The sequence below is a fragment of the Pyxicephalus adspersus genome, chromosome Z (genome assembly GCF_032062135.1).
Source record: "Pyxicephalus adspersus chromosome Z, UCB_Pads_2.0, whole genome shotgun sequence".
Classification (NCBI taxonomy): domain Eukaryota; kingdom Metazoa; phylum Chordata; class Amphibia; order Anura; family Pyxicephalidae; genus Pyxicephalus; species Pyxicephalus adspersus.
The window spans coordinates 87,458,355-87,530,443 of record NC_092871.1 but is presented as its reverse complement, the minus strand read 5'-3'; positions in this window follow the sequence as shown (position 1 = coordinate 87,530,443).

Below are 72,089 nucleotides of genomic sequence, written 5' to 3'. Positions count from 1 at the left end.
GCTCTGTGCCTAACATTGTACAGAGCAAAATGCAGACTATATTAAACAACATCAAATTGACACAGCCTGGGTTGCTGGGGCTTTTAAAGTAATTAAGACAAGTTATACGACCCAATTTTTGTGAACACCTGACTATTGCACCAAAACGAGCTTGTTGGACATCCTGTTCCTAATACATTATCATTAAAATTAGGTTGAGCTTTACAAGCCTTCATTTCTCTCTGAAGGTTTTCCACTAGGTTTTGGAGTCTATGGCAATTTGTGCCCATTTAGCCAAATATCATTTTTCAGAGTTCATTTACTGATACTGATAGAGAAGAACTGTTGCCCCAGGTTTGTCAAAAAATGCCTACTGTCTACCATCATTACCAATACCATTCATTAGGAGAAAGATTTATGTACTCAGCTGGCTATATTGTGTAGGTGTGATGGCCAGGTGTCAATGATTTATTGACCATATAGTGTAGGTGTGATAGCCTGGTGTTCATAATCCATTGGCCAAATAGTTTAGGTGTAATGGCCAGTTTCTGAAAACCCATTTGCCATATGTTTGGATGTGATGGCCAGGGATCCATAATCCATTGGTCATGAAGTGTATATGTGATGGCCAAGCATTTGCAATCCATTGGCCATATAGTGTAGGTGTGATCGCCATGGGTCACCAATCTATTGGCCATATAGTGTAGGTGTGATCGCCATGGGTCACCAATCCATTGGCCATTTAATGTAGGTGTAGTGGTTTCATGTCCACAATCCACTGGCTATATAGTGTAAGGGATGGTGGCCAGGGGTCCACAATGCATTGGCCATAAAATGTAGGTGTGATGGCCAGGTGTGGTGGGCAAGGGGCCACAATCCATTAGCCATATGATGTACCAATGATTAGCCCATATGGAATAAAGAAGTTCAACAAAGTTCACCTTGTACCTCTCAAACTACGAAAAGTTGCCCTGACCTCAATACATTTTTGACAAATATGTCTAGAGGACAATTTTGTATACTTTTTTACAAAAAAGTTACAAAAATAATGGGGAATGACCAATGTTTTAATTTAATGGAGCTGGCCAATGGAGATAGTATGCAGGCAGCAAACAGTAAAAATAACAATACATAGACAAAAAAAAGTAATCATCTTGCAAACCACCAGGCTACCATGAAAATGAGTGGTGGTGGGTGACAATGCCAAACCAGGATTTCTGGCATTGATTGAGCTACAAACGGGGCATCTGTGATAGCGCAAAGGCAGCAATCAGGTGTTGGTGGCAGCACTTGGGCATCTAAGGGGCAATGGTGACTAAATGTGGACAACAGATACCCAAAGGCTACAATACACGGATGACAAATTAAAATGGAAGCTCCAGATATTGTTCATCAAATAAAACCGTGAACCCAATTATATTCTGTACCTTGTTTATGAAATTTAAACATGCTATATTTAATGCTCCCTCAGGAAGTAGTTTCAGCAAGTTCTATAGATTGCTGTAAGAAAAAGCTGGATGATTTCTAGAAGCACATAATATACCTGGGGATTAAGGCTTTAAAGTAAAGATAACAGTGACTGCTGATCTAGGGAACATTAGATTGCCTCATGGGGTCATGAAGGAATTTTCTCGCCCTGATGGAGCAAATTGAACCCGGGGTTTATAGGGTTTTGTTTGCCTTCCTCTGGATCAATTACTTGTAATCTATAGGGTTTTATCTGGGATATGTTTATTTCCCTAATGGTTAAACTTAATGGATTTGTTCATGCCCTTTTTTAACCTGACTAACTATGTAACTATGATGTTCAATATTTGCAGCACTCATTAGTATTCCCTGCTATTAGGTTCCATGTAAAGGAACCTAAATCCCTTTAGGTTCCTGTCTACCATATATCTGTGTGTTGTCACCCTGACATTGAGACTCCAAAAGGCCATTTCAAACAGACACCACACAGACATGTCCCAATGTTGTCCCCATCAGGTCAGGTCACCATCAGGTGTCACCCTGAGAAATGTTATGAAGCCATTGCTAGAGAGCATGTAGATTGGAAGTAGCTGCAACGAGGCTGCGTGAAATCAGGAGCACTGAAATGCAACAAAGGATAAAACGCAAATTGTTTTTGATCTGCAGAACAAACTAAATATCATCCAGAAAAGATTTAGATCCGCTCTAAAGGTTCTGACCATGCAGCTAAACAGGCCCAGGCAGCACATGAAAGCGAAGTTATGACTACTTGGTGTTTATCAGAAGAGACATCTTTCCCTTATATGATGATAAATAAGGTGATAAAAGGTAAAAACGTGGCTCTGAGGGGCACCATACCTGCGACGCAGAGAATAAAAGCTGCCCACAGCTGGTAGAGTGAACACAAAAACACAGACAGAAGGTGCACTGGGAAGCATCGGAGCCCAGAGAGTTCCTGGCAGATGTTAAAAGGCTGATGTGAGTCTTTCAATATTTAATGATTGAAAAACAGAAGCATTAACATGTTATATGGGGAGGTAAACTGGAGGGTGTTTTACATCTCTTACAAATTGCATATAAAAATAGGCGTCTTGCAGGAGTGTTACATGGATAACAGCTGCCGAGCTGCACAGAGAGATATGACCTCACATTTTGGGCATTCCACCAAATGCAATCTCTAATCTCTCCATAGAAATAATGGAAAACAAACGCCAAGCTCAGTTTTATATGTCCGCCTGCATGAATGGGTGTGTGTATGCATGCCACGGAGTCATATGTAAGTGGTCATAGCTGATTGTTATCAGGGATTTCTCACTAAGCAGCTTGTGATATAATAATGCTCAATGTATAGATGAAACATGTAAGGGTAAATGGGTTAAATGTTATTCCAAGGCCATTCAAGTCACATGATCATATCCAATCTTATGGAACATACATACATCAGATGATTGTTGCCCAAGATAAATGGTCATTCTTTCCTCGGATGAAAATCTGACATATGCAAAGTGGTCCTTTGACATCAATTACTCAATTTACAGAGGAGGATTGTTAAACAATGCTGGGGGAGCACTGTATACGTGTCCAATTTTGCCCAAGATAAACATGACTGTTTTGAGTCTGGCCAGAAAGAGCATGACCATTTGTCTTGGGATGCCCAAGCTGAGCACAACATTTAGCCTTGAAATGGCCAAGAAGAGCACAACACTTAGTCTTGGGATGAATAAGAAGGGTAAGACCATTTGTCTTGGGATGCCCAAGTTGAGCACATTTAGTCTCAAATAAAAATCATGATCATGACTGTTTGTCTTGGGCTGTGGATTGATAACATTGGGGAACACATTTTTTGTTGAGTTAGATCTTACACTTGTTTTTTACTAATTTTTAGGTTGTAAATCCAGAAATGCCTCCATTTTTTGCTATCACATCCAATTTTTATGATACAGGGTACCCTCCATTTTTGTCAAAAAACATACAAATTTTACATACAATGAAAAAACAATGAAATAATAACTTGAATGCACTGTTTATTTATTTTGTTCATACAAAGGATTTAGTGTTACTCTATGACATTTTTTTTTACAGTAAAACATTTGAAAATTAATCGGGTTAGCGGTTAAGCTAAAATGTTATGCCTTTAGCTTTTCCTGGAGTCTTCAGTGTTAGGACAATCCCACCGGATACTCCAACAATAGTCAGCCATCATATTTATGAGGGGGTGAGACGTTCCTTGCTTTGCCCCTTTTCAGATGAAATAGAATAATGAGTGTGGGGCATATGACAGCCTAATATCTTAGTATGTAACTGTGCAAATATCAGGTCTTTGTGATTTTTAAAACTGTTTTTCCTTTAGTGAGGAGCTGTGATGGCCGAGGCACAAGCAAGTTTCATGTCAGTGGAGTTACGGGCCGTCATGAAGTTTTTGTTTCTCCAGGGAAAGTCAGCAAGGGACAATCACACTGAGATGTCACAAACACTGGGGGAGAAGTGTCCTTCCTACAGCACTGTCACAACCTGGATATCTCGTTTCAAGACCGGGCATTTCACCGTTCAAGATGAGCCCCGCAGTGTGCGCCCCCCAACCTCAACTGACCCGGCAACCTGCGATGTCCATGAGCTGATTATTGAGGACCGGCGAATATCCGCAAAAAAGATAGCCCAGATACTTGTCATCTCACGGGAGCGTGTTGGGTTTGTTATCACCACTATCCTAGACATGGCAAGCTTTCAGCGAAGTGGGTGCCGAAATGTCTGAACAGTGATCAGAAGAAGGAACGAGTTGAAGCATCCAAAGCCGTTTTGGCCCATTTTGAAGCTGCACAGGACTTTTTGGCTAGATTAGTGACTGAGGATGAAACCTGGCTCCACATCTATGATCCTGAAACCAAGGAACAGTCAAAGGAATGGCGCCACAGCGGGTTCCCGTGGCAGAAGAAGAGCCCTAGAAATTGGCCAAAAAAGTCTTGGCATCTGTTTTCTGGAACAAGGACGGTATTCTGTTGGTGGACTACCTACCTCAGGGCTACAGTATCACCAGACAGTATTATGCTAACCTCCTGGACCAGCTGAAGGAGGCAATTATTATTATTATTATTATTAATAAACAGGATTTTTATAGCGCCAACATATTACGCAGCGCTGTACATTAAATAGGGGTTGCAAATGACAGACTAATACAGATAGTGATACAGGAGGAGAGGACTCTGCCCCAAAGAGCTTACAATTTAGGAGGTGGGGAATTTACACACAATAAAATGGGAGATTTGTAGTGGTGGGAAGAAGTGACGGTTTCAAAAGACAGAAGATGATGGGTAGGCAAGTTCGAATAAATGGGTTTTGAGTGCTCTTTTAAATGAGCAAAAAGTAGGAGCAAGCTGAATAGGACGAGGAAGACCATTCCAGGGAGTTGGGGCAGCTCTAGAGAAGTCTTGTATCCGTGCGTGTGATGAGGTTATGAGTGAGCGAGTCAATAGTAGTTTATTGGAGGAGCCGAGGGATCGGCTGGGTGAGTATTTAATTTAGACAAAACGCCATAGAAAGTTGAACAAAGGGATCCTTTTTTTGGAGGACAATGCACCTGCGCACACGTCCAATGTTGTGGCTTCCAAATTGAACACCTTGGGTTTTCATTTGGCCCACCATCCCCCCTACTCACCTGACCTGGCCCCTTTGGACTATTATCTGTTCCCGAATTTGATGAAACACCTGAGGGGGCAACTTTTTAAGGACATTTCTGACGTCAAAGATGCTGCTGAGAGCTGGTTTGTGGCCCAACCAAAGAACTTTTAAAAAAGCTGCAATTACGCTGTACCAAGTGCATCAGTCACAGGGGTGAATATGTGGAATAAATGTGTTATTTCATAACTCGGGCTCTCTTCATTCTGGGCAAAGCCAGAAACCTCTCAGTATCCCCTCGTACATCCCATCTACTCTGATACCATCCTTCAAATCTTGGTGGAATCGTTAACCTTGCTCATCACTGACTGCACCAAGGTTTTCCAGGAAGTTAGAAAGATGGCTATGCAGAAAATGCACCTTGATGCTCATATTGCAACCAAGCATTTTGTAGCTCTCCAAGAGTTTCTGGACAATTTCTGTGTAATTTTTTGCTTGTGTGTTTCCAAGAAAGTCCTTGACAATGGCTTTGAATGATAACCAAGCATTCTTCTCTCTGACTTCTGACATTGTCCTGATGAAATGTTCATCTTTGATGAGCTGCGGAATCTGTGGACCGGCCTTTATTTTTTCAAATGACCGGCTAGGAAATGCCAACATGAGGAACTTGGAACATTCTCCTTCAGTTGGCAAAGCTTTAACCAACGGCTTCATCAGACCCAGTTTCATGTGCAGAGGCGGGAATATAATATTCTTTCTATTAACAAGTGGCTCATGTAGAATGTTTGGATCTCCTGGTTTTAGGGCAGATCTTGGAGGCCAATTCCTTTCCACCCAATGCCTCTCACGAGCTCTGCTGTCCCACATGTACAGATAACAGGGACACTTGGTGTATCCACATTGCTGACCAAGAAGGAAGCATACCATTTTATGGTCAACACAGATGACCCAACAACTCAATGACTCTCTTTATGTCTGCATATTCTTCATAATTTCTCTGGTTGGAAAGTACGATACCTTTGTTACTTTTTCAAGTAAGATTTTTTCACGCAGTCATGAAGCTAGGAGTTCTGAAGCTTTCTTGGATAGTCCCAAATCACGTGCCAAATCAGTGTTACAAATCAGTGTTACTCTATGTTACATTTATTTTTCTTATTATATCCTGAAGTTTTCACTATACAAAAGTAACATTCACTGAAATGATCTCCTGGCTCTCACCAAACCATAGGAATACCAAATGGCATCTTATCACGTGTTGTCCACATCCGTAAACCCTCCACACACCTTATGCGGCGCCCAAGACTTATCTTGATCACCAAGTTACTTTGAAATATGACAAATAGGCTTGCTCTACAAATGTGCTGATATTCACCCTATGACTGGGAATGGTGAAACTGCCACAGATATAACAAAATGAATCAGGGTTGTTTAGACACGACGAGAAACAACAGAGCCAGATATGAGCAGCGCACAACCTCTGATCACACTGTCTGCGTGTAAATGAATTGCCGATACAAATCCACACTACAGTAATTGCATTAATATAATTGGTAGAGAAAAAACCTGACGTGATAGAAAACTAACTGAACTTTCAGAATCGGCATACCTATTTTAGTGTAAATTAGCTTAAAAATTGAAGTCAACAAAAATTTTGTTAAAAATTGTTCCCCAGTGAATCAATGTGAGGGGACTGTTGTACAGATTTGTCAGATTTTGCCCCAGGAGAATACAACCATTTGTCTGGGGATGTCCAAATTTAGCAACACCATTTGGCTTGGGATTCCCAATATAAGCACCATCATTTTCCTCAGGTGATAACCATGATCATGATTCGGGCTGTGCCCAATCCTCACTCATGGATTAATGAACAATATTGGAGATGAGCACCATAATTTTCGGGATGGTCCAGAAGAGCGTTACCATTTGTTCATGAAGGATTGATGAAAGATTGATCAGGACCAACCCCTCTGCATTGGGGTATTGCTCACTTATCCTCCATACTCCCCTCTCAATAAAACAGAACAGTGTTGTGTGCACAGTGCATATTCATTCACCTGTCACTGTAAACATTCACATAAGAGTCACACTTTAGACCTAATTAACTCAGTAATATAAAGCCCCTTGGTAATGGACTTTTGTTTGTTTTAAGCCAGTTTTGCATTATCATGCATTAATACAGGAATGCAAATCTCCCTTAAAGAAGGTCAACTACAGGTCAAAAGAAAGGTCAAATGCACTTGGTAATAATATCTAACTAATTTCAAAAGCTTTTTAAACTGATGCCAAGCTCACATCATGGACACAATGACAAAGTCTATCAATATGGGAATCAGGAGACCCCTGTCACATAAGCAATATTCTATGTACTACAAGTTGGAAGCTTGTGCTGAGTGGTGTGGTGGTTCTGCCAGCATTGAGTGTTACAGTGTGAGAAAAGGAAGAACCATTTTGAGTGACATTTGTAACTGTTTATCATTATTAATGTAATAAAATCCTTGATTTCATGCTTGACTCTACCACTTAAGATTTATTGTGAGATCCTTCCAGCGCCTCTGTGTAATCATTCTCTCACGGTAACAAATGTTGCAAAACCTTAAATGCTCAAGATGGAGAAGAATGTTGCTGGTGTACCTAGCAAATTGATAAAGACTGGATTGAAGTCTCACCCATGTGTGGCCCCTAGCTCCTCTTAGGATGATTGTTGGAGCTGTAGAAATCACATTTTGGAGCTGGTCTAGTTCTCTCTCTATTTTTTGAGGCCATGTTTGAGGACAAATATGAAAAAGGATCTATGGAAAACTAGATTTACGGTAAATGGTTTGGAACGTATACCACATAAACCAAAGAAAAACATCAGCAAATGCTGCAGTGTGTGCTAAGAGCATTAGGAACCCATGCTAAGTACAAGAGAGTCTAATGTGCAGCCCATGGCTCAAGTCTTAGGGTGGTGTGTATAGCTCATATCACATAAAACATACAGTAATGATTACCAGTCTTAAAAAATATTGTTGTTACCTTTTTCCTCCTTCATTCAGTGCTGCTGATCCCCTGCAAATTTATTCCAGCCTCCAAAAATGGCTGCTGGCATTTCTCAGGGGGTTTACTGATGATGACAACAATAGACCATTCCTGTGTCCTGGGTGTTGAAATGGCCACTTGTAGTCTCCATCGGAAGTGCAGGAGCACAATTGAGAGAATGAATGTTGTCACCATTTAAAATAACATTTGAAATGGCACCTTAATGACCTTACTCAATGTGCTACTTTTTCAATAACATCTAAGATCTAAAATAAGGGCCTCTTCAAATCTGCAGTGTTCCCTCAAGTAACTGGTTGGTCCTAGGCAAAATACTGTTGTGCACCCAGGAGCAGCTAACTACAGTGCAGGTAACACATTTGCTCGTGTTTGCGGCTGTGGTTGCAGTTGTATTGCATTTTTTTTTTCCTAAAGCAACCACATGGTTAAAAGTGACTTGTTGCTTTTTGGGACTACCCAGCCATGTAAAAAATTGTTCCCAACCATGCCTATTCACTTGAATGGAAACAGTACGGATCAATGCTTTCTGCAGGACAGTGCTCTTCACTGCAGGTCTAAAAAGGCCCCAAATCAAAGCCCTAATTTAAAAAAACAATCTGCTTTTATCTTTTATTTGCTGTTGCTTGAGTTTTCCGGTGGTAATATTGGTTTCTTTACTGCTTTATCAACAGACAAATCATTTGTATTTTTATGCACATTTAAGCTTTGTTAATAATACATTATGTGGATTCGGCACTTTAAAATGCAAAGAAAAACACCTAAATCTAGGACATTGTATACCTGCTCTGTTCCTGCTGGCTTCGTTTTACCTGTTTTATTCCTCACAGACCAGATGTAGTCCCAGGCCAGCTGCAGACAACGGATGTCTGAGCTCCATGCATTTGCTCTGCTTGATAATGTTCTTCATGGCACAGCTAAAGCTACTATCAGCCTTGTCATTTATCTTTGCTGCGGTCAAGTAAGAGTAAGAATTATAGAAGAAGAAGAATTATAACTTTTGTAATTTCATTCTTCTTCTTCATTGAATAGGAAAAAAGGCAAGACCTTAATGTGCTTATTTTGGTTATTTTTAACCTAGCTGTAAACCTTAAGGGGATGCAGTTTACATAATGTGGTGACCCTTGAGCGTCAGATACATATCAACTTGTTGGATATCCAATTAAAAGCAACAGCCATTAATATGTTTACCACCCCTTACCTCCACCCCCAATCATCCGTAGCCATTATTACAGAGTTGCCACTCTCATGTTTAATAATATGGAGTTAACCACCCCTACCTCCACCCCTAACCAACCATGGCCATTATAATGAAGTTGCTCTTTTATAATATTCTCCTCTCAATAAAGGGGAGGAGGGTCATACATTTTGGGTAAATATTGCAGGTGGATGTGATTTCTGTGTATTGTGCAAAATTGGCATTTTTTCTAATAAATATTTGCTTTCAACTTTTTTGTGCTTCATTTCACAAGGACCTTCATAGCAAGATCCTAATCGCTGTTTAAATTTAATCAATATGTTATTTGAGACTTTGGTGATCGTGTTTGGATTAACTCCAAATCCCCAGTTAGCCTTTTCCTGTTTAAAAACTCATCTTTGGTTCATTAACAATGCTTGATATAATTCTTCTATCTATTAAATATAGAAGTGAATACAAGAATGGACAATAAGCTCCAACTTTGGCTTTCCCAGGCCTTATTATGCTGGCTTCTGTCAGGCACGGCATACATTGGCATTATCCCGATGGATAGATGGCGCAACATTTGGAGGAGACTTGAGTGATGGATCAGCTCTCGGTGTTCACAGGACTTCCATTTTTTAAACATGTTTAGTCTGAAACTCAGAGCAATTTGTCACTCAACACTACAGGGTCCTGTAGTCAGACTTATAGCTAAACACAGCATGGGACAGCCGCAGCAGCAGGGAGGAGTTTTAAGGCACAGAATCCAAGTCCACAGCCTGCTTCCTGTGGATTTGTATTATCATGATAAGTCAGGTATCTGTGTATATTTATTGCCTTAGTGCAAACCTGCAATATAATTCTATTTTATGTACAATCTGTCCCCAAAGATAAAGGTAAATATGTGCACACAGATCCCCATTAGTGTATCATGCATCACATGTGCCATGAATTTATTAGCTACTGATACATTTTGATAAAAAATTGCCTGCAAATATTTGAACAGTCATGCAACTGGTAGGAGACCTATGAGAGCGAGGGTTGATTTACAATATTTTAATGTTGCAAGCTTCAGTTTTCAAAGGGGTTCTTTCATTACTCCAAGAATGTTCAAATCCTTTCCATAGCCTCTTCCATCCATGCACCTCTTCTCTTCAGGGCTTGTCCAAAAACTAGCCCAGCTTTTTCACCCCTCACCTTCATATATAACCTTTTATGTAGCAGCCAAGAAAAAAGTGAAGCATATTACTTAAACCAGAGCTTTCACTAAAATAAAAAATTACACCTTTATTTCCAGGTCCTTCATCCTTCCATACCTGTCTTCCATTTAGTCTTGCACCATCCTGGATTCTTTCTTCGTCACGGCATGGAGAAACCAGGTTTCCGATATTTACTTCCTTCATCTTCCAGCTTCTGCTTAGGACACCCAATCTCGCAAGGCTCGGGCATGAGATCAGGTGACTAATTCTTCTGTAGAAAATGTGAAACTGCACATGTGTGAGATAGGCACATTTTTTTTAATTGCGGGAACAAGTTTCTTCTGCATATGCCTAGGCACTGGCAAGAAGCAGCCTGAAGCCTCCTGGGAAATGTGAAATTTCTGGGCATCCTATTCAATCTTTACCGCTGCCGTGGCAAAGACAGAAGGGGAGGGGCTTCCCCTTGTTTTTATAGAAGAAGTTTTTAAAAAATGCTTTTGATTTCAAAAAACTAATTTTATACCCCTTTACATAAGGTAAAACTGTAGTAATAAGTCTGCTTTAAGTGACAACTGCTGAGGCTGGTGATTTTATATTCAAGATGGTGGCACCTAGCATCAATTTCAGGGTTTTAAGACCACTATACAAGGGAGTCTTTTTACAGAATAATAACATGCATAAAATAAATTAAATACTCGTGCAACTTTATTGGGAGGCTGCTGGCCCCTTCGGGCAACACATTGCACCGGAATGGTCTACTGGGGTCACCATTGATGGAATGCAGCCATCACTGGAGTGCATGTGGACAGGAAGTAGCTGCAGGAGATCAGCAACACAGAGATGAAGAAAATGATGGACAAAAGTGACAAATAAAGGATTATAATAAAATAAAAAGTGACATTTATTTACAATATAAAACGCACAAAGCATGTTGTCCTATTAGGGCTGACATCTGCTTATCTTTAGCAAGCATGCAAACCATATTAATACTAAGATCAGTAATAACTCCTATTTGTTTTTTATGATTTCTTTTTAAATAAAACACTTCAACTGTAGCGCATTATACTGATAATTGCACTGTATTATTGGCGTTTCCATCTATAGTCCAGTATAGTTGTATGACCCTGGCACGTTTTCCGATCACATATGGTCCATGTCTTCCTAAATGCCTGCCTGCTGTTAACTCCCATCCATTGACTGTCACATTCTTCAAGTCTATTGATACAATACATTGTGACATTCCAAATCCCTACAGCCTCTCCCCGACCCTGGCGCCCTTTGATGGTGTCATGGCAGGGAGCTGAAGCATGGAGGAATGCACGATTTCAACAAACCATGATCAAAGGCAATGATGAAGACGTTCATAAAGCTGGGAGATGGAGACTCAGCTTGCAGGTGATTGATATGATTTGGAGGATGGCTGACACCAAGCAGCAGTTTTCTCTCAAACAACAAGAACAATTAAAATAAGGTTTGTACAAGTGCTGGAGATCTATACACCACAAATGTAAATGTCACGTGCAAAGGGTCATTGTAACTGAAGGTAAAATAACAAACTGGCATTTTTGAAGAATTATTTTTGTTGGATGGAACATTATACAATTTAAATCTGGATTCCAGGCAAAGGTATAATATATATTTATTTTACCAAAAGATTTGCATTTCAGTCCATTTTGTTCAGAAAATTTTGCAGCTTTGCTACACAGTACAGTTGATTGGTTGAAGCTATGTGTTACGGTAGAATTGGACAATAAAGGAGCAGAAGGAACCCCGATAATATCACCCCTTTGCTCACCCCGCTTCCTCCTTCTATCAGGATTTTCCATGTCAACAGATTTGAATGTACCCCCAATCTTCCAGCCTCTGGCCAGCCCCATTCTATTTACTGATGTACAGGAGGTTGCAAATGATCAAGTCAAATTCAGCTACAAGCTGCTCCTATAAGCACCCATACAAGATTCTCTCTATTGAAAATTTAATTCTACCTTTACTCATATGGAATATGTCCTCTTATCTCACTGCCAACACAAATCCTAAAAAATTAGGTGGTAATTTCTCAGTTGTCTATGCCCCTTGTCCATCCAGAACAGCTGGTTCATAGCACAGCTACAGGTTAATATTAAGAAGCCATTTATTTTGAAGTACATAGAGCAGTTTCAGTTCTGTTGGCTGTTACTGTATGGAAAGCCCAATTTCTATTGAGGGCTTGAAGGTGGGTTTGGGAAACAACAAGATGATATAAGCAAAGGAATTTTGGAAATGTAGGTCAAACATAGATCCCCATATACCTGCCCAAAAAGCCAGAATAAAGCCTTTGTATGACAGAAGGTACACCCAAAAATGAAACCCAAAAAGTGAGACATTATTGGTTTCCAATGGAGTAATACCTCCAATCACCACAGCATGGCGTTTGTTCATTGCAGCCTACACTTGGCTTCCCAGTAAGCACTTCTGGGGCCGGAGTTATTTATCCATCAGCACACATGTCTACCATTCAACACTCACACTGCCATGGTTTTACCTAGATAAAAGATAAGCAACAGTGCATATATATACATGGGGCTGGAATTCCCTAAGCTTGTGCTAATGCAGAGTGAACACTGCTGAACCAAGCTTGTCTTTGAAGTGGGCAAATCTGGTTTGAATCCAAGAATGGTGACCTTGGAAAAATCACTAGAGAGAGTTCATCAAAGTAAATTAAAATGGTGCAAAGGGAAAATGAGCTTTTTCAGGGAAAAATAAAGCAGTAATGACTTTCAGTATGCAAACTAGACGCGTCTGAAATCCCTACCGATTCTCTCCAAGCATCTCCAGTGGTGAAATTAGACCATAAGCCATTCACAACCAGGCCTTTACGAAATTCCCAACGCTGTGTTGTACGCAAGGCGAGCGCTTACAGAAGACAAACAGTCGGTATTTACTGAAAACATTAAAAAAACACACGCATACAGGATCCTGGGATAAAGTCAAATGGTCTGTAACAGAAACTACTGGAGCCAGAGAGAGGAAATCATCAACAGCTCATTCAGCTTCTGGGATTTCTGAGAAAGGAATAACAGTAATATCGGGGGAACAGAGCTGGGTCGTAATAGAATTTTAAGACCGTACTCTTGCTTTTAAAGAAAGAAAATGCAACCTGTTATTTAAAGCAGCTGTTATCGCTGTACTTTTTCTCCGAGCTCTTACTGAAGGAATTCTGCCAATTTTCCAATATTATCTATTTTGATGCATTATTAAGATCATAAATATCAAGGCAATTTGGGGCGGCCGATTGTATATCTCTCATTACATTATCGAGCTATGGAGCCGCATAATGCTCCAGACCTAAGGAAGATCCTGAAATCTTTCATAAAGAAAGTTAACCAATAGCAAGCACCAAGTTAAGTTTTTTTAACCTTCAAAAGAACAATGGTTCAAACCAGGACTGGCCACAATCAAACAAATTTTAACAAGAGAAGCTTTGCCAGCTGAATCCGAAACCAGGGGTCTGTTGACTTAGATCAGTACTCTCCCTAACTCTTTTTAGCAGGGCACACCGCCCGGCACTTTTCAGCAACCACCTGGCTGTTTTTGGGTGGTTACTGAAAAGTTGGATCACAATACAGGGGCTGATACCACAAACAGCTTTTAGGAATTTAGTATTATAAGGTGAAAGTTATCTCTAAGTTGTACTTCATTATCACTTTATTACAAGTGCTTCTGGTGGGAACTTTAAGTGGTTGCGCTAACACATTACACAGGCATTGTCCACCAAATGACCATAAAGTCAGCGCAGAGCAATGTGCAGCATTCATTGTGGAGTGGTATGGAATATATAATGTACTGGAATGGACCAGTCTGGAGTAATGTCATATACACCACAATGGAGGAGAAGTCATTACCCACCCCAATGAATAAAGCTTATATCTCACATCTTACTTTGCACATTGTGCTCAACATTATGTGTTTGCCCAAGATTTTTTGTGATCTGAAGCATGTCCGCCAAATTCCTGTTGCCCGCTTTCCTTCACAATCACTGCCCTTACTAATGAAAATGTCCCTCCTACCTCCACAACTATATTGATTATATCTGCAATTGTTCCTCTTACCTCCAAAACTGTCCCTCTTGGCTCCAACAATATTTCTCAACAATTGTGCCCTTTACCTTCAAAATTGTCCCCCTTGTCACCACAATTATCCTTCTAAAGATACGTACACGTGTCCAATGTTTCTGGCCGGATAATGGGCTCAGGGCCAATATGAAATGAGAATCTGGTGTGTGTACAGCGCCCGTCCTCCATCGTCCGAACGCCTGTCCTGGCGGATCCACGGATGATGGACAACGAACGATCGCAATGCAAGGGAAAGCAGTGAGCACCCAGCGGGGTGCCGCTCTGTCGTTCTCCCCCTCCCCTCTGCATAGAGCAGAACGCTGGTGTATGTACAGCACTCATTCATGCATTGTGCGAAATTTGTCGTTGGAAAGGAAAGTGAAAGATCCTTTCCAACGACAATAATTGCATGCAGTTTTACTCAATAATTGTTTTTTCTTATCTCCACCATTGTCCCTTTTATAATCAATAGTGTCCCTCTTACCTCAAAGATTTTTCCTTTTACCTCCTTAATTATCCCTCTTCATTTTACAATAATCTCTTTTTTACTCCAAAACTGTCCCTCTTATATCCACAAGTGTCCCTCTTTTCTCAACAATTGTGTCTCTTACAATTGTCCCTTTTGTCTCCACCATTTTCCCTCTTTCGTTATGATTATTCTTCCTATAACTATTGTCCTTATTTCTTCCACCATCTTATCTCAATGATTGTTATTTTTTCCTCTACTTCTCCCTCTCCCCTCTATATTTGTCAATTTTTTATCCACGTGTCCTTTTTTCTTTCCCCTTATGCTTCAACATTTTTCCTTTGTCCCCACAATTTCCCTTCTTATTTCTATGATTGTTTCTCTTCCCTCCATAGTTGTCCTTTTACCTTCACAAGTGTCCCTCTTTTCTGTCCGCTTTATCCCCAAAATTTTCCCTTTTGTCTCCACAATTTTCCCACTTTCTCCAATATTGTATCTCTTATTTCCACCATTGTCCTTATTTCTTCCACCATTCTCCCTTGTATCCTCAATTGTCCCTCCTATATCAATGATTGTACCTTTGACCTCCTTAATTGTCCCTCTTTTTTCACAACTGTCCCTTGTATATCCACAAGTGTCCCCCTTTTATCTACAGTTGTGCTTCCTACGTCCAAAATTGTCTCCACACTTTTTTTACCTCTTTCTCCATGCTTGTTCCTCTTATCACCACCATTGTCCTACTTTTTCCACCATTGGGCCTAGTTTAATAAAGCTCTCCAAGGCTGGAGAAGATTCACTTTCATCAATGAAGCTGGGTGATTCAACAAACATGGAATGGATTTCTTCAGAATCATTTACAATTTGGTAGAAAATGTTTTCAATCCTGGACCAGATCTATTCAAGGTTTGCTGGATCACCCAGCTTCACTGATGAAAGTGTATCCTCTCCAGCCTTGGAGAGCTTTAATAAATCAGGCCCATTGTCCCTCTTATATCCAAAATTGTTCCACTTAAGCTGCATACACACGTGCAATAATTATTGTTAGAAACGAACGACTAATGACCCTTTCGTCCAATAATCGTTAACAAAAAAGGTGCACAAAGATGCCGATGAATGAGGATTGTCACTGGAAACAAACGACCGTACAGGCGGATCTGATTGGGTGAGGATTGTTCGCAATCTATTGTGTACGGTCTTTCAGTGATTGTGGATGGTTGGCAATACACTTTCTCCTTTACATGTCACTTCCTGCATCGTTCAAACAATCTTATCTAGAGTGCGTACACTATTGGTGGATTATATTTGAACGATCGTATTGTTACAGCATGTACAGAATTGTGCCCATTACGATTGTTCAAAATATTCGTGCATAATCGTTAGTCGTTTGTTTTCTAATGATAATTATTGCAAGTGTGTACCTAGCTTTAAGGTTTGTTCCTCCCTTTAAGATCCACAAGTGTCTCTCTTTTCCTAACAACCCTTTACCTCCAAAACTGTCCCTTTTGTCCCCACATGTTTACTTCTTATCTCTATGATTGTTCCTATTTCCACCATTGTCCTTATTTCTTCCAACATTGTCCGTCTTTTATCAATGAATATTCTTAATCTCTCAGAATTGTCTATCTCCTCACTACAATTGTCCCTCGAATTTCCACAAGTGTCCCTAATTTCTGTTCCGTTAGCTCCAAAATTTTCCCTTTTGTCTCCCCCATTTTACCTCTTTCCCCACTACTGTCCCTCCTTTATCACAAATTGTCCCTCTCATCTCAACAATTGTTTCTTTTACCTCCTCATTTGTCCCTCTCTCTGCTACATTTGCCCCTTTTATATCAAAGTGTCCCTCTTTTCTCAACAATTGTGCTTCTTACCCCCAAAAATCATTTTCTTTATCCCCACAATTGTCCTTCTTATCTCTACAATTGTTCCTCTTCCCCCCACTATTGACCCTTATTTCTTCCACCATTGTCCCCTTTACCCTCACAGTAGTCCCTCTTAACCAATTTCATTGTATTTTAAATTCAAATTGGAGCTTTCATCCAGTCAGCATGGTATATACAAGCCATTCCATGCTCCAGATAGATGGGAATATTCAGGATACATTGATTTCTTTTAAGCCGGATTTATCATGATCCTTTCCAACGACTATTATTGCACAATGCATGAACGAGTGCTGTACATAAAGCAGCATTCTGCTGTATGCAGAGGAGAGGGGAAAGCGACGGAGCGGCACCCTGCTGATCACTCTCCCCCTTCCCTTGCTTTAGGATCGTTTGTCGTCCATCGTCCGTGGACCCGCCAGGACGGTCGTTCGGACGATGGACAACGGGTGCTGTACACAACTGAGCCGAATATCTGGCGAGAACCATTGGATGTGTGTACGTAGCTTTACACTAACCTTAGATGTGTGGGATAAAGCTTCCTCCTGTTCTGTTGGATGATACACAGTAGTCAATGAGTCAAAAGTATCACATGTCCGGCACAGATGCTGACGATGGCACATGCAGGAGTGACATAATCCAGTGTTCCCATCAACGGTGGTGACAAAGATCTGCCATTGCGAAATAATTGGGGGCGAGAATAAGAATCACACTTTTTAGAACTGCTGAAATGAAACAACACGCAAACATCCTACGTTTCCTTGATGATTCAAGTCAATTTGATAACAAAATAACAAATGTGTTGAGTTTGATCAAGAATTAGGACCTTTAAAGAGAACCTGTTACCTAGTCCATGCATGGTAATGTGTCTCTGGAAAGGGCCCCCTAGATCGGGCCTGGCAGTCAATCTCTTGACCGGAGTCCTGTCACATGAGCGGTACCGTGATGTTGCTGCTCCTCCAAGTCACTGACACAACCAACCACAATGTCTGTTGCACTGTTGTAGCCCAAAAATAGCCCTTGTAATGTGCTGCTTTATGAGTGAGTTGTCTGCCACTGTATTAGTATCTTGGGCTGACATTTTTCAAAAAATATCACCGCAAAGCACCTATGGACCCCAAATGAGTTAAAGCTCAGCACAAAAACTTCCATTTAAATCCAAAATCGGATACAGATCTACTTTGTAGGCACCAAATCCTATTGCAAACCCTGACATTAAAAGTCGGGAAATCATTACTGTGCTGTAGATTGGCTATCCATGAGGGGCCAACATGAACATCCAATACAGGCTGCCTGCAATGAAGTAGAGACCAGACCAATCACCCAATCCAAAGATAGAGAGCAGCAATGACAAGTCTGTATTGCAGGAAGCTCCTGCATGCAGCTAGTGTTATGCTGATTACTGCACAGGTCTGAAAAAAAAAACTTTTTTGCTAAAATTTTCGCAGCAGTTGACATTGCACAAATCACTCACTGGATGCCATGTATCAGTCATGTGTAAAATTGATGCAAAAGTGTTTTTTCCAGATACAAAGTGTAGCAGTCTTGAGTTGGGGGGGGTTCCATCTGAAGTTTTGCACTATGTGTCTGTAGAGGGTACATTATTGATATTGATGTCAATTTATATCCCTGACGCTGAGCGCAGTATACGGGACGACATTAGACCCGTCATAAAGCTGGCCTTCTGTTCTGGTGCCAGGGTGACAGTGATGGTTTGCACAGCCCGGGCACAGAGCAGCCATAGATTACATTTCAAGATTGGTATATTTTATGGAGAGGATTTTGCCGAAGTAAGCACACTTTGAGCGTCAATCTCTGCCATCTGACTTTAATCTGCATCCAGTATCACAGGGCCAGCTGATAAAAGGCAACATGTAGCCTGCATGGAGGTGATTCTGATAAAGTGCAGACCCTCAGGGCTGAAGATGGAAAAATGGAGCTACCGGGCTCCGAGCATTTATCATTTTTAGTAAATACATTTTAGCTTGTAGGGGCTGATAGAAGGCTGCCCTTTGTTTCTTGAAAGCAATAAATACATATGTAATATGCAGCAATTATTTTTCACTCCCCCTCTATATTTGTCCTGTTCAGTAGCAAATCCTTGAAATGTTTCATTCTTTGGAATAGCAGAACACTGAGCATGGAAATCACCAGCAGTGGCTCTTGGAGCAATAAACTCCAACTTTCATCAAAACCAGTCAAGAAAACTGTTCAACTTCAGAAATTCCTGATCAGGACTGGTTCAGTGTTTTCCTATTACTTTGCCATATAATGACAAGGATGGTGGGCTACCAATGGTGTCCTTCAAAGTTAGGCAACAAAATTGGCTCAGCCATTCCAGTTGCACAAGATGACAGTCGTCATCGCCTGGAATCTATCATATCTGTTGGATCGGTTGGATTAGCTCCTGATCCAAGTCACAGTCAACTGATTAAAACTATTCGATCACCACTAGTACATAGACATGGCGGCTATCTCAGCTCCCAGCTATCTGAGAACTGGAACACAATGCCTCTTTGATAAGGAGAGGTAGAGAAGTCTGTAATGAAAATCCAAAAAGGTGCCTAAAATGACCATAGACATAATGGGCCTGATTTATGAAAGCTTTCCAAGAATGATGAAGACTATCAAGGGACATCCAGCAAATCCGAATTGAAAACAGTTGCAAACTAATAGCAAATTATTTTTTAGAAATTAATTTCAGGTTTGCTGGATCACCCAGTTCTCCTATGATAGCCTAACTTCTTCAGGCTTGGAGATCTTTCATAAATCAGGCCCATTGCAGTCAATGTTGTCACTCTAGGAAGGAAATGTGTTACGGACTTACCAGGAAGTATTTCTATTGGCTGATATGGTCTTTGGGGGCACTGGGTGGGGCAAAAAAGAAGATCCCAGTGGTTGCAGCCAAGGAGCAAAGAGGTGATAGGAAGACTTTAGCAGTGTTCAAGATTCTACTGGATCTCATGGAATAATGTGGATCCCATATTTTTTTTTATTTGGTCGTTATTCATATTTTATTGAATAAAATTCTTCTCTAAACCTAGGTTTATGGAGATTAAGAAATTGATTTTGCTGTGAAACCTCACAAACCCCCACCCCTCATCCTAATCTGTTTAAAATAACTGCACATCAGCTCCTATCCCCAAACATTCCCTATGAATCCAGCTCATGTCACTCGTGGTCCTCCTCCAACGTGCACACCCATTGTGCAAAATGCGGCCTTAAAAGAAACACAAACAAACCAGGCCCGTCATCTGCTGAGCGAGCTGTAATTGCAGGTGTCTCATGTGGAGGGTCTGAGCCTCTCCCGTATTAAACTTCTTGAATAGGCATCTAGCGCACAAAGCAAAGCATTTGTGTCATAAACCCTGCAGGCTACTGTGAGCTCAAAACGCGTGGAAACAAAAGCGAGCAGGAAAGCATCCCTTAAATGATCCATCATATGTTCTTTCAATAGACGCTCTCGCTCATCAGATATGAACATAAGTTTAATTGACCTAACAAGAGACATATGCTTTAATGCATTTTTAATTTTCCCCTTCCTATCCGTGTTCATTTTCTCATATTCCACTATTTACTTACCAAACGGTTTGTAAACAGACTCTGCGTTCTATTCATTGCCTACACCTCGGGGAGTCTTCGCCCCAGCCTGCCGTTAGAAGGGCCAAACTGAATATGAGAAATGCGTAATGTATTTTTGATCGATCCAGCCTTCTTTGCTTTCCAAAAGGGCTGCACTTGCTTTAAGTGCATGCTGATCATTGACAGTAGCATAGATCTGAGTATGGCTGTGCAATTACACGTCCTGACATTTATTGCTATATAAAGAGAAAAGTAAAGAAGACTTTTTACTGTTATCTGCACGTTGTATGTCTACTGATCCCATTCTGCAGAAAACTAGACACAAATACCTGAGCCCTATTAAATATTCAGGGCCCTTTTACACCTGTGCATTTTTTAGCAGTGGTAAACAAAATCCAGCTCTGGTCCTTTTTTTAGCAACACATCACATCTCACAGCATCTACTTGCAGTGCATTTCTAAATGAATGCAACCACAATGCACTTTACAGTTTGTAATGTGATTCTATGTGTTGTGTCAATGTTTGGTGTAATACTTGTTTTGGAGTTACCACAACCCCATTAACAGTAGATGGAAACCGCAGTTGAATGACACTATCCTGAAATGAGGAAAGTGCTTAAATGGGCATTTGTGATGGAAATATGACTAGGGAATGCCTTCAGTTTTAGAAAGGCTCTGTTCTTCAAACTGGGTCACTGGAGGCTTTTTGATTGCTTGTGTTTTTCATAATCCGTAGAATCATTGTTTTCATGTTCTGCACTAATGAACAAAGATAGTGACACTGATGTCCAACAAGCATTTATCCTTGGTATATAATATTTATTTTGATAGGGAACCCAAGGCCAAGGTTGTTGGAGGGAAGGGGTGTATCAGGGGAGGATTGGACAGGGAGAAAGTTGTCAAATCTACTCCGTACTTCTTTCTAGCGGCTGTGCTTTTTGCATCTTCACTTCTCTTCCCACCTCCATCACTTGCAGTCTATCGATAGCAACATGGCAGAAAAGTTAAAAGCTAAAGTGAGGTTGCAGACTTCATTAAAAGGGACAGCAAGGCATCTAGCTAATGTGACACCCAATTGTTGCTCCACTCGACCAACTGTGCAATATAAGTGTGCTTAGTCTAATATAAAAGGGCAACAACATTTGACAAACGGTCAATAGCCATAGTGGCTTAGAGGTTAGCATTTTGGCCTTTGCAGCGCTAGGTCCCAATCTATCTGCATGGAGTTTGCAGGTCCTCCGTGTTTGTGTGGGTTTCCTCCTGGTACTCCGGGTTCCTCCCACATCCCCAAAAAAATGAAGTTATGGTAATTGGTTTCCCCCAAAATTGGTATATGTCAGCACTGTATAAATACTGGAAGGATAATATTAATAATAATTTCTAATATTGATGCATGTCACCAGCCAAAGACCATTGACAGTTTGCACGGGTATTATTTTTATAGCAATATGTGTATTTTTATGCAGATGTATGTAACTTTCAGTATGTAATAAACACCTGTATTGTATACATTATATCATTATTTATCAAAAGGTGATTGTAGCTGTATCAGTGCAGTTGGAACAGCAACAAAAATATCTTAACTATGTTATCTTTATTATATATATATTCAACTGCAACTTTTGTGCTTCGTACATCTTAGTACATCTAATAAGTACATTTTTACCAATAGGTGCAATTGTGTTCCAAAATATGAACCAAATTAAATCTGACATTGTAAGAAGATTATGCCTGTGTATGTGACACTCAGTTGCAGAGGTGAGAGGTTAGGGCAGGATCAGGGGTAGGAACGATGATTATTCTTGGAAACACCTCTGTGGGTGGTGTAATTCCTGGCTGATGTAGGATGAAGGAATGCTATGGAATGCATTGGAGAGAAGGAGAGGGCAATGTGCAAACACACCCTCTAATGTGTTATCTTTGGCCATTCTCCGGCATTGGAGTTCTCCAAAAATGGACATCTTGGGAGTACAGATCTCTTTATTTAAACTCTAGGAATACTTATTAATTTATGTATTTAATAATAAATCTCAGAATGTTCTCAGTGGATTTAGGAGTGAACTAAGGTCTGCTCCACTCACCATTTCTTCAGAAATGTACAAATTTAAAGATTTAATAAATACAAATATTATGAAAGAATGTTATCAGGTATTTATTCAATAATTGTACCATAATATAATATTTCTGCCTATATCGACCCTATAAATTGTAAATGGAAGAGTTTTATTATGAAGTTATGTGCAGCATGGACCAGCAGTCATGAAAATGCTGGCACTCCTGCGAAATTGGCATGCTAGAGCAAGCACTGTTCATGCTACATCTGTGTGTGCACAAAGCAATATTGAAAAGCCGTGTAAAATGTCTGTTTCAGCCTGACACTGGCAGCACATGTGAATTATGCTATGCAGGCAAACCGGGCAACCATTGCTAATGCAGCATTCATATGGGTACACCAGTCATCTGTTCCTTTTATGGGGGCTGAATGTTTTTGCTTTGTACAAATTATTAACAGTGCCATATGCTTCTGTGTGAGTCTGGAAAGAGGAAAAATTATGTGAGTTAAGGTGTTTCTTCTTTGTTTAGTCGTTAAAGCGGAACACCCGGATGATATAAGGGGCACAGTATAGAATCACCTCTGTACTAATGAATACTTTTGCTTACTAATACGAATGCTAATTAATTTTATATTACTAATGCTAATATACCAATACTAATTCTTTTAGTTTTTTTTCAGTTATTCTTGAATATGACTTGGTATCAACCTCTGTAGAGTGTAGACAAGAGAAAGATAACTGGGGACCAATTGGCTAAGCTGTAGGCTTTAAGCTTCCTTATATTGGTGTCCAATGGTGAAATGCCCCTTTACTTTGTGGTCAGTGAACTAAAGGGATGCCCTTGATATTATTGGTCATTAGATGAATAATTGTTGGTGGTCAAATAAAGAGGCAGTCAGTAACAAAATGCTCCCCTGCTTTATTGGTCAGTGGCATATCGTCGTCTTACATTGGTGATCATAGCAAAATACCCCCTTACATTGTTGATTTGGTAGGTATTCCTTTACATTGATGGTCAAATAGATGAAAGGCTCTAGAGGTTAGTAGAAAAACCTCTTTGCATTGGTATTTGGTCTCGAAGGGTTTCCCTTCTATAGAGGAACAGTAGTCAACTGACCTAGATTGATCAGTGGAGAAGGTCCTGCTTATAATTGTGATCAATGGAGAAGTTCCTGCTTTTATTTGTGGTCAGTGGAAAAGTGTCCCTCCACATTGGTGGTGAGTGTAGTGGCTCATTATAATAATAGTCATATACTAACTTGATCAAAAATGTCAGTGGTTAAAGATCTTAGAAACAACAGGGAAGTACCACTGGTCCCACACCATTGCTTAGACCAGGTAGGATCAATGTTCCCCTGCTGACCTCCTAAGGAACCCCCATCAACCTTTAGAGGAACCATGGTTAAGAAATGACACTTCTCTTGTAGATAACTGCCCCAAGATCTCCCGTAATACATTTGCTACAAAGAAATGTTCTTTGGCGGATGTAATGGTCAAAGAACAATTATCAATGTCAACTTTCTGCACCGTCATCTCTTAACCAAGCATGAATTAGCCACCACCATGGTGGACACCAAAGAAGTTCCTAGCCAGTAGGCTATATGTTATAGTGCTAGTCCATAACAATAAAAGAAAATTGGTGCATCTTTTTAGGATCTCCTTCTTTCTCCATCATTACATATTCCATCACCCAGCACGTCAGTAAATTCAGAATAATATAAACCCCATCTCATTCCATTGGGGGTAACACCACATCTATAAATCCGCAGCTGCAGCTGCACCATATCATTTTAAGGACACAATGGTGCAATGAATGCGTCCTTCGTATGGATAACACAAGATATTATTTACAAGTCTCATTTACATCTCCTGCGTTCCTCCGCTTCACCCATCTCCAGGGAAATTGGTTAATACCTCATTATAATATTGTGGATAGAAAACGATGCTGATCAAATATTGTAATCCAATCAAGCCGATTCATTGAACAGGACGTAAGCTGGTCTTACAATAATCACATTCATTGTTTAAAGAATCAGACTTATTAATGGAGTTGCTGAGATACAGTATGTTGTAGGAGAAGGCGTCCTATTGAAATGCACACGGCCCCCAGCTGAGATGGTTTGTGTTTGGTTGCTGCGAGCTAACCTTCAAAATCACAAAAAATGTCAATCAAAGGGCCCTTTAATAAAGACCCAATAGTTTGCTATAGATTAATGGGCTGAGAATTTCCATTACATTTAGCATTGCTTTAAGTAAGTGTTATGCAAGGAGGAGTGAGAAATTTTAGGCAGGTGCAATTTGCATGCAGGCCACCATAGGTAATGCCCTCTTGTAATGCTGATCCTTCATGATTGGAAGAACTGAAATCTGATGAATGAAAAGGGACAGTGCCAGGGACAGATAGGCTGGGGAGGGAGGAGCTTGATGATGCTGGATGTACTCCAGCAGGAAAATGAGGTGGGGTCTGACTTTCTGCAGGTTCTAATGTGCATTGCAAGAAGCTCATAAAACAGTAGTAAACACCAAGAAGGCACAGTTCTGATTTAAGGAAGGGAAGGCTATAGGGCAGGTTTAATGAAGGGAAGGCTAGAGGGCAGATTTTATGAAGGGGAGGCTGGAGGGCAATTTTAATGAAGGGGTGGCTGGAGGACAGGTTTATTAAGGGGGAGACTGGAGGGCAGAATGCTGAAAGGGAGAATGAAGCGCAGGTTTAATGAAGGGGAGGCTTGAGGGCAGGTTTTATGAAAGAGAAGGCTGAAGGGCAAGTTTAATAAAGAGGAGACATGAGAGCAGGTAGCCGGTGGGCAGATAACTAAAGGGGAAGCTGGAAGGCAGGTTTCATAAAGGGGAGACTGGAGAGCAGATTTAATGCAGGGGAGACTGGAAATCAGGTTTAAGGAAGGGGAGACCAATGGGCAGATTACTAAAGGGGAGACTGCTGGATAGATTTATTGAAGGGAAGGCTAGAGGGCAGAATTAATAAATTGGTAGAAAAGCATGTCCTAATAAAGCATCATAGGAGATTGGGCTATTACTTCTTTTCTTAAAGCCGCTCCATGATGTATGTTAGTCGTATGCATAGCCTCAACGTGGTGCCCTAAGAGGGTCCTGCATTAGGTAAGCGGCTTCCTCAGAATACAGGAGGGATTGAGAGATTAACACATATTTGGGAGCAGCTGTGAAGAATGTAAATTGCCAATTTAGGCTGGCGGAGGTTTTTTGCGGGAGCCTAGGCTATGGGAGGAAATGTTGACTTTGGAAGAAGGTAAAAAGAGCCCACAAGAGACAAAAGGCCTCATTCACTTTCTCGTATTTATAAGCTTTGCGTTGCCCTATACGCTGCCAATGCCTCCCATTGCTCAGTATGCGTTCCCTCTAATTACTGTCACACTGCCCTCCAATTTGTTCAGGCAGTAAAATAAGGGGACACCAGTCTCAATCATTTCTGTTCTGCAGGAAACCAGATCTCGGTTGACGTCTGGGGCTCACAGCTTCACCTGAAATGTGACACACGTCACCCCGTCATGCCAGATCTTCAGAACAGGGAGTCTTTATTGTTCATCCATCATTTCGTTCTGTCTTTTCCTTGAGAATCTCATGGGAACTGGTCCTTCTAGACGTTGCTGTGCTTAAATCTCTTTTTATGGATTTTATTTGGATGGTACATATGAAATAAATCAAATTAATCCAAGCTCTAGATGATAACTTGATACCTTACCCACTCTGTGTCAGAAATAGCTGACACTTTTAGAAATAAAATCTTGTTTTCATCTTTTCTGACCTCCTGCAGTTTCTTTGCAGGCACTCCTGTGATAGCAGCATGGCACTTTTCAGGGTGTGACAAGAATGTATGGTGAAACCACCATTTGTTTTCTCCACTGAATTGCAGGATGACAATATATAAGCAAAAATGGGAGTTGTGGACAGAGTTGGCACGCTATACCACACAAATTATGTTCTTAATCGCAGAATTACCAGGTAGTATTTAAAGATAATTGCAGATATAAAACTTCTATGAAATGTTAGTGATTAGATTTACATATGCAATGATAAGGAAATAGTTAGGGTGTTTGGAGGAATTCTTTTTAAATGAATGGAGATACCCTCTGGACAGTTCTCACCAAAACAGGAAAATACAGGAGGGCATAGCCCTTGGGGCAAAAATACAGGTAAATATAGGGCATGTGGGTCACTGACTGACCCCCAGCTGTAACAAGCTAGGCATCAGGGGAGAGAGGGCATGGCCTGGGGAATTTGGGTCATTAGGTGACTCTGGCTGTGTGTGGGCCTGTCCTGTCTTATGGACATTAGAGTCATGCTGCTGGACAGTGCTGGAACAGGGGTTCAGGTGAGTTTACTTTTACATATGTTCAGATATACTGTATACATATTTGAGATATAGGGAACAACACAGAGGTCCTTTGTTGCTTCAGCTCTCTGTTAACTGCCTAATAATTACCAAATTTAACCACAAGTGTGTTGGAACATATTTATTGTTGAGCGTCTCAACAAAGCTTAGCTGGAAATTATTTCCAGTGCAATAATCATGAGATACTCTAATTGCTTTGTCCCATACCTTATCCTTTATGCACACAGTTTGGATCTCCTTGGGGAATTGAGAGGTAACCCAAGCCAGGTATGTTCTTCTTTATTCCCAGTTCACCAATTAAACTCAACAAGCTGGTGGCCTTACAATGGAAAGGGCTTTTTATTGTCTAGAAGATGTTTACCGATCCCCAACAGATATCGTTCACAATCACCCAACAAGTATATTTAAATATATGTTTGATAACAAACAAGAGAAAACACAAGACCAGGACCATACGGAAGTGGGAGACATTCATTGAGCATCGTCCATGATCCGTCCACAAAAGCCACTTGATCGTAGGTCAGCCATGGTCCTTCTGGCGTTAAAGGGGTTACAAATTTTTCCGACTCTCTTGGGAGAATACAAAAAAGCCCTCAAGAAAACAGAACACGATTATTTGAGGCTGCTTAATTGGGAGGGAGATAATTGGGGTAGAACTTGCAAGCAAAGAACACAAAGCATTTAGCTCTGAACGGAAAGTGAAGCTAATAATTACTCAGACAAAAGACCGGCTCAGGAGGGCAGAAAATGTTTGAAAAAAAAAGAAAGGAGGGGAAGAATTTTAGAAAGGGAGGGGATAGAAATTGTGGGAAGATATTTAACCCCTTTTGATCAGTCTTTAAAGCAGGCTAGTAATTTGAATAATAAAGAGGTTTTGAAGTGTTAAGATTAATGGTTGCATTTTGATTTTAACATTTTTTTGTGTAGGTATTCTACAAACTCTCTGATGGAGCATAATGTGGTACATGTTTTCCAGACATCATCATCTAGCCTTTTATTTATAGTAAGAAATCTATAAAATAATGTCTCTTAAATTACACTTTATTCCACATGTCCTGCATATCGTAAGACATTGACTTTGCTTAATCTAAAAATTTATTCAGCTGAAGGTTAAATACAGCAATATTCACATCTCAATAGGGATAAACCTAACCTTTACTTAAAAATATGTTTAATAAAAACCCAACTCCAGGGTCCACATTCCAGAGAACTCCACCTTGAAGATCCTGCCAGCTTTTCTTTTAACTTACCTCTTTCTGATGTCTCCAGGCTGGGCAAACGACATGCTAGGTCTTCCGCCTAGGAGGTCTTCACTTAGTGGTGGGCAGCTCTGGGTGATTCTGGGAGTGATGGTGTCAGTGATGCTCTCTGCATCAAATCATCAAACCACCTTTCAGCACATGCGGAAGAACCATCTAGAGAAGGCTTTCTGGTAAGCTAGTATGGGGAACTTGGGTCTATACCTACTTGTGGCTGTTTAACTGGTATACAGTTCTTGTTGGGTCTTTAGCTCATCTTGGCTACTCAACTCATTAAGCGTTCCTAGGTCTTTTTTTTTTTGTGGCTTAACTGGTAGCAGAACCTTGGGGGTAGATCTCATCATGGCTGCTCAACTCATGGAGTGATCCTCGGTCTGTAGCTCTTAGTGGTAGGTAGTTCTGGATGATGCAGAGTGATAGTGTCAGTGACGCTCTCTTCATTAAACCATCAAACCACCTTTCAGCACATATGAAAGAACCATCTACAGAGAGTTTCCTGGTGAACTAACAGGGGAATCCTGGGTCTGTATTTCTTTGTAGCTGCTCAACTGATGGAGGGATCTTAGGTCTGTATCTCCTCATGACTATCCAACTCATAGGGATATTCTGGGTCTTTTGCTCTTTGTGACTGCTCAACTGGTGCACGGTTCTTGGGTTTGTAACTACCTATGGCTACCCAACTCATAGAGGGATATTGGGTCTGTATATCCTTGAAGATGTAGATCTACAGCTGTACATTTTGAGTTGTGTATATGCAGGTTTTAAAGCTATTTCATTTATCAGTTGAACCTTATATACTTTGCACCTGACCAATTATATAACCACTCAATTAAATATGTTGGTGAGGACAACTCTTAAAGCAAAGGCCTAATCTTGCTTTTTAAAAAAATATTTGGGGAATCCCTGTGTGTACCTCCCTCCCTATCCTAGTACATATGTCCTTATAATGTACATAAATGGGATGTATCTGTAATTCACTGCTATTTGTTAATGTCTGCTTTTGTGAAATAAAGAAAAATTGAACCTTAAAAACATTGGGGGGAAAAGCCAGTGGGTTTTGGGAAAAGACTTGGAACAGTGGGTCTGTTAATGGTGGACTGTTGGAACTTTGAAGGTTAACTTACATGAGGTTGAGATTGTGCTCTGTTGGAACATCAATGTACTTTGAGTTCTCAAGGGGCAACCGTGAAACTGTTCACTCCTTTCTTCGTATTCTGAGTTGGGTGATGATTGTTTCATATAACCCAGAAGACTGAGGGCATCCTATGACAAAGAGCAGGTTTTCGAGCAACAGCTGTGGTTTAAAGCCACTTTAGCTTTTTAATAAATAAAAAAGTAAACTTGAAGCTTTCAAAAGAAAAAAAATATCCCATGGCTTGGCTAAAATATTAATCATCATCATACTCTACTATTTATTATGTGCTTGTGTCATTTTTCCCTTAAAAACAAAGCAAAAATCAAGTCCTGCCTGATTACATATACCTTTATGTCATGTTCCATTGTTGGGTTTCTTTCTGAGGATCTCAACCAGGGCATTGTTAGTATTCTGAAAACTTTAGGATATGCCTGGGCATCTATATTAATATGTCTTGTAAAGTAAACCCAGAAACCAGTAAATCATTTAAAAAAAACTGAGTCCACAAGTCTGGAAGAGCACAAATGTCCACAATGTCTTTGTATACCGGAGAATTACCAGGACCCCTCACTGGGAACAACTGTTCTCCATCATCTGGAGGGAAGTCTTCATACTGTATGTTGATATGACCATATAGATAGTTATAGGAGTCAGGTGTCCAAATAATGTTGCTATAAAATTATATTATATTACTGAATGAAGAAGAATAACTTACAAAGAAATCCCTATTTATACACAACAATTTGGGGAATTCCCTTTTTTACAAACAGGCTGAGCAGTCTAGTGAAGATTTAGATATAGATTAGAGATAATGCTATGTTATAGACATTGGTAATTTTATAGCCAGGGATTTGTAATAATTTGAATTTCCAGAGAAGCATTTGGGTTTGGACTTACATAAAACATCCTAGATGTTTAGAAGTTTAAAAGGCAAAAAAGTGTTGGGATAAAATAAAGGAGACATTTAAAGCATTGCCAAGCTAAATGGTTCTGTTCAACTCATTAACCTAATTTGAAGCTCGATGAATGCTTTTACATATCATTTTTAGAAAGCCTAAATGAAAGCTTTAGTAAAATGTTTGATCAAGTGGACTGAGGCTGTTGTGTATTCGGGTTAACAAAGCTTTCTTTCCATTGGCAGAATTTTTTTGTAGTTGGCTTGCTAGAGCTTTTGTCTGTAGTGTGCTGGATAAATATTAATATTGTAGGAATAAATTCAACTTCCTAATGTTGCAATTATCCACATATTTAGTTACAGTAAGGATGCAAAAGCAAATGTAAGTGCAAGGGTAGAATCCAAAGTAATAACTCCTTAGAGGCTGGCAACCACCAACCAATGGAAACATTGCCCTATGTTTACCCTAAAAACCAAAAAAAAAGAATGTTGGAGTAGTCATTTTTTTATAATCAATACAATACTTGGACTTCATACACAGTCCTTATCATGAACCTTTCTGACAACCTATGAGTCCTAGAATTAGGTTCATTAAGTTCTTCCCTAAATTTTCCCCTGTTGGATCATCTCCTCATCCCAGTAACGTCAACCCCTCTCTTCTATTTTATAACATGAGGGGTGGCATTGTTTAGTTCAGCCTTGGGCAGAGCTGACAGCTTTGTTTGGAATTTCAGTACAGCAAAAGGCAATGTTGTCCTCTGAATGCCGTAAGTTAGGCACTCACAGAATGTCTGGCATGGTCAATTTTTCTATACCTACTCAAATAATTAATAGAAAATTGTTTACGGATTACAAGGATGTACTGTTTTTTTTCCGACTTTTTTCTTTATTATAACATACGTTTTTAAATATTTTTAGATTATTTATGACTATCAAGCACACAGCTCTCTGCTGTCAAACACCCTGAAACATTGTCAGAGCAAACACAGTTCATAGTTATTTCAGATCTGGAAGTAGTAAAATATCTTCCATTGCATTGCAGCCAATAAGGGACAATGCATCTTTAGCATATGGGATGTCAGCCAATAGGAAGTCAAGGACTGGCTAGTCCCAGCCAATTAAAGACAGCTGTTCTTTTACAATAGAATAATAGACCTCATCCTGAACCTATCAGGCAGTGGCGGGCTGCTGAGGATAAATGGTAGGATTTATAAGGGCCAATAATTCCTACGCAAAGCCAGCCTGTGTAAACAGCTTGACATCTTTACTGCAGCCTCTGTCTCTCTGATGGTGTAAAACTGATTATTTATTCCAGGTTTGGCAGAGCTGCAGGTTCTAGGAGCATTCTATAAAACTTCCCAGCTTAGAACTGCTGACACAGAGCACAAATCAAAAAAAATGTCAAACGTACCCGGCCTGAGCTGTCTATCTATCTATCTATCTATCTATCTATCTATCTATCTATCTATCCCTCTATCTATCTATCTATCTATCTATCTATCTATCCCTATCTATCTATCTATCTATCTATCTATCTATCTATCTATCTATCCCTCTATCTATCCCTCTCTCTATCTATCTATCTATCTATCTATCTATTATTTTTCTTGAACTAGGTATTAGTCGGTGTACAGCAGAATGGGAGACAATGAGTTTTGCTGTAAGGAGCATGCTGCAGCAATCTGCAGAGTTGGACCACAGTACATATATTGACTGATTTAATAAAGCTCTCTAAGACTTGAGAAGATATGTTATTATGGGTGAACCTAAGTGTTCCAGCAAACCTAATGCAATTTTGTTGGATCATCCAGGTACTCTCATGATAGTTAACCTTCACCTTTCTTGGATGGGCTTCTTGAGTAGAATGGCCAATGCCTAGGTTGGTGTTCATCCACCAATGTTGGTTAGAATATCTGCTCATATTACCCATCTGGCTGTATAAATCCAGATCAGGATCTTCTAATGCCTGTAGACACCCCAGGGATGGGGGAAGTGGATGAGCGGACCATCTTAACCTCTTGATTCACACCTGAAACAAACTTGCATTATTTCTGTATCCGCTACAAAGAGGACATATATTATATTTACAGACACATACATATTTTTCTTTGTTGAGGGACAAGAGTTAACTAAAAATATTTCTCCCTCAGCAATAGAAAAAATACCTCCATTCCCTGCAGTTCTCATTATTCTGAGGATTTCTAAAGATTATTGGGCTTATTTAATAACATGGTATGAAGGACAATGAGGAGGTGGACAGTGGCTGTAGTCCATAGCAATTTATCACATTTTACTTTACAAAGTCAGATTAATGAATGTGATTCTTGTTTGTTTGAACTCTTACTGTGTTTTGTAGATGTTCTTACCTATTATGCTGAACTGGCTCTCATTTGGGTATTTTCAAGGTAAATATCTGAAATAGTCATAGCTATGCAGCATTACTTGTGAACAATACACACCACATAGTCCAAGGTTTTTGGACATCTAGATATTATATTACATGTGGTCATGTGTAGGCAATTGCACCTACAGTATATGAGCATGTTGGACATCCCATTCCAAAAGCATAGACATAGTATAAAGTTGCCTCTATTTTGGTGAGGTTAGGTATTGATATTGGATGTGACAACCTGGCTCCAATATCAATACCTAACCTCACCAATTGGCAAATTGCACCAGATATTCCAAAATTTTCTGGAAAGCCTTCTTTTAAGAATGAAGGTAACTCTATAATATGTCTATTCCTCATTATTAAAAGTGCTCCTCCCTGGAGGCCAGCTTGTTCATCTCTCGGAAGGCCAACCTATCCTGTGTTCAACCTGTTCTTCTTCCTTGTAAGAATCCCAGATTGAACACCTAAAAACCCCTAAAGGTGACTCAACCAGTACCATTACTATTCCCAACAGATCCAACAACATTTCCACCATTTCATCCCCTTAAATTTCCGGCAGAGCAAGTAAAAGTCTATTTTCTGCTATATACTTGCAAACTAAATGAAAACCCGCCACTTGAATGATTGTACATAAATAATACATAACATGATAAAAAGTCACTAATAAAGGCTCCTTGCAGGCTTATTCTCACTTATAATTTTTCATTTACAGTAATACAAAACACAGAATAGGAGTGTCACATGGCATATGGCTCTAGATGTCCAGTTGTGTATTGGGAGATGGTAACAAAATTATTAACTAAGGTTGATTTACCAGTAGGCTATAATAAGGCTCATTTCCAATACATCGCCTTTGGTAGCTCAAGTGAATAAACATTTTTTTTTTGTAAAGACAGAAAATGCTAATTAGGAAAGTGTTCTTAAAAAAGATTTATCATCAGATCTTTTTTTGTGTCTTCTCATAATATGTGTATGCTTGTTCAATTATATTTAAAGTGGAACTAAACCCTGCAATATTTACTTGTCCCCGTTGTGCCACCATTTTTTTCTTCCTGGAGATGATCTTTGGCTGGGATTGCTCAGGAAGGTAGGGTGCATTGTCATAGAAGGGACATTATTTGTCCCTTACTGCAAAAATGACCTGCCGATCATGGATTCCTAAGAGTGGAACTTTAATTCTGCTTTAAGTATATCAAACCACCATGTATTTTGTTTGTCCTATTACGCTCTTTCAAGTCAACGCCGACCTATTTAGTTCTGGGTCAGCGTTGCAATAATGCTTAGCCTCCATGTGCATTGAAACATTAGTAATAATAGATTCATAACATATGAGTAGTTGGGTGTTGGTGGGGGGCACCTAGTTTATAGTTAGAGCCTAAGACCTACAAGAAAGTCAGAAATAAGCAAACAAGGACCTGGAGAGCAACTGGCCCAACTTAAGCAACTGGTCTAGTGTAATGGAATTGGTTGGGCCCTCTTTAAAAAGGGAAACATCAGCTAACCAAAAAGCAGGTCAGGGATCAGATTAGCACAGCCAGACCAATCTGAAACAGAGCCCAGGCTCCAAACAGCTTAAGCACAGACTGTCAATGATGGGGACAGTAGGCTGATGTTCAGGATACACAGAAATAGTTTGCTGGAATAACCGGAGGCCATCCATGAACAGTAAGAACTCAAACTCATTTATTTGGGCTTGAGCCTACAAAAGAAACATGTTGATTAAGCACAAGCCAAAGGTCCAGGTGTCTGTTTCGACATTCCAGGTGAGCACTGCTAAGATATGAGCCATCAACTGGTTAGGGCACTAACCTATAGTCCATATCACAGTAGGGCCCACTCCCTTAAGATTGATAAATAGTGCTCAAATACTTACCTGTACCTACAACTTCTCTCATTGATAGGTGGCGAGGTGATTGGCTGTATCACTATCTTGACCTGTGGCTCTACATAGAAGTGGCAAAGACAAGGTTATCACCGGAGAGTTCCAATTTTGGTTATTTCAATACTTTTAACCCAGCAAAGATTGGGGTGGGGGGGTGTGTTGGTTTGCCCTTCTTTAAAGTGAACTTTCGGCCCGCTTGTCCTCCCCTTTCCTTTTGGAACTTTTCTACACAGTGGCCTTTTGTACAGATAAAAGATCTCACTTTCATTGGCATGTCAAATGAAGAGAGTCACAAGCCCTTGGGAATAGCGGAGCCCGGCTTTGTATAGGTATCATGTAATTGCTTCTCTATTTGTAGCCAAGTGGTTAAAGGAACATGACAAAAGATCAGGCGTGGCAACCCCAACTCCCTCCAACCCCCCCATTCAGCCCCCCCATTCCTACACTTTAGAGGAATTAACGGACTTCCCTTGTGATTGGCGGCTCTGGAAACGTCAAGCTGTAATTACCGGGGTGAGCTCAGATATTTTGCAGCATTCTTTATCAGACACTATTCACTAGCGCACAAAGGACAATTAATTACCCTGCTGTTCCCTGCAAGAAAAAGCTGCTTCATTTATTTTATTTTTTTTTTTAGGGGGGTTTAACCCTTTCATACCTGGAGGATTAGCGGCGCGCCACAGCTAATGAACGCACCGCTCCAACCCATTTCCTGTTCACAGTTAACGATAACTCTAGCTGTATGGACCAACCATCTGTGTGCTTTGCATGGGGAATATTATCTCATTTTTTTAGCTTTTTTTTGTTCATTGACCCGGCATATTGTTAATGAAAATTCATAGAAGATGAAGCTAAATTTCAAGACGAAGCCTTGTGTATAATCTGACAAAATAATTTGCAATTAGAGCAGAAAATATGTTGTTAGTAAGCTCTAAAATAAAAAGTGCTTTTTACAAATTGTAGGCATAAATCTACTAAAGTGGACCTGTCTATAGATATATGATTTTATGTAGTGTGTCAGGTCATGAAGATGGAGATACACTCCCACCCCCTTACCTACATTGCTTTAATCTTCTTATCTTTACAAAAGGGTGCAAAATCTATGTTTGGGCATCTTCCATGGTCACCGTCTACTTCAAGGACTGAGATGGCAGCTAGGAGGTAACACATTTATGTAAATCCTGGTGTATGTACATCTTTTGGCTGTCTGACCCAGATCATTTTTCCAGCTTGCTACAATGTTGCAACCTGATTTCTGGGTGATAAAAGAATGAGAAAATGTTTCCTTCTCCTTGCAACAAACTGTGGCCCCTTGCTTGCAAGGCTCCTGTTCATTTGCCAGGGTCATTAAACCCAAAGTACCAGACCACAGACCACAGGTCTCCTTCCTCCTAAGATTGCAGCAAGCAGCTCTAGGGTGAGAACAGCAGTACGGTTCTTTGTACTTATTGTGATCTTCAGGGGCGGGTCCATGATGCCCAGCTACCTCCTTTAAATTATACTGAGTGTCATTCAACCCTGAGGATTGAGGACATCTAGTGGGATAATTGAAAGCAAACACATCCAGAGAGTTTTTGTTTTCCTTTTTTTATACAATTGGAATTTTTTCTCGCTATTCTTATTCTGGTGACCATTCAAAATGTTGGATTTTGACATGTGTTGGTTGGATTTTGAGCATTTTGATCACCAGGACAAATGGTGAGAAGGGGTAAAGACAGCAGTCAAAATCTGACAGTGATATTATCTTTCTTCTTCATAAGATACAAATAAACAATTCACTTTATTATTATTATTATTATTACTAAACAGTATTAATATAGCACCAACATATTACGCGGCACTGTATATTAAATAGGGGTTGCAAATGACAGACAGATACAGACAGTGACACAGGAGGAGGAAAGGACCCTGCCCCGAAGAGCTTACAATCGAGGAGGTTGGGAAGTATGAAGCCATGCATGGATGAGGTTATGAGTGAGCAACATTAAAATGGAGGGACAGGGTCAGACTTAAGACCTGGTGCTCACCAGAGAAAGGGAAAAGGAGGACTCACCAGAACATAGAGCTTTCTTGGCACAGTGGCATTTTTGGTAAGTCAGCAAGTGCCCATCAGAGGTTCACCTACAGACCAGTCCAACCCTGGAGGAACACCAAACTCAAAAAACACACTAATATATCACATACATAAATATGTAGAAGTCCTCACAATAGAATATACGTTTAGCCTCTCCCTGGGTTCTAGATGATAATGTTTATTCCTAACTTGGAATAAAGGCGTTGTGTGGAATTGGAGGTTTCTTCAATTTCACTTCCCAGCCAACAATTATTTCCGGCATTTAAAACAAAACAAAAGCATCTCATTCTTCTACGTCCATTGTTAGTGAATGAGCAATATTCGGCATCTGGTGAGCAGACCACCTTCAATGTACGGACACAGAACAAAAATATTATGTAGATTCAGCATGAAAGAAGGGGAGAATGTTATAGATATTGGGAAATCAAAGGAAATGTTTGTTGTGGGATCACCAAACAATGCATCAGCTTCTTACATCCCGGAATTAACACAATCCTAAATGGATAAAAAAAACCTAAATGATTTATAGTTGGCTACATTTTTCATCTTTGTACTTCAGTAATAAAATATATCTATATAGCCAATATTTTTGGACACATGGCCCTCATAACTATTCATATGGTCAACAGATGTAGACCCTCCTCCAAATCATGGAGTTCAGATGTCCCCAGTCATGATTATACTCCATCATACAAAGACATTGCAGACAATTGTGATCTTCCAGCCTTGTGGTCACAGTTTGGTGAAGATCCTTTTCTGTTCCTCATTGACAGTACACCGGGGTACAGAGCCCCCTCAAAAAAGACATGGGGTCACCAGTTTGGTGTGGAGGAACTCGAGTGTCCTGCACAGAGCCCTGACCCCAACCCTACCTAACACTTTGGGATTAGTTGGAATTGTGAGCCATAGGAGGGATCAGATTAATATTAATGGCCCTGAGGAGAGGGCCTTTATATTATTGCCCATAGAGGGGGCAATGCCATATTAATGACCATGAAGGCAGCTCCATATCAGTGGCCATGGTTTTGGAACACAATATCTAATATATCCAATAATATTCTCCTATAGGTGTGATGGTATCCACAATTGTTGCCACATGACTCTCTCCTACTTGTGTAGTCCTCCTTACCAGGTAACCTCTTTATCTCAGTGACTTCATGGCTGCTCCCCCACCAGCTGCAATTCGGCATTCACATCACAAAGGTCATATAGAAGCGCTGTATCATGAGGACTGCAATTTGCTTTCCTTTATGTCTCATATCCTTGTGTTTTTCTGAAGTGGCAGATGTTTATTTGTATAAAATTCGGTGAAGATGACTCTTACTTTGCATATTTGCTACATCTTTAAAGTGTTAATGGTGTGGTTATTATCATCTGGACTCATTTTGAGCAGAAAGTACAATGCTTATGGTCTTAATAGAATTGATCTTTTTCTAAAAGGACAGTACATCCTTCAAAGCACACATAACTCTTAAAATAATCTGCTGCATGTCCTAAGAAAGGTCAGTAGCAATTTTTTTTTACTTGCAGATAACTACCTTTTCTGTGTGGATTTTTTTTAAAGTGGACTCAGCATTAGATATAGTATTTGTTGTTCCAAAGATTCCAGGTCACAGGACAGCATTTCCCCATACAATACACTGAAAAATAGTGTGGCTGTGTTATAGTGAGTCAGAGAATAGCAGCACCGAGCTGGAGCTCCAACAATTATTTTCATTCACCAAGAATTTGCAGTCAAAAGCAGGTAGGTTCCTTGGTATGCAAATAAAACACTCAAAACTGTAATCCACTAATCATGAACCCAGCATGTTTTGTGTATTTCTTCCAGGTCTGTACAATATTTCAGTATTGCCTCTGCACATATCATAAAGACTGGTCACTGCTGCTCTCTCTCTTTGTGCATGGTGACTGGTCTTGTATCCACCCCTTCCTTTGGTTTTCCATTGGAAACCTATAGCGAGTGGAGCTGTAGGGCCCCTTCCACATATCTTCTCTCTAGGCTAAGTACAGCGCAAAGATGATGTCTCTGCTGTGTTTGTAAGGTAATATTTGAGCTTACAGTAGCAGTTAGTGCTCACAAAGCACTTTGCAGAAATATATTTTAAGACTATAGAGTTCAGCTTCATGTGATTATAGCAAACCTCTGACCTTTCTGAAACATGGGACACCTTATAGCACAAAGTATGTGGCCAAAGGACACAACCTCTTGACACTCCTCCACTTACTTATATCATGAAAAACGCATCCTCTTCCAACAAATTTTGATCCAGATGTTGCTCTGTAATACTACATGTCCCAAAATGCTGCGAGTGGAGAACTTCCCGGCTGTCCTACAGTGACCTTTGGAAATTACAGTCACCACATACTGCCCATTATTCAGTCACAAGCTACACAATCTTCCTGCCAGGCACAGCTAGGAAACCAAGACCAAAAATATTCCCACAGACACATGCATCCGATTACCATATGAACCAGAACCAGGCCTCACTATCTGATTTCTTCTAAGCCACAGGCAGCTTGGGGCTGCATCACTAAATTCCGTGACTGTGGGATGACCTGGAATTTGTTGTTTTGCATATTAATATAGTACATGTATCAGGCACGTTGGAGATGTATGAATCTAAAATGTTTATAGACATGAGATAAGTTTTTGTGACCCCGTGCAAGCTGTGAAAATGAACAGAACTGAGAAAGTACCAGTTGTCTTCAGTATGGCAGTGAGAACAGTGGTGAGCAAATGTAGTAGTTACCCTACCCTTTTCTAAGCAACAGCCATTGCCCCACAATCATCCTTGTGATTCAAGATGCTTTCTTACCTATTTATGGTAGCCAAGGGAGAGAGGAGGGCTTCAAAACCTAATAGGATAGGTTGGTCTGGTGGCCTTTAATGGAGAAACGTTATGATCCAGACATTGGTCATTCCAGGACCTTCAGTAGGGATGAGCCTCTGGCATTCTCACAAAATCTTCCAATGGTTTAGAGACATTTGGGCAAACACAGACCCAGATTTCACAGACCCATTGGAAGTTCCAGGAAATCATTACAGGAGGATTCCCAGGACTGCATTCATTCATGCAGCTCTGGGAATCCTCCTGTGTGTGATCCCGGGGAATACTAATTAACCTCTAATGCCTGGGGATCGAAATGGATTCCCAGGGCTACATGAACGAATTCCCCCGGCACTAGAGGGTAAAAGGGGACAAGTCTCCCCATTCAAAACTTCTAGTGCTCTCTGATTGGCTGGGAAAGGAAAATCCTGATGATGCTTGAGCTTGACACACTGAGCTGATCAAAAAATACAGCCATGGCTGCATTAGTTGATCAGAACAGAAAATGAGATCTCGAAATTACACAGGCCATTCTCGATTACAATTTCGGTAAGCAAGAAAGACCAAATCCGCAGCTAGATCGAGTTTAAAAATCTGGCTTGCTCATCCCTAACCTTCAGTCATGCTAGCTTTATAGTCACCCACTCTCAGTCTAGATCTTGGAGAACCTAGCAGACGGAGGTCTTCAAGGTCCAACTTCCCCTGCAACTTTGAGATGATATGTGAAACAAATTCCAAGAGGCATAAAGGAAGGTGATGATAGAGTGGATAGAGGTGCATCATGATGAACAATATACTTTAGAAACATTGACCAGGAACATCTGGAACATTGGATAAAACCAATGTGGCACCATGACATACTTTATACCATTAATGGCCCATGTGGTTATGGTGGGCCACCAGACCAAAGGTCTCCAGCCCTACCCTAAAGACGGCACCTCATTCCAAAATTTTAGCTGGCCATTGCTAGAGCTAAAGAAGATTTCTGTGTGTGGTATTTTAAGTATGATTTTAGTGGCTAGCGATTGTCAAATGACAATTTTAGGATTTTTGCAGTCAGATCAGTTGACAATTTCTGAGATGTTGGAGTGCAGTTGGGTGGCTCAACGACATGGAAATCTCTCAAGAGAAACTAGAGAAGGAAAAGAAGGTCAACAACCTGCTGTGATGCTGAGGAGGAGGAGGTGGATTAGATGTCGCTGATGTTGCAGCATGACGATGACACTGACCCATGTACAGAAGATGTTTTAATGAAGCAACCGTGGCCCCCAAATTTAGAGCCCCATTACCAGCTGTAGGCTTGCTAGTTTTTAGACTGACAACCATATCATGGTCAACTATCTATGATAGGTGTAGAAAAATTTTAATATTCATCTGTGCCAAATAGTAAGTACACCATTATTTGTTTATGCCAGATACTAATTAATAAACCCAATACCAATATCACCATTTAAAGTGGACCGAACAATTCTCTATGTGAACATTCCTGGCATGTCACAATTTACAGCAGTCGTATCATTTCATAACAAAGTTCCAATTTATATTATTCAAAAGCTTGCCTTGACTTCCAGTGGGCATCAATAAAAATAAAACGTAATAATAAATAAAAAATATGGTGTTCTTGGCACAAAAAATGGTAATCTTTATGAACTACCTAAAGCACTATGACCTTTAAATACCAAGTTTATCTAAACATGTGACTTCAACGCATTCCCAAAAAACAGCAAATTTTGCCAAAATCTTCCACATTTGCCAATTTTCATAAATTAAAACTTCAATTTCATCCCTCCTCCCCAGGTGCTTGCCCCTTCTCCCATGACTTTGTATGGAGGGTCACAGGAAGCCTTGGCCTCTTTTATATATCCCCAGATCTCCTGACAGATTTGTGTCATTTCCTCTCACCCATAAACAAACTTAAATGTATCCCGGAACAAGGAAGCGATGATCGGCGTTGGTGCACATAGGGTTATCTTTTCATTTCCTCTCCATCCTGGAAATGGTATCGGTTTTATTTTTTGTTTGTTTATTATGAGATCTTTTTAGCCCCCTCTCTCATTTTGCGCACTCTGCCGGCAATTAGCTAACGGGAGCACTCTAAATATTTCATAATTTATCACAGCTGCTTCTAAATGTTTCATGATCTCAAATTCAACCATGAATGTTTTAACAAGATATTATCACGGTGATGAGGGGGGGGAAGGGAGTGCACCTCCTCCCGTCCGGCTTCCTCTGCCTGTGAGGTCTGGGGTCGCCCATGTTTTTTTGGAGGTTACCCCAATAAAGAGCCGGGAAAGTAAATAGCGTCTTGGGATTAAAGGTTTTTATTCCACGTATTTCCTTCTAACTCGTATTTTCCCACAAGAGCTCTGCAGATATATTAGACTAATAAGCAGAGTCAGGCTCGGAGGACCTTTTTTTCTTTTTTTTCATTACAGTGAGAAACCTGGATCGCTCACTAGCTGCCGGCTGACATGAAGAGAACTCACCTTGGAAGCCTCATTTCCACTCTGTCGCTGATCTGTGTGATATGGTAATTGGAGTCGACACCAAGGAATATAGGGCTGGGTTTTCTTAATGTAGATGTAAACCCCAACTGGGTGATGTGTAAGGCACTCTGTATGCTGTGCAGCATTAAAATTGCCGTTTTGTTTTCTTAAAATTGTTTTTTTGTTGAAGGGCTGCTAATATCCTGCAGCTATCTACATGTGCTCCATGGTAGGCTACGTGATGGTGACCACTGTGGACTATGCATGGGTCATGAGTGTTGAAATGAACACTTGTAATTTCCATCGGAAGCCCATATGATAAAGTGACCACTCAAACACAAACCTGAACTTGGTGAAAGAGGGACAGAGAGTTACAACCTTCAATTGTGCAGGAACTGTCTGTACCTTGAGCAGAAGTAGAACTGTAATCATTATTTCAATGAAGTGTCTATATCTGACCATCTTGCTTGCAGTGGCAATGGCTTGCTCCAAATGTGTTAGCACAGATACATGGAAAAGCTTTGGATGGGGTGAAAACTCAGTAGGACAACTGAAAGACAGGGAGTTGTCATCTACAGGGGAAATTCTGGAACAAAGTTCTTCAAAGAAGGATCATCAACAAGGACTGTTTTAATGTAAAAACTGTAAACTGTTTTAAAGCTTCAATGTGTCCCCATTTGGGAGACTGATCACTGTGTGTGTCATGATGGCTATTGTCATTGAGATATAATGTCAGAAATGTTTGGGTTCACCCCAGGACAAAAAGAGGTAATCTTCAAAGTGGGACTGGGGATTCCCAACTGTGAACCAACTGTTCAGGGGACAACTGTCTAAAAAGCGGAATTTTCCTTAAAGAGGACCTATCACAAGAATTTTCACTTTTTATAAAAAGACACAGCGTGGTGGTAAAGACTGAATGGGAAGCCCAGAACCTCCTAGGATGCCTAAATCATGTATCCCAGGAGGCTGTTCAATCTGCGCATGCCCAATCTTGTGCATGAGCAGAAGGGGCTTTTCCAGTAATGAAAAAAAAAATGCCATCTCAAATCACGCATGAAATGTGAGATCAATGCTCCTTTCCCTATCTCGTGTCTGCACAGTGCGAGATTGGGTAACTTAGGCAAAAGCTGTAAGACTAAGGAAAAGATGGTGATGTCTGGTGGTTCCTCTTGAATAAAAGATGGAAACGAGGATGGCGCGGGACCGAATCCAAGCCAGGTGTAGAGTGATCAAGGACTGTTGGTTTTTTTTGTTAAAAGAAAAACAGCTTTAAGCTCCATACAGATGTCCAATGGAAGTCAGAGGATTGGCACTGGAAATTATCTTTCTTGATGGTTTCTGGGGACAGATGAATGAACAAGTACTATATTCAAAATGCCATTCTGTTTTATTGAGAGGGTAAGGAAAAGGAGGAGCAAGCAGCCCATTTGTGTTCTCCTCCATAGGAGTGAACAGCTTTCAGTCCAGATCGTTTTTTCATCAATCCACTATGGTGGATTGATGCAAAATGTTGGGGTTATGCTGTACACATATCCAGTTTTTGCCCAAGGTGAACACAATGGCTTGTCTTGGGCGATGGTTGTCTGAAGTATGTTAATAGCTTTGGGAGATTTGAAAGGTTTGAACCCTTCTCTACTCTATCTATATATAAATATATTGATCATTAAATCAATGAAAGGCTGATAAGCAGACATTCACGACATTCTGTGTTTCAGTGATACATTGAATATCTGCCCCACCACTCACCTTCATATCACTCGAGATGCAACGATCTCCACCATTATGGCTGAGGGAGGTTTTCTAATATGTTAAGTGTCCTTTTAATGACAGTGTTCAGCCCACACACCGCCGAGCACCGCCACATCTTTGCTCTGCATCAGGCGCCGCAATATAGCTATAACACTTACTTAGACAAGTACGGTAAAGATAAAAAGTTGCTTAGCAACAAATATCTTCAGGAAGGTCTATTGTCCTTTACTTCCCAGCAATATGACAAAGTGATGTAACTATCAGAAAGTATAATAAATATACGGTGTATATGAATAAAAAATCCCTTTTTCTTGGGGAACAAGGCTCCAGCCATTCGTTTTATCATCATTATTGTTTCTTATTTTTGAGTTTAGACTTTTTGGATTACCCTAGAAATGGGTCAATGCAGTTGGTGGTGGATCTTTAGATTGGTCTTGTTCTCACAGCAATACTGAGGGCCCCCTAAAACTTCACCAGGGTCACTAATGCTTTGACGTGTTCTTCTTTATTTTCAGAACACTTTGGGATTTTGGAGGGTCTGAAAACAGCACTCAAATAAACTGTAGAGATAAAATATACAGCAGCCTTAAAGGATAATTGTAGATATAAACATTTGGCTATTTAAACATGAGAACTATGTGGAGCAAAGGGGAAATTTCAGGCACTCACATCACGCAGTATGAACACCAGATGGCTGCAACATCCGCAGTGGTGTTGCTGTTCGGATTTTGGTGAAAGTAAATTTGATTATTTATTTCAATTTTACAAGAACAAAAATACAATTCTAAGAGCTCTTATCCTCAGTTTGGTCACTAGTAAGATTCTCAATTCTTCTTACTCCAGACACCATCTAGAGTTGCCATTCCCAAGAATGTCACCAGTGGATGGGGGCTACTGGAGCAGGAACAGAAATGGTTTATGGCAGAACGGAGATTAGGAAAGATAGCAGCTTTTGCTCTCCATCTTTGATATTGATAGGGATCAATGAAAGCACAGAGAAGGCCTCTCAATTTGCATTGTCCTTACTAATATGGTCCCATAACACAAATTGCCTACAAATGTAATCTCCTTTGTGAAGTAACAGGTAGGTGCACAGATGTAACCAAATGTGTTTAATTACTGGTTTACTGTAATAGATGAATTTTGTAGCCTGGACTTTGGACATTCACTGGGCCCTGTGGCCCTTTGTGGATATCTCACTCTGATTGGGCAGCATTGGTGAACTGATCTATCAATTGATGGAGCTTGCAGAGCTATAAGGCCAATGCACTTGGCAGAGACAATGGCCCTGATTTATTAATGCTCTCCAAGGCTGGAAAAGATACACCATAATCAGGGAAGCTTGGTGAACCTGCAAACCTGGAATAAATATGCTAAAAGTAATTAGCTATTTGTTAGCAAATGTTTTTAATTCTAGACCAGATCCAATCCAGGTTTGCTGGATCACCCAGCTTCACTGATGAAAGTGTATTCTCTCCTGCCTTGGAGAGCTTTGATAAATCAGGGTCAATGATGTGAAACCTATGGAGTCTTCATTCTCATCCCTTTTATACCTAAATATGGACGCTAACAATCATTTAGCTGTCTAACCCATTCTGATTAAAAAAGGGGGTGTCATTCTGACCAACAATGTTATGAGGCATTATGCTGACCACCAGCAATGTAAGGGGGCACCATACTGACCAATAATGTTATCCGGGACCAACTCCCATTGACTACAAATACCTATGTAGTTGGGTCTTGGCCACTAGATTAGGGGGACAATCTCTAACTGACGACCAATGTAGTGGCAATTCTCTACTGACCACCAATGCCAGGGATCTCTTTTCTAACCGACCACAATAAATCATGGCTGATGCTGGGAGGTGCTTCTCCCACTGAGTACCTGTATAAGTACTCCTCCTGGAAAGAGAATAAAGGGGCCATGTGACCGCCATTAGAAGGGGCTTTCAACTACTGACCATCAAAGGATTCTTTTCCACCAACTCTCAATGTAAAGGGACAGCATGTTATTTTGTTTCTTGACAATACTCTTATTTTCATGAATATTATTAAAACGCTTTGGTTGTATTGGGGGAAGTGGGGATTGGTGATCCCTTTTGCATGTCAAATATGCTATACTACATTCTTCTTCCCCTTGTTTATTTATATATCCATGGTATACTCATAGCACTCATGTACACTGAGCTGTAGCTATAATAGTGCAGGGGAGAAATGTACCTGGGGCAGAGGTGGATAGTATAATTGCAGATAATATTAATAAATTTTCCCTTTAGATGGGAGGTTTGCCAACCCTGAAATACCATATAGGAAAACAAATGCAGTGAACAGACAGGGTTTTTTGGCAAAGGACTTATATTAAACGTGAGTTTTTTCAAATTCGAATCTGAGTCAATATACAGTTGATATTTACAGTATATATATGGTACTACCTCATTCCTAGAGGTAATGTACCTATTTGACTAGACCGAGATCACCTGCTTCGTGAAATAGTCCCTTTTCATCATATAGATGAGCTTCGAAATGAGCAGTATATGCAGAGAATACACAAGATGCAATTGTTTTTACGCAGCCTTGTTACCCAACACGTTTCGCCCGCCTTGGGCTTCCTCGGGGGTGGTACTACGTTTGGTGCTACAAAATGTTCTACATATATTTTTACCTTTTTAAAAACATAGTAGAAAGTAATATATCTGGTATAATGATGTACATAGAATATCACATATAATCAGAAATCATATATCTAGTATATATATATATATATATGTATCCATAAATCTCATATATCTAGTGTACTTTTTGCAAATTCAGAATTAGAGAATAGGTCTATATACTAATTATTTTAAAATTATAAATGTAATTTGGCATATAAGGTAAATCAAATCATTTCTGTTGAACATTATACTCAATCATTGTGATCTATATCTGGTTTTTAGTGATGATAAAAAATATCCTTAATAGTCAATCTCTTGTATCACATTCAAACAAATACATACATATTATGCACATTGTCCTGTTATATCACAACAGGGGGTAATAAACTGTACATATTATATTTTAGGTATCCCTGTAGAAAGTGGTACTCAAATATTGCTGCCTCTTTTTAGGATCCTTAGTTTGCTGATGCTGGCTAAATGTATATGTCAAATATAAATCAAGAAAAAAAAAATAAGGTGTTCCTTTGATAAAGATGGGTGTGCTCTTAGAATCAAAGATGGGGAGGAGAAGATGTTGTCCCACATGTTTTTGAAAAAAATGTGTAAGATGCCTCCAAAGTGGAGGAAGCTCATTCAGGGTTGCCTCATAATTGGAGGACCTATGTAAATAAGTATATGTATAGTGATGTCGTGATATTGTATATTCTCTGCATATACTGCTCAGCTTGACGCTCATCTATATGATGAAAAGGGACTATTTCATGAAGCAGGTGATCTCTGTCTAGTCTAATAGGTACAATACCTCCATGAATGAGGTAGTACCATATATATACTGTAAATACTAATCGTATATTGATTTGAATTAGAAAAAACCTTTGTTTAATGAAATTTCTTTGCCAAAAAAAACATTGTCTGTTCACTGCATTTGTTTTCCTGTATCTATAATACTTTTACAGAGAGAATCTCCGAGAACTGAAATTTATTCAAAGTTCCCCCAGGGTAAAAAAAAAAAGTGGCAATAGGCTGAGCTAGGTTACCAATGGTGCCTACAAGTTCTAAACCAAAGTATGCGCTACTCGCTGAGATTTTCATCCTAATCATTGACATATTAATATCCCCAAATGTTGTTTAAGATGGCAATTATCCTTTAACTTTCTGTATTACGGAAATGATGATGGGGAAGAAATGAAATAGATTAATAGATAACAGAGACAGGATCCAGAAAGACGGTGACACAAACATCTCGATTATAATTAGTATTCTGCAAGGCTTGACATCTGCAAATGGTTCAGATTTAATTTTAGGCTGCAAAATTAAAAAAATGAAAACATAATTATACAGTACTGATATTCTTACCAGTAATCAAACATCCGAACAATAATTTACAAAGATGAAAAATATGTTTAAGGAAAGCTGTACTGAATTTGAAGAGTGACAAAATATATACTGTGCTGCTTGGTTCAAAATATTTGTAGTCATTTGACCTTCACAAATATAGACAAGTGTTTGTGTTCCCTGCCTCCAAATGATGGGGTTCAGGTGTCCCCAGTGAAGGGTCCTGGTAACCCTCCATCATACAAAGACATTGTAAACGATTGTGCTCTCCCAGCCTTGTGGTCACAGTTTGGTGAAGACCCTTTTCTGTTTCCCCATGACTGTACCCGGGGTACAAAGCCCCCTCCATAAAGACATGGGGTCACCAGTTTTGTGTGGAGGAACTGGAGTGTCCTGCACAGAGCCCTGACCCCAACCCTACTGAACACCTTTGAGATTAATTGGCAATGAGAGCCTTCTCCCCTGACCATCACACCTTCTGGTCAGATCTATGGAAACTCTAATTGATAGAGACCAGGACATACCTCGTATCAGTCAATTGTGCTTCTCCAGCCTTGGGGTCAGTTTGGTGAAGATCAATTCCTGTGCACAAAATCAACTCTATAAAGACATGATATCACTAGTTCGGTGTGGAGAAGTTTGGGTTTCCTGCACTGGGCCCTGACCTCAACCTTACTGAACAACTTTGGGATGAATTGGAATGGTGACTCAGGTCTTATAATCCAACACCTGACCTCACCAATGGGCCCAAGTTGATAATCATAATCTTGAAGACGTAATTTAATGCTGTGCAATAGGTCTACTTTAATGAAGCTATTTTCTTAGGGTTGGGTTCCAAGTTATCACAAGAGTAGATCAGGCTTGTATATTGAGGGTTGGAACTTCACCAATTAGAAAAGACCATAAGATGGGATGACAACTCCAGAACACAACTAGGAGACAAGAACAAAGCACTGCCAGCCTATAAAAGGAGATGTCTGACCATGGCAGGATCACAAGAGATGAGTTTAATGAAAGCTGCCACTGTAAAAAGACTGAAAATTACTTTTGAAATGACATTAACATGTTAAAGCTTTTAGTGACTGGGCGCACATTTACTTTAATTATTTAGGATTCTGGATGTGTTTCATATAAAATACAATAATAATCCTAATAGAAATGTGACAACCTGTGGGCTGTTGCAGCCATTAGCCTTTCTTTCCTCTGGTTGATGGGCCTAGACAATTAGGCTGTGGTTTGGAATAGTTGAGATGCTGTGGGCCCAGGTGTTAAATTACTGGAGACAGCCTCGTATTTGGAGGACCTATTAACTTTTCCATAGCCATTAGCCTCCAAATCAAGTTCCCTTTCCACTGTCAGCTACAAGTCTAATAAATATCTAGCTGGGCAGTGCATATTTTTACCATTCAATTAGAACTTTTGTTTTTCTTGGTTCACTTCTGAAACCAGAAATGAAATACTCGAAATTATCAGGTGTGTAGGATGGAAAGCTAGTGAACGGGTGCCTGTCCTTCAGCTGCAGAGATTCATTTAGATGCTAAATTAGTCATGCAATTATTAAAAAAAAAATGTTCCAGACTTAAAAATTAAAATGCTTTTGTTAGGCTAAACTTCTCTGCAATTGTTAATTTCCTATAAAGAGAACTCAGATAGATTATTCATTTTAGGTGCAGAATTGTACCAAGTATTTATTACCTCTCACAAAGCTTGCCGACTTAAAATGCCTTTATCTGCTTTTCTCTTTTGAGGGATGACATCACCTTTGTAGGGACATCATCTAGAGCAGGGGTGTCAAACTCAAATACACAGAGGGCCATAATTAAAAACCTAGACAAAGTCGTGGGCCAATGTTGAAATTTATTTTAAAAATTCAGGACGTTTTTCCTTCTCATTAGAAATAAAACCTTTTTATATGGAAACAAAGAGGTTTTGCTTAACATTCAATCTGGAACAAGCTTATATTAGAAAAAGAGGAATAAAAATGTTTTTAAAATTTTATTTAAGAAAAAATCTTTTGCCTCTTTCTCTATTTGTAGCGTTCTAAATTAAATTTCAGTGGTAACTTTTTTTGCACAGCCTAACAATAATAATACCAATATTCTTCTATGAAAATCCAACCATTGATGTCCATGCCTTGGAGTAGCAAGGGACAGTACATAAGGAAAACATTTACTCAAGGTCCAAGCCAGATACCTGGCATCTCTTCTTGGATGCTAGTTCATCAATGTTTGGGGCTCTGAGTTGAGGAAATTCTCAGGATTGAGTGAAGGTGTTCATCAGTAAGATAACTCCTGTCCAATGTTTTGTTCATCTTTATCCTGAAGAATAGTTGCTCCACAGATATGTGCTGCAGAATATAGAGTGCAGTTGAGCAGGAACTTTGTGTCCGGGATAAAACCTGGAAATTGTGCAGCGCCCACAGCATCATACACTTGGATAACAGCAAGCTACGCACAGCCTATGACACCGCTATATGACACAAGGCCATGGGTCGCCTAGAAGCCCCTGTAACTCCAAAAGCCTCCTGGCACCTCCCACGTGTAGCTGAGTGGGAGTGCTGGAAATGCCAGATACAGCCAATGCGGGGATAAATCTTGGCCCATCACTGGAACTTCCTCTTCATTGAAATAGTGCAGCCACTACAATTCCTGCATTACTTGCATCTTTAAAACAGTCCAATGCAGGACCAAACATAGGCAGAGAGCCCGCTGGTCTATAGTCACGAGTGATTGTAGTACAGGCGCCATTTCATTTTTCATATTTATTTTTTAGGGGCCAAAAAAAGGATGTTGTGGCCAGATTTGCCAGAGTTTGACACCCCTGATCTAGGGTCACCATCTACTTCCTTGATTAAGATGCCAGCTCGGAGGGGACACATTTATGAAAAATCCCAGTGCCAGTTCTTGGCATCATCTAGGACCACCATATACTTCTTTGATCGAGATGCCTTCTCACACAGTTATGTAAATTCCAGTACCAGTTCTTGGCTATCTGACCCAGATCTGCCCTAAAACTGGTTATGTAGGTACAATATAGGAGATCATTGGGTGAGAAGAGAACAAGGTAATTCTTCTTTTTGTGTCCCTGCTTGGAAGGCTCCTCCTAATTTCCATTCCATTTAATAGATATCAAGGGAGGGGTAATAAACCTCACAATGATACAGATAGAATGTTTAGAGCCTCTGGATAATTGTTGGGTACATCTCTGAATAATTAAAGCTGAACTTAAGTTACAGACAGCCTCTAGACGATGTGTGGCAGTATTTTGTTTTCATAAACCTCATCTCCCCTTCTACCATTTTCTATCCTTAATCATCTTGGAGTGCTTGGCATCTTCTTCTAGCTGCTGGTGGGTTATAGATACTGTAGAGAATAGTGGTACATCATGGTATGACATCTACCTCCTGTTGGCCTGATGACACACCCTTAAAGGTTTAGAAGAAGGGGGTTGAATGATGCTGGGTTTCATGCAACCCACAAGGGGACTGGTGCCGGACCGTCAAGGACAAGTAGGATGTTGGGTAGAGTTTGGAGACCTTTATTTTTAAAATCCAGAGGAGATTACCTTTTTGACCTTAGAATTCCAGGCACCATGCCCAAGCAATTTCTGGACACAGACAGGTGTTTGTTTTAGATGTTGATGTTCCATGTTGACTTGTGTTGACTCCATGTTGTATGTTTTGTTGCAATGTTTATTAGGTCATTAGGGCAACAAGGAGCACAAAAGGTCACAATGTTGCCATCCTTGGGCCTGAAGCCTTGACACGAACAGATCACCAGGTAAAAGAGCTAGTATTTTATTACTTTTTTATTTTTAGTTGCACTTGAACACTTTATCACAGATTCATCAAGCACAGCTTTTTCAGTACTGAAGTGTGAAGCTTGTCCCTTACTATTTGAGACATGACTGTTTAATCTTATGACAGTCTGGATGTCAGGATTTCTACGCTGTCATTCACACTCAGCCACTGCATGTCAATCCAGATCCACCCCCGCTGCTACTGTACATACCCTATAATGATACCATCTGGTCACAGATCCAGGTGCTTGTGTCTTCATTAAGGAGGCCATCTGTGCCAGGTCATCAGGTTGCTTATGTGTGATCACCGGACATGTGGCAAAGACACCTCTAACTGGGACTCCTGGATATGCTTCATTCTCCATTCATAAAACTTACTCAGCTGGGAGGAGAAGCAAAGCTCGATATTAATGTCCATCACTGGTGACTGACAACAAGTTTTCATACTGCAGGTCTCTTACAAATGAGATTCTAGCTTAAATCAGCTGCATTGCAGGTGCATCAAAAGGAAAGGTATGAAAAATATTATAGTCAATTTTTTTTGGAAAGCAGCCATGGCTTGAGTAGAAATGCCTGTTACTGTAGAGAAGGACCTTAGGTGTGTGAAAGCAGCAATCCCTCTGCACATGTCCAACACACTATCTGCTAAATCAAAATTAAAGCTCTCTAATAGGCAGGGAACATGCAAAGCTCTTACACAGTGGGGTGCATGCTTGGTCACAGCAAAGAGACTACTGCTTTTCCACAAAAAGCAAGGATCCTTCTCTGCAGCCTGCAGCCAGAGGACAAGGTTTTTGTCTCCCTACTATCTCTCAGAAAAGCTCACAATTTATCTATAACCTCATTTCTATCCATGTAATGTGATCATATGTCATGAAAGCTAAGGCCAATTGGGGGAATCCAATCCATTTTTTGGGAAGCAACTCACAGAAGCACAGGGATAACATACAAACCATATGCATAGAGGGTACTGGACAAGATTCAATCAAGACCAGAGTGCTAGCTACTAACATTTTGTCAAAATGAAGCAAAATGCATTGGGGTCAATGTGTAAGTCCAAGTCATTAAGTCGTTTTTAAGAGAATGATAGGCTAGGTTAGGCTTCTTCGATTTATTCTGGACCTGTTGTTCCACCCAAAATTCTAACCATAATTTTGATCCTAACAATACTGGTAACATTCATTATTCATCAAAGTCATGTGATCACCCTCTCTGCACTATTATAGTGATCACATGACTTTTCTGTACAATGACACGAGCGGTGCACAATGTCTGAACAAGCCATGCATGCTTTGGTCATTAAGCAACCGTGACTTAATGTTTCAAAACTGTTTGCAGCAATGATCCACAATGTCCAAACTTTAAGCTTCTGAATTCATCAGCCTGAAACGTTCCAGGATCCTGGAATACATCCACGAGGGATGCTATCAATTTTCATCACCACTGAACACTCATTGCCATGGAGTCGTTGACTCATACACTACGTATTTGCTTCAAACAGCATATGAATGTCTCATCTCACCGACAACAACAATTTGTGGATTTGCCCAGTTTGGGACTAAAGCCAAAATAAGATTTAGGGAAAGGGTTATAACCTCAGTCCAGGTGACTTGGACCCTGCTGAGGACAATTTATTAATACCAATGTTCCCAAAAAGAGGAAAGGGTAAACCTGTTGGTCATATCTTCCAATAAGGGCACCCGTCCCAGTGGATGGTCAAAGACAGAGGGGTCTACGTATACTTGCTCCATTTGCACTGAAATAGCTTCCTGATTGTGAGAATGTATGTAAAGGCATGGGATTGCAAGGGACGAAGTGACAACCCAAGTGCACAACTGGAAAAGATTTGTCAACCTGTAACAAAAAAAAGACCACCACAGGAATCGTCATGCCAGGAACATCATTTTAATGACAGTTATGGATCTTAAAAGACTGAACACCTTTACAACAACAAAGCTGAACCTTTGAAATTAGTCCTCCCCACTACAAGTGTTAACTGCTACTTACCTTATACATACCAGGCCTTCTCTTCATGCCGCTGCTCCCCTTGCATAACCAGTTGCATCACTCCTATTAGCTTTCTGCATTGAATAGAGGATACTGAAAATCCTCCCACATTCCAAAGCACCAGACAGTGGAGGTGAGCACCGGCTGTTTGCAGACCCCTGCCAGGGCCAATCATTTCTCCAGTCACCTTTAAAGTATTATGGATTACTATGAAATTCTAGACGAGTTTACAAATACCTTAAACGTGCAATAAAAAGGGATACTTCAAGTGTAAACTTTTTCTCTTGCTTTGTTTTGTTTTCAGTTGTCCAGATGTGATTGCTAGCAAAATTCACCTTCTTTGTCCCTAGATAGAAAATGCAAACATTTTGAGTTGTCACCCATACCCAGCAAACCTTTGTGTGTATATACACTTTAAAACGATTCAAACCAAAGTATCCACATTATTGTGCTTTTGACACCATGTTGACATTTATTAAAACATTCCCTGATAGAGTCTATTCCAGGTCCATGTGTTTCAATGGCAGTAATTAATTCTCCCCCAGGGAATGTTTCAATGAGTGTCAGATTCACTGCTTTATAAATAGAATCCCCAAAAAATGTAAAAAAAAAATTTGTTTGAATGGAATTAGTTCTATATTTTATTACAAGGACTAGACTATGTCCATGAAGTTCTTTTGCTCACATGGCATATGTGCCATGCAATGTAGAACTTGGCTCTACATCAGTGTAATAAGCCAGAAGCCTGAACAATGCTATACATTCTCTTTATATCACCTACCCAATAGCCTAAAATTATTGTGGTGAATATGACCGCTTCAGGGCGTGTGAAAGCGTTAGGATCTTCGACCATTGCTGCAGGCCTCTTAGAAAAAAGTAAAGCTCACCCATACCAGCAAGAGTTAAGTACCAATTTAATCAGCTCCCTTCCAAATTGTCAATTTGGCCTTAAACTATATTCATGATAAATATCCATGGCAGGGACAAGAGATTATAAGATTTGCCAAAATGTGTCCAAAATTTCAGATTTGCCAAAATTTGTCTAAAATTTGACAAAATCATTGACAATTCAATATGACAAATTTTAATGTTCATGTCTGTTAGGGACATTGTGAGCTCTTCTGAGACACAGTCAGTGACTACGGGCTTTGTAAAGCATCATGGGAGATTAAAGCACCATATAAATTAAAAAAATATTTAATTCAGCTTCCTTTATACAGAAGGAAAATGAAAGTTAACCCCAATTTGTATTTTCTTTATCCTATAATTTGCTGTTACAGTTTTAACCAATCCTTATTATGTATATTGACCCCTTCATGCTCCTTCCCTTTGCCTCGGGCCCCAGAAGACCTCGTCCTGGCACCGCACTAATCAGAACCCCCCCAGGACATGGATCCGGCCTTTTTCTCCCACTCCAACATAACAAGTGGTCCTGCTGCTGCAACCGTGGGAAAATCTGCTCACCTCCCATTGCTAACAGCAGACTTGTAAACTGCGCTAATAACGAGGCTTTGTCCTTGTGCGGTGGTAATGAGTACAGAGCTGGGAACAGTAGCCGTGTTTTGTAGGAGGTAATTATTGTTATCATCATAAGTTGTGCTCACACAGATTATTACCGCCTCCTCCACTCAATGCCCTGGAAAAGCCGCTATGTCAGGTGACCAGCGGGGGGGACAAAGATCCGTGTCCATTTGTTTTGGGATTGAAGCAGAAGCATCATTTATCCTATCAAGGGCATAATTATCTTTCAATGGGAAGCTCTACTTTAAGGGTCGCTTTCAGCTTTTGTTTTAGAAAGCAGAATTATAGTGGCTCGTTAATTCCTGATTAGCTCGCATATTGTTGGTTGTTCTGGACCTGCTCCCATCGCAAGTGCTAACGACCTGCTCTCAGGAATGTTGGAAAGTGAATGGCTAAATGCAATATGCAGGTTAATGAGCCTGAAGGGAAAGAATGCTGCGCCCCCCTAAAGTGAGAGCACCACAAAAAGCTCCATCATTGGTTAAAGCAATGCAAACCCAACTCCTTGATTATTGAAAACTATTACAAACTATTATAATTAACAAGTCTCACTTTTTTATCCTTAGTTATATTTCAGTGTTGCTGATCTCATGCAACCACTTCCAGTCTACGTGCACTCCAGGAGGGTGCTTGGCAATTCTCACAGTGGGTTTCCTGATGGTGACAACAGATGACCTTGCTTGCTTAATGTAGGTTGAAATGGTCACTTGTAGTGTCCATCAGAAGCATGTGTAATTGGGTGACCACTCAGGAGGAATTTGGGGAACAGGGACAGAGTGTTGCCAATCTACCACCCTGTAGGAAGCCCATGTACATGGTGACAAGGAAACCCAAACAAGCACTAAGAGACTTTTTTTTTTACAGAAATGACAATGGGGGACAGAGAGGTTCAGTCTGGAGTGATACCTGATACATTTTTTAATCCTTTGGTATATCTCAGTGTTGTGGATCCCCTGCAACTACATCCTGTCTCCAATGCACTCCAATGATGGTTGTAAGGCATTTCTCGGGAAGGGATTCCTGATGGTGATAACGGTTGACCACCCTGTTTTAACAATGAAACACAAAACATCACTGTACCCACTATGGGCAACATAATTTTTTTTTCTGAAGAAATGCCAACGGGGGGGTGCAGAAAGGGGCGATATGTTGCCCTAGCCAATATATTTCATAAACCATCGTTGACAGTTACATATTCAAGAGTGATTGCTTTCTAAAGCCTCGTACATACAATCAGATCTGCTGCCTATTTTGCACTCGACCTGCCATTCTAATTGATATTCCAATTGGCAATTGATCAATAGGATGTCCCACGGCACTCTAGATACAAGCATGAGCTTCTGCCCTTGAGGTAATTTTTCACTGAAATTGAATTTAGGATCAGATGAAACCAATTGTTAGTATACATGAAAAAACATGTACACTTACTATCACATTTGATCTATTCACAACCACTTGGTGCCCTCAACATACAGACTGTGATTTGGTCACCCAAAAAAAGACCCTTTCTGTAGACAGAAGAGGAGAGAAGTATGATGGCAGCTTTTGGTGAATAAAAAGACAATTTAAATAGAATGAAGGGATTATTAAAGTGTATAAATACTCATTTTATTTAAAGCACATTTTTTCTCTATCTGAACATTATTGGATAATGGAAACATTTTGTATCAGTGACATAAATGAGTTTTGTTGATTTACTAAAAGATTTGCAGATTAAATTTGCACGTCAATTTATTTTGTGTCATGGGCAGAGCAATAATTAATATATCTGTATTTATTTACAAAGCTCCAACATATTATGCAGCGTTGTATGATTTATAAATATTGGAATTCCCTGCTCTCTTAGTAAATCAGCTTCATTATCTGAGATTTTTTTTCCTTGGTCTGTCACTTCTATATCATGGTAAATAGGAGTGTCTACACACAGAAAAGGTGGCTCTGTACACCTTGAGAAACCATGTTTGGAATTTGCAGAGGGGTTAACGGATACCCTTATCCCTGCGATATTAATCTGTGACCTGTCATCATACAGAACCATAACATGACTTCTCCAACTAGTGGATGTAAACGGACAGACGTGGACTTGTATAAACAGACAGAAGTATTGTTAAAAACACCGCAGCTTTGGCAGTCTGCGCCTAATACATCACAGATGTCAGCTCACCCGCAATTCGCATCCAGGCACAGTTTGGGCAAGCGTTGCAAGATTGCTGCTGCCTTTGCCGTCTTATAGCTAAAATGTCATCCTGAGCAATATCTCAGGAGGGAGACATTTTTCTCTGTTAGCAATATTTATATAGACAAGAAAACTTTTGGAAACTTTTTAAAAGGTTTGCAATTCAGTTTTTAGTCAATGGGACTCGGGCAATCTTGAACTGATTGGTTTTGGAAGCTCTGGGCAGCCTGATGGGTTGATGGGACAAAAAAAAACAACCTGAGCCACCATCTTTAAAATTCTACTAGGGATGCTATGATAAAAGGTGGGACCTGGAGGGACTGGCAGTAAATTCACAGGTTCTCAAGGAATACTAGAAGCAATTATACCGTAGAATCCTCATGATTGTTAGTCGATATTTTATATAATTTGTGCACCTCTTTTCTGGTTCATATATGCTTCTTTTAGGCACCTTGTCTTTGCACGGTGGCTGTTCCCTAGATGGCTTAGTAGACATGTCTAGAATGATGCCAAACAGACAAGCAAGGTACCCTTGGGAATTTGTAACTGCAAATTAGCGAATCTTCCTGGGTTGTGCAAATCGTGGTCAAAAATTTTAGAGGAGCAAATTTTTTCATTAAATTCAAAAGGTTGTGGGAAACTAGCAGTGCCATGTGGAAGATGTACCAAAAAAAATAGTAAAAAAAAAAGTAAAGCTCTCCATCATTTCTCCCTAACAGCTCCTGCATACAATGATTAAGCCGTGAGCCCTCCATTGGTTAGGCTATCCATTCCTAAATAACTGACTCTTGTGACTCTTGGAAAAAACTAAGAAATTTACTTGTTTTCATCTGTTAGCAAACCTTAAAACTTTTGAGGCAAAAGTTTGCAATTGATAAAATTGGAGCCTCTTGGTGATATGCCGTGTACCCTTAAGGTGCGTACACACTTCCAATTTTTATCGTTCCAATCGAACGACGAACGATCGATTGGGCAAAAAATCGTTCGTAAAAAAGTAACCAACGACGCCGACGAACGAGGAAAGTCGCTGGAAACGAACGACCGGACCGACGGATCGGATTGGACGACGATCGTTGAACATCGTTCGTGTGTACGGTCGTTCGTTGATCGTCCATGTTCAAAGCATGCGTGATGAACGAACGTCCGTTCACTTTCCTGTCGTGCACATAGTTCCTCTATCGCTTAAACGAGCGTATCTATTGTGTGTACAATATCTACGAACGATCGTGTCGTTACTCTATGTGCAGGATCGGTGCTATACGATCGTTCATATATATCGTGCATGAACGTTCGTCGTTCGTTTTCCAACGATAATAATTGGAAGTGTGTATGTAGCTTTAGTAGCAGCAAGCCCAAGTGTCTTCCCTAGACAGGACATAGCTTTTTATAAGCTAAAGGTCAAAGCAAGAAAAACAATGTGGTGTCCATGTCAAGGTCAGATAACAAGCCATTGCCATTTGGTATGAGGGCCAAAGGGTAAGAGCTGGGAACAGATGGTCCGGAATGGTTATTTGAGTAACCCCTGGTATTGTCCTAACCACCATGGGACACCTATAAGGAAGCAGAGATAATGGATAGGTGCTCTGGAGTATATAGGCATCACCACCCTTTGGCACATGGGCGATGGAAGGTTTACATGATTATATAAATGACCAGCATTGTTCTGGGAGTAGATGGTGGTCTGAACAAAGATGGTGTTGAGGTTCTAAAGAGAAGACAACCCCCAGTCAAGAAGAAATATGATTTTTTTAAAAAGTTATAAACACCTGCAATTTTTTTACTTAAAATGTCCCTTAAATTGCCCATAGAGGGCAACCTATCTGTCTTTCTCTTCCTAGCAACATAAGCTTCATTCCTTCTCCATTCTGTTCTTCCCCCAGCACTCCTGGGTGGGGGTGACCATGAGAATTATTACCCCTATCCCATGTGAAAGCACTTGCTGTTCATGATGGGTCTGGCACTGGGGGTTTGGAATGAGTCCAAAGGCCTGTGTAAGTTCCTTGAATGGATTAGGTGTCTTTGAAAGCCTATAACAGGAGACGTGTTGCAAACATCAAAGCCTTAAGAAGGCGAAAATGATAATCAGAAAGGTTTTCCAACCTGCCTGATCGCTGAGGCAAAACTCCAGATGTAGAAAGCCAACTTGGTATCTTCACCTTGGGTGCCAAAAGACCTCCTGGGATCGAGTTTAGTATAAAGTCTGTTCTCCATCATTTCTGACATAGTACCACCAATTTTCCACAGGTAGACTGGTAAAGTTCATGACTAGATGACATCTTGAAGAGAAGTAATTACTTTCTTGAATAAAATGTTTTTATTCCTTTCTATATATCATTTCATGTACTTGGGAGATTTTGTTAAGCTGTCAGAACAAAGTAGCTGGGTTGATGGTTAGCTCTTTATAGTGATGTCAAAAGTCAGAGTTGTTTAGTCGTCATGTTCCACAGAGGTTTAAACCTGAGAGACTAATTATGTTTTCTTTCTCTTAACTCTTTAGCTGATGTGGTCCAGATCACATTTCCTACCCCAGGTGGCTGGACTAATTTTCCCATTTTGCATATGGATTATAAACACATTGTATAGATTTTAAAAATGGATTCAAGTTCATACAGCATCATCATTTCTATGTCACCATCTTTGGCATTTTTTATGTCTGGCAGCATCTTTTATAAATGTATTTTTTTTTAAATTGTGCAGGAAACATATAACGCTTTTTAATATATATATATATATGTATATATATATATATATATATATACTCCACCCCAGGATTGTGCATGCTTTCATCCAAACATCATCATCTATTTCTAGAACAACTCCATCACTTTGCCAAGACTTTCTGCTCATAAGATCTTTAATTATCTTCCATGGCTGCTAATAACATCATCATCATTCTTTGCTATACCAACAGCCTTGTAATGAAGATCAAATTACTTCTGCACAAGAAAAAAATAAATACTTACCTCTCCTGCTGACCGTGCTACTCAACTCCAATATGTTCATATGAACGGTTCCCCCAGGGGCATCTGGGAAACCAGCACTTCCCAGAACATTGATATCAGGTATTCAGTCACAGCTAAATCATTGGTTTTTCCTGATGACCTTCACTGTGGGATACAGAAGTGATGATAGGTCAGCTGAAAAAAAAACAATGAGAGCTAAGACTGACCACAAAGATTGACAGTCTTGGAAAAATTTGTTTCCCAGTGGACTTTAGGCGAGCAGTTTTGGAGACTCGAGCAGCATTTAGGTGTGAAAACTTCAGGGGTGGTGCAGAAATTATTCACTTTCTTGTTTGTAGGCTTGCTATAAGATGTGATGTGTTTAAGGGGTCATTGGATTACCTGTAGTAAACATGTACCTAACCATGCGGAATAAATGTTGGTGTTAGTAAAGAGGTGAAGCAAAGATGAGTGGAAGTTTCTAGAAGGTGGCACAAATGGCATCTCCTAGTAGCTTCTACTCATCTCTTTTTTTTTCTTGCTTTGTCCTGCAGAGATTTATCTAAAGAACCACCCTCTGGGTTTTTAAATCTCTTGAAGAGAGAGATACTGAGCAGAACATGGAGTCTTTGAGTTCCCTTAGATTTTGGGGTGTTCTTATTCTTCCTACTGTGCCCCAGGTAAAACTTGGAAATGTAGACTTGGGACCTCATAGAGAAACTTCAAAAGTTGGGTAGATAAAACACATAGGTCGCTGTATCTATCATGGTGTTCCATGGGTGACCAGGGGCAATGGCTAACTTAAGCTAGGTACACACGTGCAATAATTGTCGTTAGAAAATGAATGACTAATATCAGATCATCGATTATTTTTAACGATCGTATTGTGCACAATTCTGTACATGCTGTAATGATACGATCGTTCAAATATAATCCACCAATAATGTACACACGCTAGATACAATCGTTTGAACGATGCAGGAAGTTACATGTAAAGGAGAAAGTGTACTGCAGAACAATCCACGATGAATGAACGACCATACACACAATGAATTGCGAGCAATCGCCATCCAGTCAGATCCGCTGGGATGGTTGTTGGTTTCCAGGGACAATCCTCATTCATCGCTGTCATTGTGCACTTTTTTTGTTAACAATTATCGGACAAACGGTCGTTAGTCGTTCATTTCCAACGATAATTAATGCACGTGTGTACGCAGCCTAACAAGTAGAAAAGGTGCTAGAATGGTGTAAAGACTCAAACAACAAACAATTACACAGTGAGCAAGCTGATGGCCAGAAATAAGTATAAACAAGCTAATCCTCAGCAGAGTTCAGGTTCCATACAAGAAGACCAAGTAATGTCTAACAATAGCAGAAATAACAGGTCAGTGATCACGATAACCACTGATGGGCTAAGTACAATTGCAGCTCAAATGTTTTAAAGGCAATTTAGGGCATAATAAGAAATTACACAAACCTAAATCCAGAGCATGAGCAGGCAGATTAACCTGTTCATCAAGCCTGGGCTAAATACCCAACAGTCTACTTAGGAACTCCTGATTAGGACAGGTGTGAGCACTACGGGAACCTAATCCATTGCGCTGACAAAGGCTCAATAATTGAGTGTTTCACTAACAAGTGGTTTGGGTGTACCATACTGACCAATTACCTGTAAGGTTGGCAGATTGTCCCATTATCCCGCTCACCTTTTCAGTTTAAAGCAAGTTAAAAGCAGGCATTGAAAATGAGTGGAGCCCTGACTCAAAGGGAAGCCTTTGGCTTGTGCTTCAGGCAGTCTTAACAACTCCTTTAATCTCTGAGCATTTAAAATTCAATAAACAAAGCAGAGGAGACATAAATTGTGGAGAAAGAAATGATGAATAAAAAGAGAGACAATGAAAAGGCAGAGAAAGTTATTGTCATATAGAATTATAAAGGAGACGTGTGATGTGTACAGTGTACTTTTCTCTAATTATGTAGAGCTGGGTTCCTCCAGAGATTGCTGGGGGTTCCTTGAACAATGAGCAGTTTGCACCTCTCAGGTCAGTTAGGTGATACCAAGGATCTTTTTGGCTATCTGTAAGGAAGACATTCTTCCGAATGGCCAGGAACGTAAAATACATCCTTCTGACTGACCACCACACTAAAATACTGGGAGCTGTGGAGATAATTCTATATCAAGGGGTTGCTGAAGGCCTATAAGTTATTTCTGTGTTAAAAAGGTATAAAAAACACTGATGTACGCTCTCAATGGCGATCAGTTCTCCTGAAATCAAAAAGGAGCACATAAAATCAAAATACTGGGTTATATTTTATGCAATACTCTTTGAATTTGATCTTTTTAGTTGCAATGAATGTTTAATTGAATATAGGATTATTACGGCTATGCTGGTGCCCAAAGCAAGACAACAGATTAAATTCCACACCACAATTCCCGTGCAAACCCTAGCCCAAAACCCTAGAAAGGTGGTGATATCACCAACTAGCCATGCCCTCATCTCCTTTTCATCTCTGGAGTTACACTAAAAGACCAGACAATGGACCAGTTCCTCAATGCTTTATGGGCCACCAATTTAGGTCTTTCTTTAGGATGGCCCAGGTTAAATTAAGGTTCTGTAGATACAATTCAGCACCTCCAACTTAGGAATCCCCTAGCAGTGTTCTTATATTACCAAGAATCATGTATGATTGTATATTTGTATTGATCTGTGCATGGCCAACCTCAGATTTTCAATGTATCATCCATCTGGTCACAATGGAAGACAGGCAGATAATAATTTTCTCAGTTCACCATTGCCAGACTGGTCACTCCTCATAACGCCTCCATGGGTTTGGTCTTTCAGTCTTTTGGATTCAGTGTCTGAAGAATGAATCCGGCAGTTTTCAAGTCCATATCAATCAAGAGCACACATAATAGAATGAAAAGTATTTTCAATGTGATTCTTTTAGAATTTGATTATTTTAGATGGAATGAATGTTCAATTGTATGCAGGATTGTTACTAACCATGTTGGTGCTCCAAGCAGGACATCGGACCAAATTCCTCCCCCTCACCTGACACTCCAGCCCAAAACATTACAGAGGTGGTGGGGGGATGATTCTGTCCTAGGTGACACATCACTGATATCACCAACTGGCCATGCCCTCATCTCCTGTTCCTCTAGAATTACACTGAAAGACCATGGACAATGGTCCAGTTCTTCAGTGCTTTATGGGCCACCAATTTAGGTGCTCCTTTAGGATAGCCAAGGTTCATTTAAGGTTCTGTAGATATAATTCTGTGCCCCCAGCTCAGAAATCCCCTAACGTACCAGTGTTCTTATATTACGTAGAGTCATCCATTATTGTATAATCATATGTATCTATGCATAGCCAACCTCACACTTTCAATGTCTCATTCATCTGTTCACCATTGAAGATAAGCAGTTTATTATTTTCCCAGTTCCAGTCACTCCTCATAATGCTTCTCCTGGACTTCCAACATTAGTTTCACATTTCAATTTTCACTGTCCCTACAGCTTAGGTCTCATATTAAAATATCATTGCGTCTCTTCAGCATCCTCCATTTGCCAGCAGATGAAAACATGTCCTCCTTCAGTGGTTTGGTCTTCCAGCCTTTTCAGTTTGGTGTCTGAAGTATGAATCTGCCAGCAATCATTTCACACAGGAATGGGTGAATATTGTACCAGGGATGATATCTTAATGATAAAAGTACTTTGTTTCTTGATATTCTCTAGAATTTGCTCCAGGGTAGTTCTTGGAAGACGGCAAATACATGTGAAAATAAAAATCTAAAGCATTTTATTAGAAGCGGAAATTGTGTAATGATACGTTTGTAAAATTTGAGTAAATGTTTTGCATATTTACATTTCCAGTATCTTTGAGGCTTTTATTCTGTTCAATCATCACCCACGGGTTTCTCTACTGACAACATAGGGAGACGTGGACAGGTTACAACGCAGCCAAATTCATGCATTCTGCTGCATTTCACAAGTAAGGGGGCCGAAGATTTGGGGAAGGGGGGTGGACTTCTGCTGGAATTAAAAATGAAAATTAAAGAAAACTCGACCTTCCATTAGGAAATAGAATATGACTCAGAAATAATTCACATTGCTTTGTAATTTTATGACATTTAGAAATTTTAGTCTGTAGTACTTTTTTTTTTTAATTGTCAAATCTTTTAATGCCATATGGCAACTTGGGGGATATCTGTATGTTGCAGGTATAGGGAAAGCCCCAGAAATGTAATTTTCTGTTTTTATGGTATATTGGGATCTGATCATAAAGCAATAAATCCAACAGTCACCAAAACATTGTCCAATGGACAACCTTAACCAACAGGATGTTTTGGGTGAATGTCAGATTCACTACTTTATAAATTGACTCCTTTGAGTCAAATTTTAGGCAATAGGAATGTCAGGTTTAGTGAGATACTCCCTAGGGGTGAAATAATTCCATGAAGACATAATGGGCCTGATTTACCAAAGTTCTCCAAGGCTTAAAGACAGATTATCATAGGAGAACCTGTGTGATCCAGCAAATCAGGAATAGATTTTCTAAAATAGTTTGCTAATATTTGGTAAATGTTTTCAATCCTGGACCAGATCCATTTCATGTTTTCTGGATCATTCAGCACAAATACTCACCCACAACAAATACCTGTGAACATGTTTGTTCATTAATCTGTCCATAGATTAAATATTGGGAAAAGAACCAGAAAGACATCTGACCATACTTGTCATATTTATTTGTGACTATCTCTATTTTTAATGTCCTTGGTAAGCATGCTCCTTAATTAGACTTAGAAGGTCTAGCATAAAATTATTGGATTTGGGTCTTTTAACTTAACCTACGTCACCCTTATTACTCACCTTAATATTTTATAATCTAACTTTATCTCCATTATCATCTTTTATAGACAATAGTTTCTTCAAACAAGTTCTTGCTTTGCACTCCATTGGCAAACCCATTACTCTCCTAATCACAAGTAGGTTTCTTTTCATATTTCCTATTTGTGAATAAATATTTACACACCATTTACACACCATCTTTCATTACTTTAGAACCCTAACCTAACATCGGCTAAAATCATTTACAAATCTATTACGCATTTAAATTATTACACTGATTGTTGTTGACAATGTGATCATTTGATATCTTTTGGGGTTCTATTTAACCTCTATTTTGGAAGATTTTTCCTACTAATCATACCATATATGGCAACATATATACCTGTAACTAAATATATTGTGTAATAATCCAAAATCTACATGAATCATATGATTTATTCTAATTTATTCTAATGATGTTGTACATTTTATTTTGTGCATAGTTTAGTAGTCTATTTATATGTCTCAAGCTCCCCTGAGGAAGCCAAAACGCTTTGGGAACTAAGGAATTTAAGGACTTCAGGTTATACATGTAATATCCAGTTTGTCCATAGGACCGACCAGGATCTATCTTTCTTGTGTTTTCCTTTGGTATTACTAGAATACTATTTGTATAGTTGGCTCAGCATGTAAACCACTCCATCTTTATGCTGTAAATACAGTTGAAATGGGGTATGGACTATAACCTTTGTTATCTGTAACTAACTGTACATCTCTTGTTATATTGTTGTAAAATGAATTAATATAATCAGCAAAAAATATCCTTTTTTCTTGGTCCTTTCTCTTTTTTCATAATATGGCAAAATCTCACTAACACCAGGAAGTGTAGTTTAAGAACTAAAAATGGGACTGAGACACTGCTACAAATAAGAATACCAGTCATGCAAGGGAGGTTACAATGACCACAGGCCCTCCCATCAAGGAATCGGTGTGCTTGAACAATGCTTAAGCAAAGAATAGGAATCAATTAAAATCTGCAATAAAGTTTATTAAAATCTCTACAAAGATCACCCAGAACAAACACAACACTTGGAGATATCAATCTAGGAATCAACAGATATGCTTCTGTTCCTGCAGAAAACTAATGCAGCCACCGCATCTAGGGGCCAGCAAGCTTCAATATTTAGTTTTTATTTATTTTTTGTCCCTATTAATGAATTCCAGGTACATATGGACATGGATATTATTGTCCCAAATTTTCTTAGCTCATTGTTATCCGGGTGATCGGGTCTTTTGTGAGCGCCTGTGATCTTGGCAAAGTTAATGTCACCTTGCGGAGGAGGGTTCGTTAGTGAGCAATATGGCCATTCTCAGGAGACACAGCAGATGATTGCACTTAACTCCTCGGGGGCCAGACATCAGCGCGTCCTTCCATTCTTTATTTCTGGAAAGTTTGCCGGCAGCAGGTGAGCCAATTAATCTGGATGGACGGTGTCATTCCGGCAAGGTGAAGCTTCTCCAGCGCACACAACGGCGGGCGGCTCCGCTCTCTGCCTGTTGTGGTCTCCCACAGTCTTCTGGTAACCCAGATTTACAAATACTGTGAGTTTCCAATTCGTTTATTGAATGAGAAACATTTCTTCAGGAGAGAAGAATCCCAAAGGATGCTGCAACAATATAAGAAATCGCTAAAATAATATTATATCACACCGCTGCCAAAATTCTTTATTTGTGTGTTCTGAATCTGTGATAAAGGTTTTTGAGGTTAAATCTGCTTATAATTTCCTTTGCCTAGTTCCTCCTTCTCCCCCCATCAAAATGATAATGGTGCGTCTTATTTTAGACTTCATCAAATGGGTGTCTGTGCTTTTTTATACAATGCATGTAGATTATGGCTGGTTGGCTTGGCCAGTAAGGTGCTGTACATAGTGTCACAGCCTCACTTCACTCCTCTGGGGTGGGTCTTGGGAGGAGCTATGCAAATATCAAGTTAGGCCTTGATGGGAGGATATCATTCTGCAGAGGTGAGGCCGTATTTGCAGGTAACACCCACATGTGATGCTGAGGCCCTATGAAAGAACACATGAAAGGGGTGGGGCCAAGCATAGTCAGGCTGGGGAGGGAGGAGCCAGAGGATGTTGGCTGCCCTCCAGCCAGGAAATGAGGTGGGCTCAGGCTTCCTGCAGTTTTTAATGCACATTATAAGCAGTGGGATATTATGTTTAGGAGACCATCAGCAGATACCTAAAAAGACTGCAATACAGAGATACAGACAGTCTTGGCCCTGTGCAATATAGAAAATTTGTTCCTGCATTGTTAGGAAAGCAGTGGGCTTATGGTTCTGGTGGGTCAGGGCAAAAAAGATGTTGAGCTGGTGGTAGAAAGACAGTGCTATATTGGGAAGGGTGCTGGCAAAATAAGAGACAGTTGCATGAAACCTGAATTCAATGCACACAGTACTAGTGACACACAATTTGCTGTCAATCATTGGGACTCTGAGTATGGCCATTGCATGGCGCCTCAATGTAAATTGCTGATGGACCCGTGGTGACAACAATGGATCATGACTGAGTAATGTATACCAAAATAGCCACTTGTAGAAAAGGTGACAACACAGAAGCACAGTTTGGAGACAAGGAAAGAGTGTTGTCACCTTATTACAGAAAGTGCCAAACAATGACCTCCATGGATTATTTTGATAAAAGAAGGGCCCATGGCAAGAGTTGTATTTGCTTGGAGTAACTACTGTATGTCTTTGTCATGGTCAGCATTAACGAGGACCTGTAACTGTGTGTACACAAATCACAGTCTTCTGGTTCATTGTCACTCAGACAATGCACAAATATTAATGATCAAATGTAACAATTACCCAGTGAAAGTGGCACACAGGCAGAATAACCAAGGAACACAGAATAACACCAGGTGCTGGTACTAATTATCTGCAAATAAAAATAACATGGAAGTCATTATCTGAGGTATTAATAAGATTCATAAATATTCATTTCCTGGGAGTGATGCTCTCTGGTTCTTTTGTGGTACATTAAAGCTTAACTCCCATCAAAATCTTTCTTCTCTATTTCAAGTGCAAAAGAGAAAAGTGAGAAATTCCTGCCTTGTACTTGATATAGGGTGACAACTCTTGGTTCTTATTTCAAAATTGAGCATTGTGTTGTCACCTGGACTTCCAAAAAAGACTGCAAGTGGCTGTTTCAGCCCATATAACATAAGTATGGTCTGGTGTTGTCACCATCAGAATGCCCACCCTGGGAAATATCATGCAGCCAGCCACCCATGAAGTACATGTAGGTAAGAGGTAGCAAGAATGCATTGGAAAGTGTAGCACCAACATGTTTTTAGCATTCAGCGATTTATTGTTTTGGCTTTTTTATTTTTAAGAGCAGCAAAGCCAGAGTCCAGAATTGAGCACCCAGCAGTGACATTTTAATCACATCCATGGCAGATTACCTACCTCTAATTCCTGCAATTGTTCTTGTTCAGTGGTGCTGATTGCGGTTCACATGAGTTTACTCAGAACAGGTCAAATCTCCTGTGATTTGTAGAACATTTGGGATGACAGGTGCAGTTGCCCAGCCTCCCACTTATCCCTCCAGCTTACACAACAAAAGATTACACTTATGTCTTTCTACGGGAAGCAATGGGGATGAGCGACGTGTTTCTATAGAATTAATTCGTGGAAAGTGCGATGCAATTCTGCCATATGGCCAAGTCTCTAAAATGTGTGCAGATTGGTTCACCTTGTGTAATTTTCCTGCATTTTTTACTGAAGGGCATCAAAATGTACATCATAACTCATTTCCAATAAATGGAGTCATACCTCACATTAATGTAGGTTGATGCACATTATGATACATTCATATGCATCGTGATGTGTTGTTGTGTGTCATGATGCATGGGCCTAATACATGCAGCTATCTCCATGACTCAATGACAAATTACATTATCCTGTTGCACTTCCATTGCTAAATAACAGGCTTAGCTCCTCTGATTGTATTGGTACAAATCCCTCATGGCAGTACCAAGCCCCCTTTACAAAATTGGTGTATATTTCCTATGGCAATGTTTGCTTCCCTATGCTGAATTAGTACTTGTCCCTATGGCAGTGCCAGGCTCCTCATTCTGTATTGGTGAATGTTTCTCATGGCAGTGCCCAGTGCTGCAGTTGTACATGTCTCCAAGGCATTGCCTAGATCCCTGAATTGTATTGGCACTTGTCCCCCATGGTAGTAGTTAGCTTCCCCATTCTGTATTGATACATGATCCCATGGCAGTGCTCAGCTTCCAGTGTCACATTTTTACATGTCTTTATAGCATTGCCAACCTCTTTAACCTGCATTAGTACTTTTTCCACATGGAATTACCCAGTTCCCTAAGCTGCATTCGTACTTGTACCTCATGACAGAGCCCAACTTCTCATGTTTCATTGGTACAAGTTTCCCATGCAGAGCCCAGCGGCCCATGCTACATTAGTTATTATTTCTCTTGGCAGGACCTCGCTCCCAGTGCCACACTGACTTATGTCCATCATGGCATTGACTTGCTCCCTGTAATGCATTGCTACTTGTTCCCCATGGCAAAGCCCAAATTCTCATGATGCACTGGTACAAGTTTCCCTTGACAGAACACAGCTCACTATGCTTCATTGATAAATGTTTCTCATGGCAGGGCTTGGTTCCCAGGGCCACTTCAGTACATCTCTTCATGCATTGCCCCACTCCCTATGCTTTGTTGGTACTTTTTCCCTATGGCACAGCCCCACTTTTTATGCAGCATTGGTACAAGTTTCAATGGCTGAGCCCAGCTCCTCTTGCTGCTTTGGTAAATATTTATCATGGAAAGGTTTGGCTCCCAGTGCCACTTTGGTACTTGTCTCCATGGCATTGCCTGCCTCCCTATGCTGCATTGTTACTTGTTCCCCGTGGTAGAGCCTAACCTCTCATGTTGCATTTGCACATGTTTCATATGGTGAATAATTCACTTGGCAGGGCCTTGATCCCAGTGCCACATTGGTTCAAGTCCTTCATGACATTGCCCAGCTTCCTATGCTGCATTGGTACCTTTGACAGAGAATAAAATCTCATGTTGCATTGGTCCAAGTTTCCCATGGCAGAGCACAGCTCCCCATGTTACATTGGTACTTGTCCTCCATGATATTGCCCAGTTCCCCATCTTGCATTGGTAAATTTGCTCCATGGAAGTTCTTAATCCCCAATGTTGCATTAGGGTTAGGACGTGCCATTCAAGTGTTTGGTTCCCTGTGCTTCATTAATACTTGCCCTCCATGCTTATTGGTATATATACAATTAAAGGAATATTGATTGCTTTCAGTTTATTACACTGACCAACAAACGTTTTCTTGCCAAACAGATTAAAGTCATTTTTGGTTATGTTTGATACACAGATTCCAAATATAATATTAGTTTTGCTAGATTGGCTCTAGTTTTTGAAATAATGACCCCAATAATAACCTCATAGAAAACTAATAAAACATGAAAATTAAGCAAAATTAAACTAGATATGCCTATAAAATACTTAATGTCAATATATTCTATATTCAGTATATTACAGAACTAATCACAAAGAAGTCATTGATAAGCTGAGTTTGTATGATTTATGCTGATAGGACGGCTCCAGCAGTAGTCTGCCATCATGTGTCTATCCCATCTGATATCTTTCTTCTATCACCTTTATATCTTGATGGATCTTCTCCCCTTGTTCCTCACTGATATCACCAAGGTTTTCTGGAAATGTTTGCATTTCCAGATAGTGTACCTTTATGCTCATAGTACCAAATGTTTAAAGTTTAGGAGTAAGTTTTGTACTAGTTCTTCATAATTTTGTGCTTTATGGTTACCCAAGAAGTTCCTGACAACCATGACATAGCTGTGCCAGGCAGAAGCTTCAGTATCAGTCATGTAACTTGTGACATTTCCATCATTTATCAGTTTCTGAATCTGGGATCCATCAAAGATTGCTGCTTTATAATATTAATATGCTGTGTTAACACAATTCCTGTATCACAAGGACTAGAGCCAATTCAATGAAACAGATGTCATTTCTGGATTTAGCAGACCTGAAATACACTAAATATATAAAAAAAATCCTTGGCAAATGAATATTTTTTTTTTTTGTTGAGCTGTGTTTTATATAAATAGATAGCGCCATCATGTTCCATAGTGTTGTACAGAGCACAATATAGACAAGAGTGGCACCATAAATCCATACATAGTGCAGGCACAGCTAAATATACACATGCAGCAATATACATACAAAATGCATCTGATAATACAGCTAAGATCTGCAAAAAAAAAATATTAAAAAGCTACAAAAAAAAAACAAAATTAAAATTACTGTTCATGATACTATTAATACAAAATACATCTAATAATACATCTAAGATCTGCAGAAGTTCATCTTTGGGCTACCCAAAAAAATATTAAAAATAGTTACAAAATGACAATTATAATATTATTAACAATAACAATTATATTACACTAACAATAACATCTGAGTATTATCATTTTCGGCACATTTCAGTGTCGCCCAGTCGCAATGTTTCTATCATATCTGGGTTTGATGTGCAGAAATGCAGCAGAAATGTATTTGCTGGCCGTCTGCCAAGCGGAGGGGAGCTTTACATGTCACACAGCTCTGTACAATGTGATGCCAACTTATCACGGCGTTGTCACGCACAGCAGGCGCATGTTATAATATCATTGATAAAGTGTTACTTATAAAGGGCAGCTGCCAAGCATTAGATCACCCTTATGGTGCGGGCAGTTCTGGTGACTTGTCCAGGAACAACACAAAGCTGTCTGTGATTTCTGGGGAAAACGCACACAGACAAACAATGTGACCGAAAGTTGGGCTGAATGTAAGCTCTGACTTTATTTTCCATTTATTTTCCATTTGAGTTCCATTGTGCCTCCTCATCATCATTCTGGAGCAGCTGATGATTGTGAGCGCAGCCACCTGATGACTTTAACAGGGGCGCTTGTGACGGGGTGACAACTAGGAGCTCAATTAGAAGGCAAAGACTGAGCGTTGTCACCTTATAACAAAAATGCTTGGACACGTGACAGGATCAACAATTGGTGGATCTTGAACTTTTTATCTAAGAGATTTCAATGGATTGGATTTGAACTGGATGGTGCCTTTGAAATTTCTAGTCTACACTATACATCCCCATCACTGGAGGC